The sequence below is a fragment of the Thrips palmi genome, unplaced genomic scaffold (assembly GCF_012932325.1).
Source record: "Thrips palmi isolate BJ-2018 unplaced genomic scaffold, TpBJ-2018v1 HiC_scaffold_3, whole genome shotgun sequence".
Taxonomy (NCBI): Eukaryota; Metazoa; Arthropoda; class Insecta; order Thysanoptera; family Thripidae; genus Thrips; species Thrips palmi.
Window position 1 is genome coordinate 8,462,691 of NW_023144630.1, and position 67,584 is coordinate 8,530,274.

Below are 67,584 nucleotides of genomic sequence, written 5' to 3' on the forward strand. Positions count from 1 at the left end.
ACCCATATTTGCGATTTGGGAGTTACTGAGAGACATGTGAGTGTGTACACTTCAAATGTTTTATGTACTTTGTTGTCCATAGCTATAACCGTTTTTGTGCATACAGAACTTATGTACAAATTTGTTCATAAATTAGGAACAATATTTCCATATTGTGCTTAAGTAGTATGTAAAACATTGTACCTAATTTATGTACAAATTTGTACATAACTTCAGTATGCACAAATACGGCCATAGTTATGGACAAAAAGTCCATAAACATTAAGTGTTTACGATAATTGATCAATAATCATACAGCACGCTAAACACTGAAAATCCGGTGGTAAGTTTACTTGCCACAAATTTGGCAAGCCGTTTTGAATGCCAAAATTTGGCAAGCTTGGCCCGGAAACACCTCCAAGCTTGCCAAAATTTGGCAAGCTTATGAAGATTTCCGATTAAAGCTTGCCAAAGTTTGGCATTCAAAACGGCTTGCCAAATTTGTGGCAAGTAAACTTACCACCGGATTTGCAGTGAATGTGACACGGAATATATGTTTGTTCGTAGATTGAAGGTTTCAAGAAAATGTTAATTGTTCCGGTCATTTGTCAAAATTATGCATAACTGTTACAGTAAATGTCCGGTCCCCGGTCAAAACGCGTTTTAACCAGTTAAAACGCGGATTAACTGGCCGGGCCGGGTAAAACTGATATAGAAGTTATTTTTTTAAGCGGTCTTGCTACCGCTTCTAGCTCTGCATACAATCCCACTCATCCCATCCCATCCATCCACCCATCCATCCATTCAGCGCGCTCGGAGGGGACTGCATGGTCGTGGTTCGTCTGTCGTCGTCACCTGCGCCGCCTCGCCAGTCCCCACTCCTCACAGCCACCCCCTCCCTCCTTGCCCCCTCTCTGCCCGGCCTCCCCGGCCGGTCCACGGCAAGACCGCTTTGCTAAGCTTGCCTTGGCGGAACTTTTTTTTTAAATTATTCGGCTGTTAACTGGGTAAAACGGGAATAAACCGACCATTTCTTTTCCGGGTCGGGCAGTAGAGTGTCACAGTACCATTGTCGCGGGAAGGGTGGTGTAACAGGCCGAAAAGATGCTGCGAACGGGAGAGATACCCCTTAGCATCAGTCGGTGACACTGATCGTGCCTGTGCCGGACGTGGACAGAGGGCGGGGTGACCCTAGAAATATCGTCTGCGTGGTACTGGAGGTCACGGAGGACAGCCTCTATCGTCTTGGAAACAAGCAGGGACAGCTTAACAACTTGCTGTCCCGAAGCATGTTTACCGTGACTAAAGAGAGTTTCTTCTCCGTGGCCGACGTCCAACGACACAAACGCATAGCACTGCGGTCCATGGCCACTGCACAGAGCATGACAGGTTGCCAGGGCTTTGTCCGGTGCAACTGCCAAAAAAGGTGCAAAGCTTCGATCAAATGCAAATGCCGCCTTTTAAAAGTTAGTTTACCTGCCCACACCTTTTACCCAGTTTATTTTAGACCAGTAAATTCCCGTTTTGACCAGTTTATTCCCGTTTTGCCTAGCCATTACCCGTTCTACAAAGGTAAAAACAAAATTTTTCATCAAATATTATTTTTAATATCAGTTTTACCCGGCCAGGCCAGTTAATCCGCGTTTTAACTAGTTAAAACGCGTTTTGACCGGGGACCGGACTGTAACTGTAACATAACGATCGAATTGGTTTGTGAACTGCATGTTTTTTTGCGTCAGCAAAGCAGCGTTGATGATGATGATGATGAAAGCCGCTGCTATATCCGTTACAAGATTTTATAACCGTATAAGCATTATAACCGTACTAAGATTCAAAGGGTAAACTTGACCCAATAATTTTCGATTTATCGGTTAATGACCCCAGCTTCATACTGACCTCCAACACGACCATGTGGCTGCGTCCCGGGTAGGGAAATAGCCCGAGTACTCGGAAACCGTCCACGGCAGGGACGCTTCCTAGTGCAGCGGTTCTCAACCTTTCTCGGCTCGCGACCCCAAATTTGTAGCCAAAAATTTCCGCGACCCCCAGGAAAAGTTTCGCGACCCCACGGGACCCCTCCTTTAGCATGCCACTGCGTCTGATCCGAGGCGGGCATTTTGCTCCCTCAACGGGCAATTGGTCTTTGGACCTTCCTTTAGCATGCCTCTGTTACGGAGTGCGATTATCAGTCTTAGTTTGGGAGCAGTATTGTCTCAAAGTTGGCCAAAACGCTCAGAAATGTCTTTAAAAAATCATGTTTTGGGTCGATTTTAAGCAGCCACTGCGTCTGATCCAAGGCGGGCATTTTGCTCCCTCAACGGGCAATTGTTCCTTGGACCTTCCTTTAGCATGCCTTTGTTACGGAATGCGATTATCAGTCTTAGTTTGGGAGCAGTATTGTCTCAAAGTTGGCCAAAACGCTCAGAAATGTCTTTAAAAAATCATGTTTTGGGTCGATTTCAAGCAGCCACTGCGTCTGATCCAAGGCGGGCATTTTGCTCCCTCAACGGGCAATTGGTCTTTGGACCTTCCTTTAGCATGCCTTTGTTACGGAGTGCGATTATCAGTCTTAGTTTGGGAGCAGTATTGTCTCAAAGTTGGCCAAAACGCTCAGAAATGTCTTTAAAAAATCATGTTTTGGGTCGATTTTAAGCAGCCACTGCGTCTGATCCAAGGCGGGCATTTTGCTCCCTCAACAGGCAATTGGTCTTTGGACCTTCCTTTAGCATGCCTCTGTTACGGAATGCGATTATCAGTCTTAGTTTAGGAGCAGTATTGTCTCAAAGTTGACCAAAACAGGCACAACGATTTTTCAAAGACATTTCTGAGCGTTTCGGCCAACTTTGAGACAATACTGCTCCCAAACTAAGACTGATAATCACACTCCGTAACAAAGGCATGCTAAAAGAAGGTCCAAAGACCAATTGCCTGTTGAGGGAGCAAAATACCCGCCTTGGATCAGACGCAGTGGCTGCTTAAAATCGACCCAAAACATGATTTTTTAAAGACATTTCTGAGCGTTTTGGCCAACTTTGAGACAATACTGCTCCCAAACTAAGACTGATAATCGCACTCCCTAACAGAGGCATGCTAAAGGAAGGTCCAAAGACCTATTGCCCGTTGAGGGAGCAAAATGCCCGCCTCGGATCAGACGCAGTGGCTGCTTAAAATCGGCCCAAAACACGACCCCAGCTACCTCGCCGCGACCCCTTAAAATTTTTTCGCGACCCCACTTGGGGTCGCGACCCTAAGGTTGAGAACCACTGTCCTAGTGCCAGCAGGGGCACCAGTACAGACAGGAGCTTCGGGAACTCCATCACAGATCGGTCTGCTCTAATCTCAGAGTGTCCATTCCCCCAAAGAGCACTCATTTATATCTCATGGGCTATCAGCTCTTCTGTCGAGCCCACTTTGCACCTGCGATATCGTGAGAGTGGCGCGGGTTTCCCTACTTGAACTTTGATACGGCAGCCCGATATCCTATCATGGCTAATTATAGACATCCCACAGACTGTCGAAGCAATGGCACCTAAGTGCAGACACATTCGCGTACCGCTCGGAGTCACGGTTGCACAATCTTATGGTAGGAAGTGGAAACGGGACAGGTGATGCGGGGGTTCTTGACTTCGTTGATACCTGCACGCCTCTTTTCAGCACAGCAACACTCGAGGTCATAAAAAACGAACACCTACAATACGAAGAATTTTGAGGAAACGTATTATAGAGCCATTTTTCTTCCGTAATATGAAGCTTTTTCTTTCCAACCTTACGAAGACTTTGGCAGTACAATCAGTCCCTGACACAAAATTTGGCAGGATTTGTTTTAAGTTTCTTGAGGTTTTCTTTTTCCGGAGTGAACGTTTTCGCATTTTTTCGGCCCAACAAACCACTTAATGTTAGGTGTAGATGAAAATTTTTACTAAAACGTGGGGACGCTCGCTCGCACCACCCGACCGGTGCGGTTTAAAATCCTGAACAGGAAGCGAACAGACGGACGTAGATCTAAACTTGACTTGGGAAAGAGACGATAGTCAAATGTATCGGCCACACTTGAATATAAAGAGTCGTTTCATACTTATTAGCAGTGCATTTGTGTTCCACGAGCAATATTTGTACAGCTCAGTTATAGTAAAAGATCCCAAGAGAGGTCAAGGTTCCGGTCAATGTGACGTCTGCTTACTTCCGGTTCAGGATCTACGAAAGTACCCTGTCGGCGGGGGCGGGTCCTCTCGACAGAGGACGTACGTCTCGGTCTCACACACTGATTTGAAGAGTGAGGCATCTCACCAATTTCCGGCGACACAAAATGTATCACCGCAAAAAAAGGAGGTCGTACACGCATGTATCACCGAAAAAGGGGTCGTACATAAATGTATCAACGAAAAAAAGGTGAGACATCAGCGAGATTGGCCCTTGTTTTCCTGGGGAAGTATCACCCTATTTTCGGTGATACACATGTGTACGACCTTTTTCCGGTGATACATTGGTGTACGACCTTTTTTACGGCGATACATGCGTGTACGACCATTTTTTCGGTGATACATATTAGTATCACCCTGTTTTCGGTGAGATAGTTACGTCTCACACCTCGGAGAATGAGATGTATCACTATTTGATTTTCAGTACATGGAGCACTGAAGTGTGCACCTCACACATTGGTGATGACCATTTGTTGTGGATGAGCTCCAGCTCCAAACCCCATCCACCGCGCAAAGTTTCACCGGTGAAACTGAAGCGTAGTTCTATGCTTGATTCAAGCATACAACTACGCTTGAAGACTTTACGCTTGACGTCAAGCGTAGAGAAGAAATTCTCCCATGCATTTAGATAGGCGGGAGAGGGGCAAAATGGAGAACTATGCTTGAAGCCGAGCGTAGTTCTACTACGCTTGAAGAAAGGCGTAAAACTACGCTTGAGTTCTACCAGTGTAGGTCGGGAGCTTTGTCCACCTCCGCCAGTGTCACTCCCCGCCCCGCCCCGCCGCATGGCCCGCGGCGGCCGCGGCCGTCCCGGGCCGGCCGCAACAATGGGACACCCTCCCCCCTCCCCCTGCCAACAATGCGCAGCTGCGTGGATGCCGCCTTCGCCAGTCCACTGTAGGGCATGTTCGTGGAAAACTTGACTCGGCAGACGAGAAACAACAACGAAAGACAGAAATGGCAGTTTCGCGAGGAATGTTCCCGGCGGATGTGTCTAGTGCAGAACCGCCGCGTGCATTTGGGTAATAGAGGGAGGGAGTGAGAGGTATGCGAAGTAAGCCTTCGCAGCGAGTACATTAGCCAGGGGCAGGGCACTACGGAGGAAACGCAGACCGGAAGTCAGCGACAGAAAGGGAGGTTCCAAGAGTGTGATGGTTTCTGACGTTTTTAAATGCGACATAGAGTTGTCCGTGGTCATCATCGTTGTTTGAGAAGGCACTGTCGCTACTGAGGTCGCTTGGGTTTCTTATGCCCTGGTACCCGACCATCGATTTGGTTGAGGTAGTGAACCCTACCTCATTCAGGAAGTACGAGGACCTGGAGTGCGACATAGGGTTGTCCGTGGGTGAAGCATTCAGTGCGCAAGTCCACTCCGACCACTTCGATTGTCTGTCTCTGACTCATGTGGACGGACATTGCCCAAGCCAATTGTAATGGGTATTGTCTACGGGTGCGGGTATAGAGTACTCCAAAGAAGCTCTGGCCCGGAAGAAGAAGAACAAAAACGGAAGTATTAAATTGCAATTTCTAACTTCCGTTTTTGTTCTTCTTCTTCCGGGCCAGAGCTTCTTTGGAGTACTCTATTGATGAGTGTTGAGATCCTGATGCAATAGGGAGCTTCAAGAGGGTTCTTGGTATTCCGCAAGTTTGTTGAGTTTCTGGTTTGCGGACTCTGATGGGGTAGGGGCTTATTGCCGCAATGATGACTTTGGTACTGTTATCTAGGCATTGGTCGACGTTGAGGTGTCTCATGATGAGGCGCACAGCTCCGACTTTGAAGTCGAGGATATGGGGAGGAACAGCCTTCTAGCTGCTCTTGTGTGTAGTATGTCCTCTTCCACGGACTGTCATCGGTGTCTTTTTCAACTTCGTCGAAGCTGGGGCAGGTGTGCATTAGTTCCGAATAGGGTACATCGGAGAAAACCCAGACCGGAAGTCAGCGACAGAACGGGAGAATCAAAAGAGCGCCGGGACCGGGAGGCCGTGCTGAGCGGTGGTGGGGGTCGAAATCGGCGGGGTGGGGGCAGCATCCGCGCGCCGCTTTCACCCCCACTCCGCCGATTTCGACCCCCACCACCGCTCAGCACGGCCTCCCGACGCTGTTTTGTTTCTCCCGTTCTGTCGCTGACTTCCGGTCTGGGTTTTCTCCGAAGTACCCTATTTTATTTCATAATGTAAGGATTTGGCATGGAGGGAAAGGGGGCACGTCTGCACAAGTCCAGGGTTTATTGCCGAATGAGCTGGGCCACAGGGTGCCTCTTGTTGACGGGTTGCCGGGATGCCGGGTTCGGGTTTTCTAAGGGTAGGGTGGCCACGAGGCCAGATGCGGGGACGAGAGGAACCCTCTGCAAATAGGTTTTGCATTGATGTTTGTTGTGGCCGAGATGGCGCGTTTAGCTCACTCATCTGGCTGCCTCAGAGGGTAGACATGCCCTATGAGATCACCGGAGCAGACAGAGAACGCTCTCAGCACTTTGCGTACTAATTTTCTCACTTATTACGCTTTACAATATTCCTGACTCTCAGAAAGGAATGAGTCGGTACTGGTGGTTTATTGAAGGGTCAAGAGCGTCCGCACAGTGCGAGGAGTCGTGGCCGTGTGGCAAGAATCGCCCCGCGAGGGGAGGCCTCTGTGTTCAATGACACTCCGGGAGGGCCGCGTTGAGGCGGCGCCATCTGCTGTGGCGTGAACGATTTCCAAATCAGTGAGCTGCAAGTTTAAATCTTATTTGTTCCTATTTTTCAAAAAGAATTGTGCCGCCGTTCTTGCAGGCACTTTTACTTGATTGCCATGGCAACGATTATAGCGTCAGATTGTTGCTGGAAGACAGCAGCGGGGGTCACTCGGCGCTTTCACTCAAGGTGTCTTTGTTGTTCTAGTTGATGCACAGTGGGCCTCAAGACCGGTGAAGGTAGTCTCAATCTCGGACGATATTTTCCATGTTTTTCTTCATCACAATATCAAACAGTTTCTTTTGGCTGACACAACTTTCTTCTTCTCTCAACGTTGGTGTTCCATTTTGTGAAGTCCATGGGCGTGTATGGAGCTCGTCTCTCTGTTTGGTAGTCATTCTTGTCCAGTGTGATTCCATCATCATTCATTGTTATCTCCGGAAAGCACTAGTGGAGTAACCCTTGAGTTGAAAAGAAAAAATGTTCCGAATCCGTTCCACTCTACAAAAAATGTCATGTCAACGCCGTTAATTTATTACTAATGTTTGCTGTTATGCAATCCACGGCGTTTGCTGTGAACTAGTTCACGGCGTTCACTGTGATCTCGGTCACAGTGTTCACTGTGGTCTGGCCACAGTAAACGCCGTGAATTGGAGCCTGATTGGCAGTACTTCGGTGCTCTGCGGCGTCAAACTCACAGTGTTTACTGGGGACCAGATCACAGTGAAGACCGTGAACAAGATCACAGTGAATCCCGTGAGCAGATCACAGTAAACGCTGTGAATTGACCTACATTAAAAACTGGTAATAAATTAACGGCATTTACAGGACATTTTTGGTAGAGTGTCAGGCGACACTTACACCTTTTCGACACGCTTCGCGACGTGTCAAAGTCTTAACACTGCAAGAGCCACATGCCCTTCTCGAAGTGTTATCCGCTTTGGGGCTAAGTAAAACAGCTGTAGAAAGCAAGCAGTGAGATGAACAGAAACACCCTCTCTTCTTCAGTGGGTGCTGGCAAGTCCATGTATTTCCTCTCTTGCCCGGAAAATATTACAACATGAAAATTGGCAAAGCCTTGAGCAGACACGCATTCGTTCCATTTAGTTGCGTCTTGTGTGGCTTGAGGGATGAAAGGCGTGCTCGCTTGTACTGCGTTGTTCAACATTCCTGCTATCTTCTGCTTTTTCTCATCGCCACCAATTGATGTATAGGATCATACGAGATTCTTTCCTAATTCTAAATGGAACTCTTCTACCACAGGCGGTCTTGAAAAGAGCTCCAATGTGAGCTATGCAATTGCTCTCCTCAGCAGCTTTCCTCTCTCCAGAGGTTTCAAGTAGGAGCAAAATGACGTGTATCTTACTCATCCTATGGTGGTATTCCACTTTGTGAAGTCCATTGACGTATAGATCTCGTCTCTCTGGTAGTCTTTCTTGTTCAGTGTGATTCCATCATCATTCATTGTGATCTCCGAAAAGCACTAAATATGTGGAGTAACCCTTGAGTTGGAAAGAAAAAAATGTTCCGAATCCGTTCAGGCGACACTTTGACCTGTTCGACACGCTTCAAGACGTGTCCAAGAATGCGTACGACTTTGTAACACTGCAAGAGCCACAGGCCCTTCTCGAAGCGTTATCCTCTTCGGGGCCAAGTGAAACAGCTGTAGAAAGCAAGCAGTGACATGAACAGAAATACCCTCTCGTCTTCTGTGGCAAGTCCATCAATTTCCTCGCTTGCCCGTAAAATATAACAGCATGAAAAATAGCAAATCCTTGAGCAGACACGCATTCATTCCACTTGGTGGCGTCTTGAGTGGCTTGAGTGGCTCTCGGTAGGCAAAAAGTGCTGCTTTGCATCCCCCCCCCATAGGACGCCTCTGGATCCGCCACTGTCCTTGACAAGCTCGTGGACACTTTTTACCTCAGCGGTCACGACCACCTCGTCGCCGACCCGGCATGGCTGGCCATGGCCGAAGTGCAGCTTCCGGTCCTCGACGTAGGAGCCGGGCACCAGCGAGGCCACCACGTTGGCGGCGAGGGCGGAGAGCATGGCGCGGGGGGCGGTGCTGAGCTGTTGGCTGCAGGGCGTTCGTTAGACGCTGTCGCTCGGACCAGCAGGTTCTCCACGATGTCGTTCCTACTAGTTTCAGGTTGTTTTCGGCTAATTTCAGTGCCCAATTTCCTTTTGAAACTGTAGTTTTGAGCTATAAAACGAGACGTCTGAACCTTAAGGCCAGGGGGAACCGGATAGATGTCTATAGATTGAAAAAGTATTTGGGCGCCGAAGGAGAGATTTGCCAGACACAAACTGAAACTTGTAGATAAATGGACGTGTTTCGACGGTTTATTAAATTTTTTAATGTATTTAGCCCCCTTCCCCTATAAAAACCCGTTGAGACAGTTCCGTTAGAGGCACCTTGATTTTGTCACGCTAAAAGCCACAGGCCCTTCTCAAAGTGTTATCCGCTTCGGGGCTAAGTAATACAGCTGTAGAATGCTAGCAGTGAGATGAGCAGAAATACCCTCTCGTCTTCAGTGGGAGCTGGCAAGTCCATTAATGTCCTCTCTTGCCCAGAAAATATTACAGCATGAAAAATGGCAAAGCCTTGAGCTGAAACACATTCATTCCACTTGGTGGCGTCCTGTGTGGCTTGTAGGGTACGCGCTCGTTAAAATTGCGTTGAGCAACATTCCTGCGATCTTTTGTTTCTTCTCGTCCCCACCAATTGGTTTAAAGGATCCTTCGAGATTCTTTCCAAGTTCTAAATGGAACTCTTCTCCCACAAGTGGTCTTAAAAAGAGCTCTAATGTTAGCTATGCAATTGCTCTCCTCACCAGCTTTCCTCTTTCCAGTGGTTTCAAGTAGGAGCAATATGACATAACTATCTTACTCATCCTCTCTCTAGCCTGGTGATTACAATGCAAAATACCCGTTTCATGGAGCCTCTCGATCTTCGTGATTTGAAGCCTTTGTCCATATATGGGGTAACAAGATCTCTTGTTACTCTCCACTAGCCTCGCCATTTCAATGTCATTGATTGACACAATCTATCCCGAGTGAAAGTTGCTGGTAGTCTCAACAGTTAGATATTTTTCATCCTTCTCCCACCACGCATGATCAGCAAATTGCTTATCACCTATTGAAACGAAAGGCATCAATCTTCTGTTGAAATCCAGTGAACTTAGTACCGTTTCAAACACTTGCGGTGCAGGAGAACCGTATGCCACTGGTGGTGTATTAGTATAGAGATACACTCCAGGAACTGCTGTCAGTGCTTTTAGTGATTTTGCCATCGGGTAATTGGAGATAGTGTTGAACTGCCTACTCTAGTCGGCACAGAGATACCAGGCATGGGAGACTCACCTATAGGTGGTAAGTAAAACCATCGTCATTGGGATCTATCATTTTTAACAAACACTCGTTCTTGCTGAAAGTGAACAATATGTTAAATTCTACAATTTGAAATAGCCTAGGCGAGCACTACAGCTTAATTAAATTGGTTCCATACGTTAACAAGTGGCGTCTACCTGCATTCACTGCTGCGTGAAATCGCAGAGAACCAGTGGAAATTTAAATCTACTTTTTCCTGTTCTTGATTGTTCTGGCAAATGTTTTCTCGTCAGATGAGGCATCGCGGAGCCGGAGCGGGCTGGGGCTCTGGCGTAGAGGCGGTGCCACCTGATCAGTGGCGCTAACAATGTCGTATTCGCCAAACTGGAAATTTAAATCCATTTTGTTCCTGTTTGCAAAAAGAATTGTGCCGCCATTCTCGCTGGCACTTTCCCCTGATTGCCATGACGACGGTTTTCTCGTCAGATCATTGTTGGTAGACGGCAGCGGGGGTACGCTCACCGCCCAAGGGGTGTCTTTGTTGGTAAGTTCCTGAACCCGAAGACCGGTGGTGGCAGTCAAAATCTCGGACGCTTTTTAACACTCCAGAGACACCAGAATGTGACTTCAACCGAACATGTGAACATGCCGCCTCTCGGGGGCGGCGACCTCAGGGGCGGCGGTGGCAGGGAACGGCCGCCCATGGGGCCACAGGGCGCCGGTCACGGCGTACCAGGGGGCCGTGCGGCGACTCGCAGCCTGGCCGCGATGTTGCTTGTGGCGGCGGGCGGTGGGCCGGGCCGGTCTGGAGCTCGAGTCTCTGTTTGGTAGTCACTATGGTCTATCACATGTGATTCCATCATCATTCGTTGTGATCTCCGGAAAGCACTGAAGATGTGGAGACAGTAATACCCTCTCTTTTTCAGTGGGAGCAGGCATGTCCTTCAATTTCCTCTCTTGGCCGGAAAACATTATAGCGTGGCAAAGCCTTGAGATGAAACGCATTCATTCCACTTTGTGGCATCTTGAGTGGCTTGTGGGGTGAAAGGCGTGCTCGATCATATTGCGTTGTTCAACATTTCTGCGATCTTTTGTTTCTTCTTATCCCCACCACGTGATAGAAAGGATTCATCATGTAGTCATCATGGTCTAATTCCGTCGTCATTCATAGTTATTTCCGGGAAGTAGTGAAGATATGGAAATAGTGATGCCTGAGTTAAAAAAAAAATACATTCGGAATCCGTTTAGGGATCCGTTCCCTTTAAATCATAGTCCAGGTTTAGACAGGACAGTTAGAACTGAGACACGGCAACTGTACGTGTAGCACGTCTACTTCCAAAATTCATTGTAGAAAACTGTTGACAGGTGCGTCTTAATACAGGGTTCGTTTCTTCTTCTCTCATCTGCGTATTCCATTTGGTGAAATCCATGGAAGTGTGCAGTTTGACTCTTCGTTTGGTAGTGGTCATTATAGCCGAGTGAAGCGTTTCTAGTGGCGGTAGGTCCCTGCTGAAAGGAGGTACTCCGGGTGGCTGTGGAAAAGAGCGTTTATTCACTGCAAATGCAAAGGCGATACTTAAGTACATTTTTTGGTGATACAATTGAGTATCGCCAACAAACGGCATTACGGAAAAGTATTGCCCTCAGAACGGCGATCCCCAAAAAGTATCGCCAAAATTTGGCGATACTTTTGGGTATCGCCAAAACCGCGGCACTAAACTAAGGCCTTATCCCCTTGATTTGTTCAATATTTAATGCCAAATCGTGGCAATGCTCCGAAGTATCGCCAAATTTTGGCGATACTTTTGTGTATCGCCGTTTTGAAGGCAATACTCTTCCGTAAGGCCGTTTATTGGCGATACTCAATTGTATCGCCAAAAAAGGTACCAAAAGTACTGCCTTTGGATTTGCAGTGTTGGGTAGCCGTCAGTTAAGCGTCCGCGCGGCTGTGTGGTTGAGAGCCGTCTGCGGGAGTCCCTGGTTGTTGCCAGGGTTTCCTGGTCCGACAATCCATCCCAGATCACATTAGCCTCCAGTTGGGCTCAGGTTTCAGATGATGGGTTGGGTGTTGGGCACGGCACCGGTGGAGTCCTGTCCCACTCGAGGACCCGAGCCACTGACGGCCAGGGCTGGAGAGAAATTGAAAATCATTTTGATTGTAGTCCTAGATTATGCACATTAAGGCTAAGGGAGCCCCGTTCCCGTACACATTCTGCTCTTCTTCTTATAGAAAAAATATAACATTTTAACGTATTAAGAGACACATAAGAAAAACATCTTTGACATATATTAAGCATTACAATGCAAAAAAAAAATAAGAGACAAAAGTGGGCGGAGAGGGCCGGGGCAAGGGGAACGGCAGCGTAACACGTGACTCGCTGTGATGGTGCTGTAGGAGAAACAGAATCGCATCAATCTTATGTTACAATCCAGTGAACTTAAGACAGTTTCAAAAACCTTGGGTGCTGGTGATCAATACGCAACTGGTGGTGTGTTCGTAAACATACAGTCCAGAAACTGCGGTCATTGTTTTTAGTTATTTTGTCAAATTGCTGAGAACCATGGTTCTCACTGCAGTGGAAATTCAAATCTGTTTTTTCCTGTTCTTGATCACCATTGGAAATGTTTTCTCGTCAGATAAGGCATCGCGGAACCGGAGCGGGCTCGGCGTAGAGGTGGTCCATCCGCCATTCTTGCTGACACTTCCCTGATTGCCATGACGACGGTTTTCTCGTCAGATTGGTAGTCGCAAGTCGCGGGGTAGTCGCAGAGCAGTGTTGTAGGCAGGGGGTAACCCCTAACACTATCCTCAAAACTTCATTATGTAAGGAATGTAATGGCCATGGCGGATCCATCCCCGATTGCCTCCAGTTGGGCTTAGGTTTCAGATGATGGGTTGGGTGTTGGGCACTCGAGAACCCGAGCCACTGACGGCCAGGGGTGGAGAGGGTCGCGGCAAAGGGAACGGCAGCGGAACGCATGACCTGCTGTTGCTGTGGTGGTGCTCTAGGAGAAACCGAAGCGCAGGCAGGGGCGACACGGACAAAAAACGAGAAAAAGGAGAAATATATTATTCACAATTAATTTTCTTATTCTTCTTCTTATCCTAGCATATACTTACACCAGAGAGACTCTCGGGTTGGAGATCTGTCGCAGAAGAGAACGTCAGGGATGACTTGGGACTGGTATCGGTGTTCGGCCGCGTCTGAAGGGCCTTGAATGACTTTCTCGCCACCATGGGACGCTGAATTACGCTCTCAGATGCGTTAGGCTCTGGCTCCTGCAAGTAAAAGATAAAGGTGCGTTGTAATACTTTTAAATAGTTTTTAATCAAGAATTTATCTTCTAATTCTTTTGTTAAAATATCAGACTAACAATTCGGAAACAGGTTAACCCCAAGAGACAAGTCTATTTAAGATGTAGGAAGCTGTTTTGAGGAAAGCCTAACCATTGCCAGTTATTATCCCACTCGTGTTGACTTACAGTTTGGCCTGCACCAGCTGGAGGATTCTCTCCATGTTCTCGAGGCGCTGATTTGTTTGTCGCCTTTCTTCTACCAACTCCTGGCGTGGTTCCTTCAGCTCCTCCAGGGCCAGCCGACTCTTTGAAGCGGCCTTCAGCTTGCACAGCATCTGCCTGCGGAGGAAGGAAATAAAGACATTACACATTTTGGTTCAGGAATACGACAAGACACTGCCCCCAATTTGGAATTCATCGGAGGATACGAAAGGAAGGGTTAATAAATTATTCAAGCAAAGTGAAGCGTTCAGGTCCTGGTGGGTCGTTTCTGAAGGAGGTACTCGAGGTGGTGGGCGGTTAAATGGATTTCGTGGATGTCAAGTTCCGATTAGATTCGGAAGCGTCCGTGCGGCTCTGATGTTCGTGGCCGTCTGCGGGAGTGGGAGTCCCTATGGTTGTTGCCCGGGGTCCCTTGGTCCGACAATGGTACCCGCGGCAGGCAGGGGGTAATAATCGCACTAGTCATAGGCTGCGCGGGCCGAGCAGCTTCGGCTGTCCCCGGTATTACTCTGATATCGCTGTAAAAGCACTCGATAAAAACAACCATGGACGCACTAAAAGAATTGAAACTTTGATTTCGGCAGAGCACGTACTTACCAGAATGATGATTGCTGGATACTCGCCGCCGAGCCGCGCAGCGAGGTTGAGGCAGGTGCGGACAGGGGCCGGCTGATGCTGATGAAGTCACCGTACTTTCAATTACAATGAAAGCCGCTTAGAGCGTTGAAGGAATTTGAGATCTTATCTCCTATAACACCAAAGATTGTCCTTTGCTAGAACCGTAACGTAATGCCAGTATAGATGACTGCACATTACGCTACGGGTCAGACAGAGATTCTTCGACGCAATGACCAGGCACATGATTATACAATTTCCAACAACGCTTTCAACGACTTTCACTGTAATTCTCACTTTCACTCTCATTATTATTGTTAGGGACGCAACGAGAGAAGAAAGGGGGCACGTCTGCACAGTTCAGGGGTTTATTTCCGAATGACTAGCCGGGTACAAGTAGTCAAATCATTTTATTCCAATACAATCTAACACTAACAGTGCGGCGAGGCACATGTTCACAATCACCGATCCTTAAAATCTTATTGTTATATTCCTAGCTCTCAGAAAGAATAAGCCGGTTCTGGTGGTAGCGTGGGTTTATTGGTGGGATTCAAGGGTGGGAGCGTCCTCTCAGTGCGAGGAGTCGCGGCCGTCTGGCAAGAATCGTCCCCGCATGGAGCTCCGGCCAAAGCCGAGTAACCTCGGACAAGTCCCTATTAGTGTATTTTAAGGAATCTCCGAACCGGAAGTCAAAGAACAAAAGTAAGAACCAAAACGGCTTCTGCGCATACGCAGACGCTGGCTCAGAGTGGAGGGGGGGCGCCCGCGCATGCGCAGAAGCCGTTTTGGTTCTTTCTTTTTTCTTTGACTTCTGGTCCAGGGATTCGTTTTAAAAAACCCTTAAGCTTACCAAATTTCAAAAAAATGGGGAAAAACGTCAAAATTTTTTACACAAACTTTAAATTTTGGCTGACGATAGCGAAGCCTGTTACTTCAGGGGGGTTGAAAAGTTTGTCTGTCTGTCTGTCTGTCTGTCTGTCTGTGGGGTGTGTCCGCACTACTCCTCCTGAACGGTCGGCCGTCTCGGCGAGTTTTTGCACACTTCTTGGGTATGTCCTTGGTCGGCACACGCGAAATTTCACCACCTAGCTCAACTGGTTCTTTTTTATACCGAAAAACACCTAAAAAACGGCGAAAAATAGGCTTTCTGCAGATAGATCACTTCTGTCTTCGAGAGGGGGGGGGGGTCGGGGGGGCGGACCCCCCCAGCCTCGCAAGTTAACAAGGTAGGTTTCCCAGACCGTGTTTGTCGTAACAGGCTTCGCGATGTCTCGCTGCCTGTTCCTCCAACCACGCCGGGCGTACCTCCCTTTGGGCCTGCGGCGCTACCCTGCCTGCGGCAGGCATGGCTTGTCTATTGTCGGTTATTTTTAATTTGTTGAATGCGGGGGGGCTCCGCCCCCCAGACCCCCCTACATTCTAAATAGAGTTGTTTTATCTACAGAAAACATGATCTTGACCCTTGTCACTTTTTAACTTGTCGAGGCGGGGGGGCTCCGCCCCCAGACCCCCCTTTCTCCAAGACAGAAGTGATCTATGGCAGAAAGCTCTATTTTTCGCCGTTTTTTAGGTTTTTTCGGCTATAAAAACTGAACCACTTGAGCTAGGATGGTGAATTTCGCGTGTGCCGAGCCAAAGACATACCCAAGAAGTGTGCAAAATCTCCCCGAGATGGGCCCGAGCCTTTCGGGAGAGTAGTGCGGACACACACAAAACAGACGACAGACGAAAACAGACAGACAGACAAAACTTTTCAACCCCACTGAAGTAACAGGCTTCGCTATCGCTCAGCCAAAAAGTGACAAGCGTCAAGATCGTGTTATCTGCAGATAAGACAACTCTATTCAAAATGTAGGGGGGTCTGGGGGGCGGAGCCCCCTAGCATTCAACAAGTTAAAAAATAACCGACAATGGACAAGCCATTGCCTGCCGCAGGCAGGCTAGCGCCGCAGGCCAAGGTAGGTACGCCAGGCGTGGATTGGAGGAACAGGCAGCGAGACATCGCGAAGCCTGTTACGACAAGACGCGGTCTGGCGTAAACCTACCTTGTTAAAAAGGGGAGCGTGCTGAAATCGGATCAAATAACGGTGTGATAAGCCATCTTCGGCAGGCCTTGAAGCCTTCAGCCCAGTACCGCACAATCGTTCGACTTCCGTTTCGTAACGATTAGCATGGGTGCCATTGGTGATTGTGCCGAGATAAACGGGCATGGTGACCCCCACCGAATAGCATGACAAACTCACGTCACATCAGCGCCCATACCTGTGCATGGGATGGTAAAAAATTGAGCCAGAAGTTATGTCGGTCTCCACGAGATCTCATCCATAATGCTTCGTGTTGCAGTGTCGATTCAAATTGTCGTCCTGAACTACTTCGTTGTCGCTGCTTGGAGTAACACCATTCACTCCTTTGCCGTTAAGTTTCATCACGGGATTACGGGAGAGTTCACCTGATTTTGATAAGATTTCACAAGATTTCCCCAGATTCCGAAGGAATTTCACGCGATTGGTCTGTATCGAGCAAGATTTCGGCCACTCAAGTGTAAACATGCACAGGATTTTGCGAGCGGTTGCCCTCTCGCCTAACAACTTCAAGTCTCCCCTTTAAGTTGTCGTTCTCAAGCAACAAGGTTGCAACCCTCGTGATGATAGTTTGCTTTTAGACTGTTATTTTGAACATTTTGTCACTGTTCACAGGGACCGTACATTTGCTACTTCATCCGTACTGAAGACTGTCCAGGCATGTTGCCAGGCAAGCACGACACTCGGCACCTTCGCGTGTCGCACTACAACCCACGCCAGCCTTATCTCAAACAGAATGTGACGGGTAACATGACGCTAATTGAGGGGTTGAGCGATGATAATTCCATTTCGGTAAGATCCGGGAGTTAAAATTTACGGGCTTTGCACCACACTGTGAAAATGATTTCTCGTAAAATAACGAAAGAAGTTGGGGTAGTTTCCTTTACGAACTGTGTGTAATTTTACGACGTCGTTCATATACGACATATTTCGTATGTTTTTGAAATGTTTTTGGCTCATCATTACACTGTAAAAAAATTTGACACGAATTTTCGTGTTGTGGCCAGTGAAACGCGTCTTCTTAGTTAAACTTTAGATGAATTTCGTGTGCCAGGGGCAATGAAATTTCGTTCGCCATGTCACACTAAATTTTGCTGGCCACTGGCGATCAGAAGGCTTCTTTCCTACGCCAAATGACAATTTTTAAGTCGTGGCGCTGGAAAGGATGCTCGGAACCAATATTGTGAACTTTCAAGTTGTGGCGAGGAGAATTCGTGTAGGGCCGCTGAAAAAAGCGGCACGAGCGGTCGGCACAGAACCCGAACCTTCAACTTGGATGTCTTGTGCACTGACCCCTCGGCCACCGCACCACTGCTGGGCGGAGCGCGCGACGGAGCTTCATCATGGACTCGCGAGGACTGGTCTGGCCACCACCAGGTGTGGCGAAGCGAAGCATCCTTCCCGTAGGTACGACTTGAAATTTCATAACTGTCGTCTGGGTAGGATGCCTTTTCAGTGCCACATTAATGATTTTTCTTCGCCGAGGGGCTGTCAAATTTAAAGTCGTGGCTGAGGGAAGCATGGTTTTGTTAGCCAAGTGGTAAATTTCACATTTCGACTTGGAATTTTATAAGCCAATGGCCAATTTATAAGCCAATTCACTCTCGTGGTCTGGAAAGTGACCTTTCCATAGCCAGTGGCGCTTTAAACACACTTTCGTGTCTGGCTAAGAAAATTCCAGAAGCTATTGGCTATATAAATTTAAAGGTATTTTTTAGAGTATGATTTTTAGCTTCAACAAGCGGGCTGTAAAAGACAGTCTCATTTTTTTTCTCGTAACAACAATTGTTTAAGTTCAAAATTGTTTTCAGAAGATAACAATATCCTCGCAAAAGAAAACTACCTGAACTTTTTTCGTTGTTTCTCAATATTTCGTAAAGCCTCACTAAACAAAACATTGGGGTTACCCCAGCAGGTATACAGTCCCACCAGGCATAATCTCACCAGGCATAATATGATTCCCACTACTAGGTACAAGGTAGGTGTACGCCAGACCGTGTCTTGTCGTAACAGGCTTCGCGATGCTGCGCCAGTTACGACAATCCACGCCTGGCGTATACACCTACCTTGGCGTGCGGCGCCACCTGCTTGCCTTCGGCAAACTGTCCGGCAAGCTGTCTCTGAAATATCAGTTGCAGCAATGTGTAGTGGACTTGGTGGCAGAGGGTTTCAAAGAGAATATATCTGGATGGACCTATCGAAAACCGCAATAAAATTTTTCAGTCGGTCGACCCCCTTATTCCAAGATCCTGTTCTGGCCAACTCGTGGAAGCGGCCGATACTGTCGGCCATCGAATCGGTCTGGTCGTCCCGATTCGAAAAACTCCTATATGCTGTGCTAGCACCAGCCGAAATCCTCCTCCCGCCCATGCCCTTTACTGTCGCTTTTTAAGTGTTTTGGGGTGATTTCAACCGCAGGGATTGAGATAGAAAGCTGAAATTTGGTGTGTGCCACACACTGAGTGGCGAGCCAAGGATATACCTAATGACCCTGCAAAATCTCAGCCGAATCAGTTAAGCCGTTCGGGAGGAGTAATGCACACAGACACTCGCGCACACACGCAGACAGAAAAAGTTTTTTAACCCCACTGGAGTAACGGGCTTCGCTATCGCTCAGCCAAAAATGTGTAGCGTCAGTATGGCCCAGCAATTTTGTTATAGATCTTCGACCACTTTCATTTCAGTTTAAGAGAAGAGCCATTGTTCCTTTGTGTTCGGAGGTTTCTTAAACGAAGAGCCTCCGGATACTTCAGCTGAGTTCAAGACCTAGTTATTTTTCCTCAAAATAGTTGTTGCCTGGATGTGGCCCAACTTGCTCTTGTTGGCAAACTCATGGGTCGTATCAAATTCGGGTATGTTTTGCCTTCCCTCTCATTTTTTTCTGAAGCTCTCTATTTTGCGTTAAGAGTACAGCAACAACGGAGTCGCCCTATCCTGTCACTTCGATAATCTTCAGGCACCATACAAACTTTCTTTCCAGTGGGGAAAGGCTCTCCATAACGTCCTCATTGGTGACATGATTTTGGTCCCTGGCTTTGAATTCGAGGCGCACCAACTCCCAGGCCCTTGTTCTGTTAAATGATAGTAAGTGAAACAGAAGTGCTTGTGACCAGCCAGTTTGTCACTTTGCATCAAAATTTCTGCCTCATCCATGGTCTTCTTCAGGTGTTTATCAGGCACTTGGATGTCAGCGGTGTCAGACGTGTTTTTATGGCATATGTAATCTTCCTTGTTCTTCTGGCTTGATACGCTATGTCATCTGTCCATTCGTTTTTCCCTAGATCTTCAAATTCCTCCAACTCCTTCAGCGTCATGTCTTTGTCTACCCTATTCAATCCAGATCGGCCTGATCCAGATTTAATTTTAATGTTATTTACGGGGATTTCCAACAAGTATAAATCCCAGCAGATGTACACCTGTTTTATATCCTTTTTTTAAAATAACTGGAACACTTAGAATCTAGAAACGAGATCAACGAAACTATGAAGCTACTCAGCTTCCTGTGCTCCGCTAGTAGTAACCACTATTCCTGCAGAGACAGGAACTCATCCAAACCTTAATCAGTCAACTAGAATTTATCACAACTTGATAAATACTGAAAATTTGGGCTGCACATTTACTAGGTCCTCAATCACTTTTGCTGCCCAATCCTCACTACAACTGCTCAGAACCCTGTACTCTGGTTGATCGTCATCAACGAGCATCTTAACATCTCTTCCGGCAGAGCAAAGATGTCTTGCCTCCAATTGCGCTGTTGAAACATCCTCAGATCAGATTGAGTGTTGGGTGCAACAAATGTGTTGTCTCTCCGAGCTTCAATGGCTTGATGGAGCAGCTCTCTACCCCTTTGTGCCAGCTGTGACTCTGACCCTCGTATAAAGTTCTGCGCAGTGTCCTCGCGAACCCTTATGAGGACCACACCCTTCTTTTAGGGGGTTGCCGTTGCCCTGTGGTAAGACCTGGCCCCCATGCACGGAAGCATCTCAGGCGTAGCAACAACCTTTGGCATTGACTGTTGAAGGAGGTTTCGCGCTGATTGTGCGGGTTGCAGCCACGAAGGCGCCATGCCAAAACGCGAACTTCAAGAATGATTTGCTCAAAAATTAGCGCATGAACCTATATCTTTTGTAGGCTATCTTCTGCTCAGAAAGCTTCGAAAAGCTCATAAAAATAGTTTCAGCGATTTCCCATGACAATGCTCATAACGCCTATACTACTTTAAGTGCCTGGAGTCGGACAAAAAAAGAGTCCCGGTAGTCATCTTGGCCCTGGTGGTCTGCCAGCTTGGGGCTCTTGATCAGTGTACCGTTCTTCCGGTACACATTGAGCCAGGTACCACACCTCCCCAAGCAGTTTCGGAGCTCTGTGAAAGACCTCGTCTTTCTCTTCACGAGGAACATGCTCTCAACATGGTACTCTAATGGGTTAGCCTCTATGGTGGCCACAGCAGCCGGGTAAGCGTCCAAGTCTCCAACATCTTGGTAGAGGAAAGCAAACTCATGAACCAGGGTTGCTTTGCAGTGGCATGAACCATGTGCACCTCAGCCATCCCCGCCGGATTGCTGCCTATGCGTGAGCGATTCTCACGTTTCGGGGTAGTTTTGGCGTCTCTGATTTGCCGAAAGTGAGAAATATCCATTTAAGTTTTTCTGATTATTGGGGTCCTGGATGATACTAGAGTTATGGCAATGGTATTTATAGTAAAAACCTTGTACTACCTTCCTAAAAACATGAGCCATAAGGTATTCCCATACGTTTTAGTGTATGTTTTGATCACGGAAATTACGTTATCACGGAAGTTACAAAGTGTTAAAATCGGCTTTAACGGCTGACTCGGGCTTGCTGTGGCTTAAAGTCGTTCCAGGGTCAAATGATACTCTAAGCCCGACATTTAAGCGGAAATTTTTTCACCGAGTGCTGCTGCAACATTGGGTAAAGGGTGCCACGGAAGTTACAGGTAATTGTTGATACACGCCATTTTTTAATGCTCTAGCCCGCTTTGAGACCGTGTACAGCATCTTAGATTTCCGCGACCCATGCAATTATATCCCAGGGACTCCACTTTGATGGCTTGTGTCATGGAAAGTTAAAAGTTTGGCTTGGGGACAAGTCCAGAGCTGCCTTTTCGAAATTTGTGTAGTGAAATTGAATATACGGAGGACATTTTTCGTTGCAGCACAAGTACCTTTGAAAGAAGTCTGGCGTATTGGTCTTCGGTTGAAATTAGCTCGAGACATGCCAAGCTTCGAATCCCCATCGACAGTTGGCAGCATTTTCGAACCACACCGCCACACTGGGGGCGGGAAGTTCGAGTATGTTCCCTTTGGACAATCACGGAAGTTACATTTGGGGTATTCCAAACGCTACGTAGACCAATCCAACGAACGTGAACTTTTCGAAATGTGTGCGTTTAGTGGGCAATGGCCCTCCCTAACATCAGAAACAAACCCCATGTCGATATCTGCGCTCGTTTGGGCACAGGAGTCAGAAGAAACGAAACTACCCCGAAACGTGAGAATCGCTCGCGTGGGCATCTTTTGTTGTAGCAACCTCGATACCCTGGTAGTGAGGCTCGGGCGGATTAATGTATGTCCTGTTTGGGTCGGCATGATGGTCTGCATCAGCCACAAAAGGGTAGCGAGATTGAGCCTCGCGTGGACGCTCAATGACCAGCAGTGTGGACCGAGGATACGTTTTTTTCATTGATGTCCTCGTCTAGTGTGGCTTTGTACACCTAACCCACATAACCCGGCAGCTTAGCTTTGTCGCTGCCAGTGTGGTGGTTAGTAGTGTACCAGTTTAACTTTGTCGCCATCACAATGGCAGTGGATCTACTCACCTTAGCCGAGGTTGTGGCAGCGTCTATCACCTCCATATGGGTGATATAGAAGTCTGTCATATCCTGGTTGGGAGTAGTCACCGTCCTTGTGTCGCCACAGATGCTAGACGTCCACCCGCAGATGACAGCAGCTGCTGCTGCGCTAGCCATGAACTCCTCCTGGTCATTTTTGTCTTTCATGTAGGCTCACGTCGCTTCGTACGTCGCGCAGCTTTACCAACGCTGGTGCCAGTGAGTACACTCAGTACAGGCAGGCTTAGCTTTTCATCAAGAGCAGGGTCCACACCTGCTGCTATTCCAAGTTCTGCTTTACCATTGACGGCAGGGAGCGATAGCTCTTTTAGGGACTCCATGTTTGTCAGGGGCAGCTTAGAGCGGTTACTCTCAATCCACTAACCACGACCGTGCTTGATAGGCTATTCGGTTAGTCACTAGAGAAAACGAGGGTTGGCGAGTCAATATTATTTATTTAATAATCCAGGCATGCCCGGAAGGTCATTGACCTTGGTTTAGGACTGTACATTTACGTTTCATAACAGAGCTGTCAACATGGATATACATATATACTTCAAGATCCGTAAACAAAATCATAGGAAAGAAACAGGATAACAAAGCACAATGTAACAGACAATAGAGAATGCAATACATTTAACACGTTAACAATTTTTTTGAACTTTGGTAGCGTCTGCGCCGCCCTCACCGACTCACCAAGATTATTGAAAACTGTACAGGCTTTATGATGCTCTTCGTGGCCTTCTAGTCCAAAGTCCTCTCCCGACTTAATCCATGTTTCAGTTTCTACTATAACATCAGGAGTCTTGGCTCTATCAATTATTATTTTGAATTAATCGAGTTTATTTCTTGTACTCCTGGCATTGGTATACAAAAGTTCAACTCCTCTACTCTAAACTTGGTTTGAACCTACTGATCTAAGTTCAAGAAGGAATATTCCATCACCAACATAAACTAGTATATATAACTGGGGTGCCTAACTTGGCACATTCTTACTTAATTGTCTGCTCGAACCACCATTTGTGAAGGGTGGAATGGATTTCTTGATATCCAGGATTTCCTCATCACTTGTGATCTTGATTACTCTGGATTCCTTGGTGGCTCTAGCATACATGTTGCCTAATCTCTCCCACACGAATTTGACCCCCACTTTCTTCAGATCTCGTGCTTTCTTGAACAGGAGTTTGTTCGTTGGTGTGAGATGTAATGGAGATGAATATTTTTGTTGGTTCATCTCTGAAGAACATCTCTATGGGCTTCCCTCTTCGTCCGTAGATAGTCCCCAGCACTTTGTGTCTCGAGATGATTAAAACAAAGCTGGCAATGATGGGTTTACGCTGCTGTTCAGCTTCATTTGTAGATTTTGGAATTTTTTGAGAGATTTTAAAATACGTTTTGAGGTATCACACTTTAAAAGTTCCACCGTTTTTGAAGTTTCATTTATTTGTTTCGAAGAAAACCCGGAAAAAAAATTGTTTTGTTAAGTTTTTTTCTCCTCTTTCCAATGGTGGTCTCGGACGATTTGATGGGAATTATAACTGGTGGGATAATACCTGCTGACATCACCTCAAAACATTTCGTAACGATATTGTCTGTAAATAAGCCAATTTAATATTTCCCTCTTCACGAAGTGCTCTTGTAGGATTACGATGCATTTTTCAACGATTTTGTGGGATCACGGTGCATTTTGGAGATTGACAGAACAGTAACGTTTTTTATGAAACAAATCGTGTATAAATGTTTCGTAAATTCACAATATTTTTTACAGTAAACATGGTACCGTTAATGCATGCCCCAGTGCGGGCCAGAATACAGGTGGAAGCGGTCAATACCTTTGACGGGTTTTAAGCTGCAGAATCGCTCAGTTGCGCTGGAACCAAACGTGTGACCACACAAATGAAGTCCTCATTTGGAGAACAATTAATTAGTGGGGTGAAACGTTTCGGTTCGAGTCCTGTTTAGCGACTCCAGAGCTCTAAATGCGTCGAAAATTTTGACCGCCTCCTAGGCTACTGCTGCGCTACGACGACGGCCTAATTATTAACGAAACTTTGTTTTGTAGCTGCTCTGGTTCCTGACGTCTGATAATCGCCGTTCTTGTCTTGAAATGCTGTTTCTTTCTCGCTCAATGAACGTGACATCACGTTGAAACAAAGTGTGTAAGCTCAAAGGAGCGTGACAATGTGTCATACTCGGTTCCGTTCCGCAGTTTACACTCTCAGACTGTTATTGACTTTTTGTCCTTTGTTAAAGAGTATTTTACACAGCAATAAAAAGTACTATTTCGTCAATATGTAAGATTTCGTTCGTTTTATTGACTTGTCAATTTGCTATTGACAAAGAGTCATTACGCAATTGACTTAGAAAATAGTCAATAATTGATGACATTACTCTTTATAGTGAACAATATTGTACATGGTTACAAATTATTGCTGCTTAAAAAACTTCGTAAGCAAAGGACAAAAAGCCAATAATGGAGAGAAAAAAAGTCAATATGAGTCTGAGAGTGTAGACATTTTAAGTTTTAACAACTCGTTTTCAGACAATCACATGAAGCAGTTTTCGGCTTAGGTGCCATGCTTCCTTAATGTATGCGGGAGAAGGAAGGTCTTAGTGATGCGAGGCAAGGTGAAGAAAATTCTGATTATGATTTTCTGTTCAGTCCACTTTGTATTTAGACGTACGCTCGAACAACCAGTGGAAAAGCAACTACTTCGTCTTCAATGGAAATAACGGCTATTGCTCAGCCGTTCGACGACACCTGCCGGACTTCTTCAGAGCGCTGTTTAAGCAGGACCCCAACAAAAAGGGTCCGTGTGTTGTAAAACCGGTACGTTATTTTGTTGAAACAAAAGAAAAGTTACTCAGATATATTGTTTTTAGTCAACTTAGATTTGTTGTGTCTGGGTGGTGGGTGAGGACAAGAGATTCCTCAAATCAAGGAAAAGACGACTGGGAACGTAGCACAGTGGTCCAGAAGACCGGTGGAGGCGGCAAAAATTCTACACGCGTTTTAGAGCTTTACACTGTAAATATAATGTTGGGAGACGTAATATTTTCCAAAGGGTTTTGGGAATGTATAAAAGTGCACTGTAAATGTTTCTTTCCTACAGGAACCTTTGGAAATCAACGGAAGTTCGTCGCTAATGTACTACGGTTTCAAGTAAATTTACGGAGAAAAATCGTAAATTTACAATGTTTTGGAAAGGTAGTTTCCACCCGCTGGGGTGGGACTGCCTGCATTTGAGGTTTGCAGTCTGAGTCCTTCGCTTGCAGTAGTTGCTTACTCGAACGCTAGAGGTCTGCTGAGGCCTAACAGCGCTGATGATGATGGTTGAGTTACCTCCATTTGCCGATGAAATTTAGACCGTAAAAGGGGTCAAGTTGAGTAATATCCATTTTTTATGTGGATTTTCTCCTAAATGGTTAGGAATTGGGTCAAACAATTTGGTGTAACGATGCAAACCATCCTGAGGCACAATAATAAGATAAAAGCTCAATTTGGAGATAAGTCGAATTATTCCCTTCTTCCGCTTCCTGGATCAATTCCCCCATGCATTTATATAAGGGGAATCTTGGCGGATGAGCCTGTTACGCTTGATTTCAAGCGTGTAACGCTCTATTTCAAGCGTAACCTGATAACGCTTGAAAACAGGGTAATACTGCGCTTAAGTTTTACCAGTGCAGGCCCGACGCAGACCCGCCATAACGGGTTGACTAACCGGCGTCTCTTTCTTTCTTCAGGGGACATACGTGGTGGATAACGAGCCCGTGAACTGGGTGTTCCCGAAGTATCCTATCTTCCCTTACGGCCACTACCGTATGAGACACCAGACCGCGAGGGGCGGCCGCGTGATCGGCTGCTTCGTTTCAGAACTGCACTTTGTGCCCAAGCCCACAAACCGTTGACGTGCTCATCAGTGAAATCTTCAATTTAATGTTTCACTCGGACCCGAAAATTAATGTAAATAATGCGATACTGCAATTTTGGGTTAAAAAGGAAAAAAACCTCAGGGAAGGTAGGGGGCGGTGGTATCTAAAAACCATCTACCGTAACCCCATCTTTTGCGTACTTCCCTTCAGGAAACACTGCTCGCAATTCTCCAGCAGTATCTTCTGGAAGAGGTTCACGTACTTTCCCTCCTTGGAATCGTACGTCATTTTGTCCCGACTACCTTGCCTTGTGAATTTCACGGCACACTTCGTATACAGCTCCTCGGCGTGAACGAAGAACCGTGGCTGGCTTGCCCCCTTCAGTGGCAGAATCAGTTTCCTCGCACCGTCAATTTCAATTACCGCGTATTTTGCCAGGTGCCAGTTAATCCTAGGCAGTTTTCTTGGCCTTCTTGGCGTGAGCCTTCTTAGCTTCCAATAGTAGTTAGACGTGAGGAATTTTGAACTTTTTCCTTCTGTGGCCTTCCGAAAGACTTCATCTAATGTTACGCCATAAATCTGCCTTCTTTTGCCTTTTTATGGAAAGATATCGCATTTCCAGGGATTTCTAAGGCTGCAGGGGACACAGGATTTCTCGAGTGGTCTCCCCCTCGCCGCAGTCGCAGACCGCCGCTGTTGCAGCCATTTCGTCCCGGTTGAACATCGACCATCCTACCGCCAAGGGGAAATCATTGTGGATTTCGGTGTATACAAATTTAGTGAATTTCAGTCGAACTTCGGTCGAAATTCGTTGCATTTCGGTCGAAATTCGATGGAATTTAGTCAAATTTCGATGAATTTCAGTCGAAATTCGATCAAATTTAGTCAAATTTCTGTGAATTTCAATCAAATTTCGATGAATTTTAATGAATTTAGTGAATTTTACTAGTTGGATGAATTCGTGTACAAATTTGGCCGGAGTCATTTCCCCTTGCCTAGCGCCCGGCAAACTCCAGGAAAGTCTGGAGGAACTTGAACCAGTTGGCCATGGTGGTGCCGCACAGCTTCCTGTCGAGCGGGCCGACGCCCCTGCCGCGCAGCACGCCGCCGAGGCCCGTGGCGGACTGCATCATCCCGCGGCGGACTTGCAGCCCCTCGCCGCGCTCCTCCAGCCACGGCCCGGCGTACGCCTGGCCGACCACGCCCGCGCGCGCCGAGCACATGGCGTCGCCCACCAGGCAGAAGGGCACGAACACCACCAGCACCAGCGGGGCCAGCGCCATGGCGAACAGGTCCGCCTCCGCGCCGTGCAGCACCACCTGGAGCAACGCGGTGCACAGTGGGCCAGAAGCGAGGGGGGGAATAACTTCCCACGTTCATTGTACAAAATTTGAACACATTCCCACATTCTGCAGGCGAGGACGCCTGTAAGTAGGCAACAAGAGTGACAAATATAGCAGAAATCTTGCACATTCCCACATTCGTTGTACACTTAATCTAACAGTGGGTCACTCCTCGGCCAGAAGACCGGTGGAGGCGGCCGCAATTGTGGACGCGTTTTCAGCTCCAGAGCTGCTCAATGGGACTCGAACGGAACGTGTGACCTCACCAATGGATTGCTCTCCGAACGAGGAACCTATTGGTGGGGTCACAAGCTTGGTTCTAGTCCTGTGTAGCGGCTCTGGAGCTCAAAACTCGTTTAGAGTTTTGGCCGCCTCCGCCCGTCTTCTGGCCAACTGTGCGCTCCCACTCACCTCCAAGGCGTACAAAAGGGGCAAAACCACATTGCAGATCAGCAGATGAGGGATGAAGTCCGCTATTGCTGCGTCCAGCTGCAGACACGCCATGGTCAGCGCGCTCTGTTGTCGCGCCCAGAGGGCTGAGCAGCCGTGCGCCTAGACACACCAGACAACAACAAAAAAAACACGAGTTTTTGTGGAAAGTGCTTAGGAGAAATAACTAAGGCAGTACGGGAAAAGTACGAAACGTCCGTCCTGGTTCCAAAAGAACTCACGATAATGGAGAAAAAGTACAGAAGTCCTGCAACTGTATTTTTTGCAATACGAAACCCTTCTCTTCAAGTTTGATATAACTAATTTCTTGATTTCAAATTAGAAACTATGTTGGCAAGTTTTGAAAGAAGCGAAACATTAAATATTTCGCCAAATCGAATAAGTTTTTGTTTGATAATTGGGTTTCAATTAACCTAAACACCTTTTTGGTAGTTCTTTATCATTTGGTTTGTCAGTTGCTTCTTTACGAAATCACGTTTGTGCACAAAATTTTTGTAAAAATTTGGGTTTCGGTTGCAACTAGATGAGTCGCCTTGCTGACTCTATTTGTACTTGTGGCTTTTAGGCCGGAATTTATGCCTACTTTAAAAAATGTTTGAAAGAAAAATCAAAAGTAAAATTTAATTTTCCAAAAATGAATTTAAAACCGCAAAAATTCTTCTATAATGCTTTGGCGTGAACCCAACAAAATTTTCAAGGTTTCCTCTTACGATGAAAGTGCTAGGAAACCATCCAACTGCTCAATGAAAAATACTGAAAAGTCCATCTGTTTCTCAAGACTTCAATATAGGAAGAATTACTTTTTTAATCAATAAAACCTATAATTGCAAAATAATTTGCGATTCAAAAGACTACTTGAAAGTTTCGCAGGGAACATTAAATATTTCTGCTCAAGACTCGCAATGAGTTTTTGTTTGATAACTTTTTGGCGTTTGTTCACATTAACCTAAACTAGCCTTTTTTGGTAAAAGTTCATTGTTATCAGTTTTGTTTTGGCAGTTGAACTTCTTTACAAAATACAACAAATGTGCACAAACGTTTTTGGTAAAAAATGGTTAAGGTGAATTGTCAATTGAAGGGTGTAGGGGTCTTTCCCAGGTCCGGAATGATGCCTAGGGCCTTAACTAACGTTGGTTTGAAATCCAATTTCCGCATGTGTTCGAGCATTTGCGTCTAGTTCCCGGCAACTAGGAGTAGTACCAAGTAACTAGTTGTCAAGTCTGCCAATGTTACCTCCAAAACTAGTCCAATGGAGTAGTAAAGCTCGGACATGCAAAGGTAGATGACGATGATGAGAGAGATCAAGCTGTAGCCCACCACCACGGAACACGTGGTCCCAATCACTTGGAATGGGTACAGGCACCAGCGCATGGTCTCTGCCAAGGTTGCCTGAGTCTGCCCATCTGAAAGCAAAATTTCCAGACACATTTGCACTGGTTCACAAAACGCAAGCACTATGCACACTGTCAAAAGCCTAAATTAATCAATTGGTTTTCGTCATTTTAATTCAAACTAATTCGATTCAAGCACACGAGTCGATGATTTTAGTCTCTAAGCGCGGATGGGGGGGGGGGGGCAAAAAAATCCTCAGACGCGCATAGGAAAAAAGGGACAGAGGGGAGAGAGAGAGAAAGAGGGGAAAGGAGAAGAAAAGGGAAGAACGAAAAAAGATACTTGAGTGGAGTGGAAAAATTGGTAAGTTTGAATTTGAAGTTGCGGAGCTTTCAGCTCGCTTCGCTCGCAACATGGAACAGACTTGGTGAACAAGTCTTAGCCGGTTCGGTCCAAGTCATAGTCTTGTAACGAAAAGAAATAGGGTGGTGGTTTGCTACGGGCCTGGGTAGGTGGTTATGCTATCGGGAAATTGTTTTGGTCATTCTTTAGAAACCTCTTGAAGAACAAATTGGTAGTCTAAATTTGAACGGCCCATGGCCTGTGGCTCGTTTCGCTCGCAAAGTATTTGTGTTTCTGTTTGCTTTTTAGATTGCAAACTTCTGTAACTTGTTAGAATTGAGCCTTAATTTTAAAAATGTATGGAGCTACGCTCGCCGGCAACAACTGGGACCGTCCATTAGTTCGTAACGCACACGTAGGGTTATTAATTAGAAACCTTTCAAAACCAAATAAAACGCCACTCCTAATTTTGAAACATCTGTGGCTTGCGGCTCGCTCAGCAAGCAGATACACGTATTAGTTTAACGTCCAGTCAGTGTTAATTGTTTTCACATAAAAACCTTACAAAAGAAAAAAAATGAGCCCAAATTTAAACAAAGTCGGTAGCTTCTGGCTCGCTTCGCTCGCCCCAAACAACACAAGTTGTATGGTTCAGGACCTGCTATCCACTCACACCTCGATGAACAGAGTCTGAAGAGTATTCAAATGCGTATTTTGCTGCGAGAATGGCCCACTTTACTCTTTTTACGGTCAATGCGGCGAAACGTCGCAATATCGGCGGTCATACCCCTGTAGGTAGGCAACCTGTGATACACATTTGCCAAAAGTGCCCCCCCTAAACGGAAATCCGGGATCCGCGCCTGAGTCTCATTATGCTAAGATTTCAAATATCACCCTGGTCGGCCTGGCCCCCTCTAACCAGTAAAATGCAGGATACACCCCACTGCAAGAAAAAGTGTGAATAGTACAACAAAAGTACAACAAAAACTGTACAATAAACGAACAACAGGGATTGTATAAAGTACACCGAGGATTGCACAAACCACAACGAGGTCTGGACTGCCCTGCCCAGCACCCGTCATGCCGGTTCCATTGTACTTTGTACAACAATTGTACTTGAAACACTTGAAAAGTAGAATAAATTCCTGATAAAAATTTATATCTTATACTGCTATATATATATATATACTGCTATACTTTATACTGCTTATCTCTTGCAGTGCCGTCTCCTTGATAAGTCAACGTTTTTAAATAAGTTGCATGGTTTAGGACAGTCTGCCTTCAGATCCAGCCCCTATACGCAATGCATGTTCAAATTTTTGTCTCGATTCAAACACTCTTCAGACTTAATCATTCTCAGCACCAGCACGCAACGAATGTTCAAATTTTTGTCTCGATTCAAACACTCTTCAAACTAAATCATTCTCAGCACCATCTCATAAAAAGCCCTGGCAGGTCTATCGTTACTTTCCTTTGAAGATACCCAAACAGGGTGGCAAAACGAGTGAAGTTTGACGTTTGGTTGATTGTGTCAATTCTGAAAACTCTGAAGTTTCTCGGTAAAATCGATTTAGTTTTAGTCGGCCTCCACTTCAGTTATTTTCTGTCAGTGCAAAGCTTACGCCTCTGACCTGAATAACCATAGAGCTGTTGCACCACTGCCTGTGCAGCGGTGTGATGCCAAGACTGTTTGGTGGCCGCTATGACAACCATCAGGATGAGTTCGGTGGCCCAGCAGTAGATCTCGTAGAAGCGGACGAGCTTTGCGCAGAACCGCGCCCTGCGTGCCATTCGGACCTGGATTTATAAGGGGGAAAATTTTTCTTCAAACTGTCATTCATTATCCCATTAAACCGAGGCTGCAATTCCCACTATTTGTCGCACCCTGCCATTCTATAATTTATTGCTATATTATGCCACCCCTTAACTTCAACGAAAAGTGACAATTTAGCCGCAAATATTTGATATACCTTTTTGCTGCATTTTGATAGTAGGCATTTTTGCTTAATTGCAGGAATCCTTAACTTATCTCAAAAGGGCATCATAACGTTATCGTACGAGTTAAAGTTTTAACCCTTAACTTCTGACTTCTTTTCAATAGGACAAGTTATTTTTCTTGTGTCTCGAATTTGGGTTTGAGATGCTTTTGGAAGTACTTGCCAAAGTCCGTACCCTTAACCTTTAGCGAACATTGTCTAATGTTACGTTATGCAGCAGTGTCGGCTAAATGTCAAGTTAGGGATCCCTGCAAAATTGTTACACTTTTATTGCAAAAGAAGTTCATTGCAGCTCTCAGTAGGCTACATTGCAAAACATTGTAGTATTTTATGTGGCACCAAAATATGGAGCACCATGTCAGCGAGTATACTGAGTCAGATTCACGTGGTGTCAAATAGGATAGTGTAATGATAAAGAACGATACACAACCGGTGACAGCTGTCGAGAGATTGATTTATTCAAAGAGCCCTGAAACCCTTCAGAGTGACTATACACAGTAAAGCATAAGATTGCTTTACACCAAATTATTTGACCCAATTCCTAGGAGAAAATCCACAGAAAAATGGATATAACTCAACTTTACCCCTTTCACAGTCTAAATCTCATCGGAAATTGGAAGTAACTCAACCGAAGTTCACATAACTCCATTGCACAAAATGGCAATAGGAGATAACTCAACTTGTGTCTTTATGAATGTTTTGTAAAAAGAATGAACTCAACTTAACTCCCCATCACTAGTTGGAAAAAACAGGTACCTCCAAAAATGTACCACAGAAATAAAGACTCTACGCAGACCTCAGCTCCAGTTGAATTGTCTCCTAATTCCACCTCGTTTGGGAGAACTAAGTAAACATGGTTCCGTAGTCCATTCCAACGCAAAGATGTAAATCACAGAAACCGTTCACAGAGGAATGCTACACTTTTGAAAATTTTCACAGTTATTTCTTAGGCTTTTTTGACGAAAATCCAATTGCATCATTTATCTCATTGGATTGAGTTTACCCTGCAAACAGTTTTTTTGTTTCTCCTGAAAAATGATGAAAATTGAGTTATCCCGTTCTTCCGCTTCATGGATCAACTTGTAGTGTACGTGACGCTTGACACACCAAGCTGCGTGAGCTCACCCGGGCTCTAGGCGGTCCGCAGGATTCGACGACCACGCTCACGTCCCGGAGGTAGGTGATGGCGACGAGCAGGTGGTTGAGCCGCAGGCGAAGCATCAAGGCCATCATGATGCAGGAGATCATAGCCAGGGCGATCCGCAGTCCGAACATTTTCCGAGAAATGGCGCTCTCCAACGACCAGTGGAACATGATGAACACAGAGATGATCATGCCGCCCTAGAGAGAAGATGAAACGCTGGTGAAATTACACTGCGCGTTTGGATTTTATTCGCACAATCAGATTGAGTACACTCAAAATCGAAAGGCGGTACACATGGTCTTACGAAGGCGGTATTCGTTTTACCGCCTTCCAAGTGTGGTACAAAAATTACCGCTCATTGAAGGCGGTAAAATTACCACCTTTCACCGCTGTACCGCCTTAAATTTCCCTCCAAACGGAACATTCAAGGTGATAAAACTGTGGAAGGTGGTAATTTACCGCCTTCAATGGGCGGTAAAACGAATACCTCACTTGGAAAGGCGGTAAAACGAATACCGCCCTCGATTGTGGAAATTTTACCATCTTTGGGTTTTGTGTGTACTTCGATTGCGCTTCCTCAATCAACCTGTGTTCTTACTTTGCTTACACAGTCAAACTGTGTACTTATGTTCTGCTTGCACAATGTACCCTCTGTTTTCAAGCGTAATCAGTAATCAAGCTTAACAGGTTCATTCGCCAAGTTTCCCCCCTCCTCAATGCATGGGGGAATGTCCAGTCGACGCTTCATTACAAGCGTAATGGCTTCAAGCGAAATTTTATGCTCGACTGAAGAAAAATTGCGGAAAAAGGACAAATTTTCTCATGGATTAGGAAATTACTGGGGTGGTCCTCTTGGTGTCTTCCTTGAATTTCCTGCGCACCGACGAGCAAACAACTTTCAGAAAATTTGTACGCCGTGTTCGAAATTAAGGTAAATTCACGCAATTTGGACGTTATTTCAAGGGAAACGCAAACTAAAATTCAAGTTGTTCTCCTGCTCGCAGTGGTTTGACCTTGACCTTACTTACCGTCCCTTGCCGCAGCCACGCCAGAACAGCATACTTGAGACCGGGCAGCTGGTTAATTTGAAGGGTCCTGAGCCACCACTGGAAGTGCTGGGTCAGAGGGCCTTCCTCGTCGCTCTCACTCTTCACGTACAAGTCAGCGATAACAGGCCTCAGGAGGCGGCCGCAGGCGGCCCGCATAGCGAGCTAGTAAGCACACTCTTAAATCCCTGTGAACCAACGTGTTTGTAAGCCTGCGAAGAAACTCACTTGTTTGCAATGCGAAGGACGCATCCGTATTGCAAATCAGTGCTTCGCAATTTGCGAACAACCTGTTTTGCGAACCCTTGCAAACACGTTGTTCGCAAAATTGCGAACTACCAGTTCGTAATACAATCAAGCAAAACTCTTCGCAAGTTGCAAACCAAATGGTTTGTAATGCGAATTCATTCTGCGCAAGGTTTTGAGAGTGCAGGTGGAGACAGCCAATGCGAGACGCATTTTGACGAGGGGGAAATCACTCACCAAAATTGTGACCTATTACGTTCTACTCTACAAATTTAAGTATCGACATAGTACACTCCACCTGGAGTCAACCTAGCATGTACACTCCACCCAGAGTCAACCTAGCATGTACATTCTACCTAGAGTCAACCTAGCATGTACACTCCACCTACAGTCAACCTAGCATGTACACTCCACCTAGAGTCAACCTAGCATGTACACTCCTCGCTGGAGCATGCTTATTACACTATTACAGAAGTCTTACGTTTGTAAATATTGTGATTTAACTAAAATCAGACCCTTATAACGGAAAATTCAGAAAATTTTGGCTATTACGCTATTACTATCACGCGTAATACAAGGAATCGGTGACCCGACTATTACGCGAGTGATTTGCCCCTCGCGTTTTCAGCTCCAGAGTTGCTACACTCTACAAATTCAAAAGCGTACATTGTATGCTCTGCCTGGAGAATACCTGCAAGCACGCTCTAGCTAACGCATGCCGGCCAAGCATGCACTTACTAGTGCATACATGGCATGTACACACTTCGTGATGCAGACAGCTCCCTATCCCTTATACACTAGATGTATGCTTCAGTAATAGCTTGTACACACACTAAACTTCTTACGGATACATCCTATCTGTATTACGGACATTTTTGTGCAATTGCAATTACGGATAGATTTTGCTTGTAATACGGATGAAATCATCCGTATTACAAAGAGTTTTACGTCCGTACCATACGGATATTTTCGTCTGTATGTTACGGACACGAAAACCTTTGTATTACGGATAAAATCATCCGTATTACAAGCAAAATCTATCCGTAATTGCAATTGCACAAAAATGTCCGTAATACAGATAGGATGTATCCGTAAGAAGTTTACTGTGCATGGCATGTTTGCACTAGTAAGTGCGTGCTTGGCAGGCATGCGCTAGCTAGAGCGTGTTTGCAGGCATGCTTCAGGCAGAGCATATACAATGTTGGATTAGTTGAGCAGGACTCGAACCGAACCCCACCGATGGATTCTGCGTTCGGAGAGCAATCTATTGGTGGGTTCACACGTTCGGTTCAAGTCCCATTTAGCGACTCTGGAGCTCACAACGCGTCTAGAATTGAACGCCAAAGTCCTTACGGATATACCGTGTTTTTGTCCGTAATACAAAGATTTGGGAATCCGTATGTTACTACGAAATTATCTGTAAATTACGGACATCAAAATCTTTGTATTACGGACAAAAATATCCGTATTACAAACAAAATTCGATCCGTAATATGGCTGCACAAAACTATCCGTAACCTACAAACACGCTATCTGTAAGGACTGTACTTTGTGTGGCCATCTCCACCTGTCTGCTGGCTCTCTGTGTGCTGTGGCAGGGCTGCGACCGACAGTCGTCATAAAGCACTGCCCTCTACGAGCCGTTTGAACCTTGGGCGAAGTGGCTCGCCTGGCGGCCATACGGCCTATTAGGCCATCGCTTATTCAGCGCGTCGTTACCGGGCGACAAGGCAGTCGGCAGTGTACAGTATAATAGCTGCACTGAGAATCCAAACGCTATGTGTATAGCATCATCTGGTGCAATGCATTTGAAGACGTTTTCATTGCACCAACTGGTGCAATGCCTCAGCCATATTGCACCTTACGTGCAATGCGTCCCGAAGATGCCCTATGCTAGGCATTACACTCCATGTGCAATGCTTTGGCATTGCACCAATTGACGCTATACTCCACTCTCAGTGCAGGGTGTTAATGAAGTCGTTCGGACCAGAGTCCAATAATAAGAGGAAAAGTGGCGATAGATATCGCACCGCCTTTTCCCACGCAGTTTGAAGGGTGCGTAGTTGGCGGTTGCCACAATTTACAGCCAGGATGGTGCAGATTTTAGCGCCTTCGAAACACTAGGCACCGTAAATGTCTTACGGTGAAAGCCTGCACTAACATACGATGGTGGAGATTTTCTCCATAATACCAACGAAAATTCGTCAAAGTATCTACAAGGTACAGTGAACTCTCAATGGTATATTATTGAGTCAGCTGCACCACCATGATATGGAACATTTTCACCATAATATGGAGAATCTTCACTGTACAACAATTGGAGTGTACTGTCAATAGATTTTGGAGTGGTTCTAGTAATGCGTCGACGTTCAGTTTAACCTTTTCCATGAACAAACCGCACTCTTCTCCGTTCGCAGAGCGGCAGATTTCGTGGCCAAACTAGAGGAGAGGTCAGCAGAGGGGAGGCTATCGTCAAAAACTTAGCATCGAAAATATTTTAAAATTTACAACAATTTTTGCAGGGAAGTAGACATAATTTCAAAGCGTGTGGAAATTGCCGAAAGTAATTGAAAGTAATTGTACGCAAAACCACGAGAAGAGAACGTTGCAGATATTTTGTCTCGGATTGGAGAGATTTGGAAGCATCGCGTTCTTTTGCATCATGCGTGTTTGAAGTAGAGTAGGGCAATGGATGAATCGAGGTTGGGGAAAGATCTGCTGTGTTCCCACCCCTCTTTTTCAGTTTTCTGTTTTATTGAGGAGAAAATACAATACAGGCACTTTTACAGATTGTTCAGTATTTTAAAGGTCTAGAAGATGTAAACGTCATCACTCTACACTATGGTGCCGTTATTATTACAGTTGGTTTTGTAATTACTATGGCGTGAATATTGTGCAGGTTACGGCGCCGAGGTTCGAATTTCAGACTGATTAAGTCTTGCGATTACTGAATACGCCGCAGCCAGCGGTTGTCCACGTGATTTTGTAAGATGTTCGCTCCTCCTCGTATAACTTAAGTAGTCGGTTAAAGATAAAGTGGAGTGAACTTTTCTATCCACTTTTCCTAAGGAGAACATCGATGAGAAGGAAAAAAAATCGGACACCTTTGAGCGACTACAGCAGAGTTCTGGGTCCCACTTAAGGTTACTGTAAAGTGAAAAAATGTGAAATATCATTTTTCAAAATAATTGTGGCATCATGTTTGTATTTAGGTTTCAGGTTGCTTACTATAAGATGAACTTAAACCCAAAGTTGAGGCACTCAACTCCCATTATTTTTTGAGTTATTGAAGTTTACGAAACAAATTTAGTCGTTTACTAAAAATTCTCCTTGCGATGAACCAAAAGTTGTCGAGACTTGATTTTTGTTTTACAAGTTCTTTATTGATTTGCCTATCTGGTAGCAAAGCCGGATTTCCAAAATTCCAACATAAAACAGGAATTTTTCTCAAAAAACACAAAAAAACACCAAAAAATACCAAAATTTTGCCAAATTTCAGTAAAAAATTCAAAACTCATTTTCCAAACAGAAATTACAGCTTATCTATGCATATATTGTCTAATCCGGCTTTGCTAGTCTGTTTGCATGTCCATTGGGCCTTAAAATAAAAAAAATCACAACTCCGTAAACTTTTTGGTTCATCGCAAGGAGAATTTTTAGTAAACGACTAAAATGACACTAAAACCGTCATAACTTTGGAACTAATGGGAGTTGGGAGTCCAGTCTGTGGCTGTAAGGGTTTTTCATAGTAAGCAACCAAATCACCAAAAACCAAAGCACTGCCACCTATACTTTGGAAGATAGTTTTTTCACCTTACAGTAACCTTAAACAAGATTTAGTTTATGGTTGTTCAGCTCTGCACGAACATGAACATACGCGCGCGAGTACACTTTGGGTCTATGGACTTTGAGCCCATACAGTACTGCCATATTCAGGCATAGGAAAGTTCTGTTCACATTCGCACATAAGTTGCGTACGATTTTATAAATACTTATGCGCTATATCGGAATTTTGCCTCTAGCTGAAGTATGACATTCTACATAGATTCTGTATGTACAAAAGTGGCAATAGCTATCTTGATAGTTGATCCAGGAAGCGGAAGAAGGGAATAACTTGACTTATCCCCAAATTGAGTTTTTATTTTATTATTGTGCCTTAGAATGGTTTACATCATTACACCAAATTATTTGACTGAATTCCAAGCAGTTTAGGAGAAAATCCACATGGAAAAAGGGTATAACTCAACTTAACCCCTTTTACAGTCTAAATTTCATTGGAAAATGGAGATAACTCAACCTTAGTCTACATGAGTCCGTTTGACAAATTGGCAAAAGGATATAACTCAACTTGTGTTTTTATGGATCTAGTGTAAAAAGAATCAACTCAACTTAACCCCCCCTTAATTTTAAATTTCAATTTGGAAAAAAGAGCTAAGTCCAAAAAATACACCAGAGTAACATACACTTAATGCAGACTATTGTTCCACTTGACTTGTCTCCAAATTCCTCTTTGTTTAGGAAATATAAGGTGAGCTGACTCTGTTTTCCATTTCAACGGAAAGTGACAAGTCGCAGAAATCCTCTACGGAGTGACCTTACACTTTTGATTCTTTTTCCAAAATTTTACTAATGCTTTTTGAAATTATTAACATCTGCAACATCCATTTGTTTTGTTTTAGTTTTCCCTGCTAACAGTTTTTCGTTTCTCCTGAAAAATGGCCAAAATTGAGTTATCCCCTTCTTCCGCTTCCTGGATCAAATATTTCTTCTCTTGTCTTCATCCACACCAAGTTTCTCCAACTCTGAATTTAAAAGTAAGTTTAGTCTTCCCTGAACAACATCAGACAAAAATGCAATGTCGTGACAGATTCTTTGAATCAATGAAGCTGGAAGCAGATCCACAGCATAGAGATTTAGGTAAAACTTTGCAATAGTATCATAAACCAGTTCATCATTAAGTAAATCAGAATTCAAGCTTTCCTCAAAGATAGGCAACTGCTCATCAGTAGGCAGGTTCTCTTCCATACTGTCTTCATAAGCATCAGCAAACTGACCATCATTGTCAGCATATTGAACATTAAGGTAAAAAATCAATTGTGGGTCACGAATCAATTGTGGGTCATTTTTTTCGACGGGTCACCGCAGACCCGACGGAGATTGAATCGATTTGAATTTCGCGGTAGACTTTCCTCCAACCTTTCTTTGTCTCCCCAAATAGCGTGTATGTCCGAGCGACGATTGTAACGGCTCCTATCAGGCTTCAAAGGAAGGCCCTTCAAAAAGTCGTGAAAATGGCGCCCATCCAACGAGGCAAAAAATCGTTTGTTTTTCAAATTGCCACCGTGAAGCTATTACGAGATAAAACGGGACGCCCTTGCTGATTTAGGTTCATAATAGGTCAGGGAACATAAATTTACCAGAGTACAGCCGAAATCATTCGATGCCATGGTGCGCGGGTGATGGCAAAGTAGCGTTCGCTACCATGTCCGACCCATTATTTCAGACGAATTTTACGGTAGTTATTCTGCTATTTTTTTGTTTTTTGCGCTTCTTAATGACTGAAAAAAATTCCATTTTTCTGCTCTGACACATTTAGTACTACGATACGAAGTTTATGTTGAGCTTAGGCTACAGCCCCGAACGACAACGCTAGCTCTTACTTCCAGTCTGCCATGCCATACGGCTTTTTTGTTGGGGAGGAGGGAGGGGTTGCGCATTGCGGGGCTTTCATAGCTCCCGGAAGGGGACCGCTCTCCAACTGCAGGCTAGGCACCCGAGGCCAGTCCGTCCCTGTTATAGGGAGTCAAATCAGTCCCTACTGACTTAATATTCTGACTGAAATAGATAATAAATTTTAGCAATACCTCATGATGACGGTGTGGTGTTGATTGTCTACCACACCGGCGGCCCTACAATATGCACTATAAAAGTTTCGTCTCTAATCCAGGACGTTTAACTCCCATCTGTCTCACAGTGAAATTGGCATGTTTATGTATTTTTCCTCTTTGAGTGAAAAACGTGTCTGCTTGGTTTATTGAGAACCAGGGACCTTTCATTAATGAAAATAAGAAAATATCTTGCAAAGGTGGTCAATTTACAAGCAAAAGGACGAAATGGCCCACAATTGATGTGACCCACAATTGATTCATTGTGATACAGATCCAGCAGTTTTCACGATTCCGAAAAATAAATTCAAAAGTGAATTTCTCTCGTATTTCAGCAAATCATATCCAAATTTGAGCTTCGTACTATGCTGACCCACAACTGGTTCCAAAAATCAATTGTGGGCCAAAACAGACTATTTTTAAAACAGCCACAGCTTAGCAAATAAGGATGATAGACGGGGCTACTATGCTGCAAAACTTAGTCCAAGGACTTAAAGGCCGCACATGCACTTTTGTCGCCACGTCAGAATTAAAGGCCCTAATTTGGAATTTTCAAAAATGTGACCCACAATTGATTTTTTACCTTACCTACAACAGAAGCTTTGAAGCGTTCTTTTGGACAACCTTCTGCTTTCCAATTCTTGTGGTATTGACTTAGATGGACCCGGAATGTAGAAGCGGCTTTGAAGACCTTAGGAAATTGGCAACCTGCTATAGGGCATCCAACACAAACATTTTCATTCAAATGTTTGCACAAATGTTGAACAAGCTCCCACATGGATGTGGTAGAGTAACAATTTTCAGCTTCACAGTAAGGGCATACCAGTACTTTTGTTGCGGCTGGATCCCGGTGTCCGAATTCACGATGAAACACTGACACATGAAACTTAAGGCTTCCATACGAGGTGGTATCAAACAAACAGGTCTCTACTGGACAGTTGAATTTGAAATTTCTACTGAGGGAATGAATCCGCTGATGACGTATGCTGCTGGCGATAGTTTCTGGAACTGTAGAGCATAGCTTGCAAGGAAAGGGTCCAGGATTCAACTCGACTCCACCTATGATGAGTAGAATGACGAGCACTGCACTGCATAAACTCATCAGAAGAATTGAGAGGACGTTTGTTCCTTTAACATTTGAAGACTGGGTCAAATTCCTGGCCCCGGCGAACCGACCAATTCTGGCTCTCCACTGTTCCACAGATACACCCATTTCAAAATCTGAAAAAGTAAAATAAAAAAATAATCTTGTGTTATGATGTTATGATACAGAGTGAGAAAACTGAATTTGTGATTATTTTAACAACATTACTAACCTAGATGAAGCACTATCTAGTAAGAGAGACAGCAACACAAAATTACTCAGACCACATTAGGGTCTTAATAAATCTGAAAAATAAGGTCAAAATTAAAATATTGAACACAGAAGCAAGTTGCGGTGGCGATGACCTAACCTCCTACCTGTGGTAATCGACATTTCAGATAAGATCACATGCAAATTAACTCCCACGAGGGACAGCAGCAGAAAATTTCATGATTGGGAAAACTTAGGCGTACCAAAAGCACCCAAATCACATTGAAAATCTGTCTGAAAACTTTTAATTTACGGGCAGGGGGAATGCCACTCCGCGTTAAGAATTTGGAATACTCCTTAAAAGAAGAAAAAGAAGAAGTAGTCAAACAGTTGAGCATCGGAGAGTGCGCATGCGCGCGCGGGCCATCGACGCGTTACCGTTTCAAGCTGCAGCTCAAACCGCCAAAATTCATCAACGACTTTGCGCTCTCAGAGGTGCCTTTGCATCGTAAATTCGGTCAAAATCAGACCAATTTGTGGTAAGTTGATTAGGGATTAGTTGGATTGGTACATAAATCAAGTCCTGTCGTAAAGTTGAGCTTAAATTTTCAGAAATATGGAGTCAAGCAACCAAGATCTGAGGGATACCCTCACACTCAACATCCAAAGTATCTTGGCTCACATTTCGGAAGATAAAGTGCGTGATCTCGTTGAATTTCTTATAAGTAAAGGCGTCAAAAGAGAGATTGATCTTCGGCGTATAACAGTTCCCGTTCTGGAGGGCCATTTAAACGATTTCATTGATGCCAGCGACCTGCATGAGGAGTGGCAGAAGTGCTATGGTAAGTTCATTGTTTCTCACCGTTTGCTCTTCCCAACTGTTTGACTTCTGTTCAAATGATTGTTTACACCTAAAAACTATAATTTTACAGGGTCCTCAAAAGTGCCGGAACAGGCAGGAGACAGAGGTTAGTTTAAATACGTCGCTTCACTTGTTTGGTTATTGTACCTAAACTTCTCACTTATATTATCTAAATTCTTCCACAGCGCCATCCAAAACTCCTCTGGCGACACAACCTAATTCAAATGCCAGTGAGTAAACACAGTTTTCTGTTTTTCTCAATTACTCATTTTAATTCAATATGTGGAGGTATTTAAATTTTATTTTATAGGACCGAGCAGTGCTGGCTCCTCGCAGTTACCATCAGCTCCTGGGCGTCAGGGAAGGATTCCATTAGCCCTGACATTGCCGCAAGACAAAATGCCTGAGTTTGACAAAAACTCTCCTTACATGCCTTCTGCAGTTAAGCGGGCTATTGATCGGGGGTTAAGGCCTTCAGCAGCTGCAAGAGCACAGATGGTGGATCGTATCGTAGACCACTGTAGGGAGACTGTCCCTAATCTGGATCGGACCATGTTTAATCCAGTGGCTCTCAAACTTGTTCAGGCATATCCCTCATCTTTCCAAGATACTGTCTTAATTAGTAGTCATGGCAGTGATAGCCTGGCCAAACAGTTTCGGGATAAATTTGACAACGATAAAAGGCCTGACACTCCTACTCCCAAAGAAAAAGAGGCACCTGCTGCCAAGGAAGCTTATGGGTGCTTGCATTGGAATCCCCCCCTTCCTGAGGGATCATGTGAAGATTCTCAGGAAGATAGCCGAGAAGTCCTGAAAGGGATCCACTCTTTGTCCCGAAAGGAGTGGGAATGGAAACTTATAAAGAAGCACATGGATGAGTCATATTACCTTCAAAGAAAGGAAATAAATGGTGAATTGGCTGTTGCAGCCAAGACGTCTAAGAGTAAGAAGAGGAAAAGAACGGAAAATGAAAACCAAACTGAGGATGACCCGCAAGACCCTAAAGTGACCATCTCAGACTTGAAGAAGGACTGGCCCTTCCTTTTCACTTGCCGTGGTATGAATTATCACTTCATAAATCTAACTGGCATTGATTTTAGAAGCAATGTATTCGACTTCGTGCAGGAGGACTGCACATTAATGATAGAATTTCTAGCTGGCAAGGGCACTGAGCTTGCCAAATTGAAAATGGATCTGGTGAGGGCTGAGCGTAATGGTGCCACCAGTGCTAAACTTCCAACTATTCTCCACATGTTGATCAAATCTCTTAAAGATGATTTTACTTTTTTCATTAAATATGTAGAGGTAGGTTCAAATGTATCTAGACACTTTTCTTTTGTGTAACTTTTAACTTAAATTTCTAAAATATCTTTTCCAGAGTACCACATTATTTGAAGAAGTAAGAACATCTGTCAACCTCCCAAGCACTCCAGTGATTATTGCTGCAGGTAAGAAAAAAATCTGTTTCAACCTAAAACATTTATTGATCCTTTGCCCACCTTTCTAAAGTGTGCTCATGCTCCACAGGGTCCAACCTTTATGACAGCAAGAAATTTTTCTTGTGCATTGATGGAACTCCAGTTACAACAGAAGCAACATTGCTTGAATCCTTTTCCATGTTGTTTAGTGCATACTTTGTGCTGAACATTGAATACCCCAGTGAGTTGGCTGGTCTTCTAAATTTTTCTCAAAGGTACTGATAAAAATTATTTTCTGCAACCTCCATTTGCTGTGCAGCAGCTCTGAGCTCATTGTTAATAATTTTCCTTCCAGAATAATTGCCAAGATAGCACCACAAAAGGGCAGAAAAAGCAAGAGTGCGGCAGCTGATAAGCTGGCCAAGGATCGAGTTGTCAAGCTCTACAACAAGTTTGTCGAGTACAAACAACAAATTGATGATGTGGAGAACTAGCTTATAGATTGACCAAGTTTATTAATCTCTTTTGTTTTTGTTATTGTCATTATTTTTAACAAGGCAACTTTTCATAAGCTGTCATAATCAATTTATCTTTGTTTCTGTTTTGTTTTATATTTTAATAGAGGAGACTGTTAGTAGATTTTGTCCTTTTATCTACTACAAATGAAACATAGGAGACCAGTAAATCTGGACTAAAGTTGTTTTCTTTTCTCTAACTGCTAATCTTGATGTTTTAGTGTCACTAGTGAAATTATCAAAGGCACTGCTTCTCAGCAAAGTACCATTTGATGTAAGGTTAATAGTGATTTTGTAAGAAGATTTTGGTTTTAAAGCAATGTGTCCATCCTCTTTCTTTGTATCCTATACTTATCTAATTTTTTATGCTTTTTGTATTCCTCTTTCTAAAGTACGCCCTGTTCCACATGGTAAGCCCTAATGACGGCAAGAATTTTTTTCTCATGCATTGGTTTGTTAAGAACAACAACAAACAAATTGATGATGTGGAGAGTTAGCTTAATAGATTCTCTAAGTGAATTTATCTCTTTTGTTTTTGTGTGATTGTCATTATTTTTAACTGGGCAACCAGTTCCATCAGCTGTCATAATCAATTTATCTTTGTTTCTGTTTTGTTTATTTTATTAGAGGAGACTGTTCATAGATTTTGTCCTTTCATCCACTATAAATGAAACATTGTACCTGTTTATTTGAGGCCAGTAAATCTGGACTTAAAATGTTTTCTTTTCTCTGACAGCTAATCTAATCTTTCTAGTTCTGTAAGTCTGTCCTTTGGACTACTGCTATCTGATCATTAAAGGTATGCTAGTAATTCTGACTTTTGGTTGGTTTCTTTCCTCTGCCTCTAAACCTTGTAAAAAATTGCTCAATTATTTTTTTGAAGAATAATGCTTTACTTCAGCATGAGTAACCTCCACCTAGCGTTTCTTTTCAAATTTTTCTCTTGCTCCAAATGTATTGATATGCTGCACAAATTTTTAAGAATGATTTTATGCAAAAACTAAATTGATTACTCTTACTGAAAAAACACAGTTAACAACAGGCTTCACTATTTTATTCACAACATATTAGAAGCACAGAAAATCACAATTGAGAAGACATTAATCAAGATAGGTCTCATGCTAAACCAAACACTTGAAGACTGAGGCTGCGAGCAAGGCTTGAGAAATTACTTCCATTGTTAGAGATGGGCAGTGAAGCAGTGGAGGGCTGGTTGGAAAGGCGTCCCTGCAAAGCAAAAGAAAGTGAAGGAAAGCAAACCAAGAGGGACATGATTATGGAAAAAAATGACAATTAATACATTTTAGACAGAAACAGAAGGAGAGTTCAAAGGGTTGGGTGGGTGATCTGAGATATCAGAGAGTTAAAGAATGACGGCAGGTTGTTATTGAAGACTTAGCAAAACAACGATGATCAAAAGAGTCCAGCCATCTCGTGTAAAGAGTTGAGGCATCGAGTTGAGGGTAAACATGTTTCACATGACAAGATATTTGGAAAATAAGGTAGTAGTTGCTGTCCACATTCCTTTTCTGGTCATTTACCTTTTAGATGGAAACAGCAGGTTATCTCGAGTGGAAACTGATGCTATAGCAGCTGATTCCCTGAGGCTCTGCATCCAAGGACAGTCTCAAACATCCTGGCTAAGCATTGGCTACAACAGCGACAGGATTCGCGACCTGGAACACACAAACAGAGCACGTCATTGTCGGATCAAAGCAGAAACTGTCACAAACAGCCTGCAGTTTTGCAAAAGCAAAAAGTATCGAATGGGCTCGCAACAGGCTCAACGACAAAGGAAGGTTATGGCAAAACGCAATGTTGAGTGGTATTAAAAAGCGAACGCAACACGAGCGATATCTAGATTTGGCGTGCAAAAACGAGGTTGAGAAAGCTCATTGGCAGGCGAAGAGGGAAGCAAACTGTCAGAATCGCGAAGGAAACTGGCAAAACTCACCCCGGCAAATGTAAACAAAGGCCCCAGTGCGAGCGGAGGACGAGCAGAAAGGTGATGACGTCACGCCCCCGGCTCCTATTGGTTACTGAACCGAATCATTCATTATTCACACTCAATCAGCTGATTTTCGGCTTTCGACTGTTGTTTGTTTTCGAACTTTGTAGTTGGTTTTGAAGTTTTGGCACACAAGTTTCAGAAGATAGGCCTTCCTTTCTCTTCGCGTTCTAAAGGACTGTTGTTGTGTACTTGGACTTGGACTTAAGTGACTTACGTGATGTCCCACCGCTGTTTATTATGCCATGACACATTTGGGGACGGAAGTTCTGTGGCAGAACTTCCAGTGAAGTGAACAGTGAACAAGGATTTTACCTGACTACAAGATGGACGCCCTGGCGAAAAGCAGCACAACATCAGAATGGATTTGGATGAATCTTTTCCCCCTAGCCGCATTCACCCGTCACATCACACCTCGAGGCTTTCAAACTGTAAGTGATTTCATGTGAGGGCTTCTCCATGACTTCATGAACTGCATGGTTGACTGATTTCTTGACTGAAAGAGTGACTTTCAGTCTGCTATCAAAGCAGTCCCTACCATCAAGACTCCTCAATTTCAATAATTATTCTCGGTTTTAGGAACATTATATCTGAGACGAGTTTTTTAAATTATGTCGTTGAAGAACGACATTAATTTTGTTTTTTGAAGGCATATCGTTTCTAAACGATTTGTTCGTTTTGATATGGTTCCATTGTATTTCTACGAACTGATCGTATTGGAACGATGATTTATCCGTATTGATAGTAGATGACATTTGTTGTTTGTGAACGGTTCTTTATTCGTTCTCCCTAGAACGACTTAGGGTCGTAAGTTTACGGAACTATTGTTTTCAATTTCTTCGTAACTTTACGATTAATTTTAACAGTGGACTAGGGGTAATGGACTCGCAACGGAGCTGGCCGGAATCTCTGCCTTGCTAATTGTAGTTCACTATTTCTCCGACTAAATATGCGATTTTTGAGATGGCTCGGGCATTTTCGGAAAGAAGACATCTTAAAGTATGCCCTAAATTCAAAAAAGTTTCAATTTTCCCACCAGGGCTCGAACAGGAACAGCTTAACCGTTGCGCTTCTCAAATGCGCAGGGCGACGGCCATGGTGCCAGGGGCGACGCAGGGGGTACGCATCTTCAACTTGCGATAGAAGCTTCCGGATGCCGCAAAAGTGATGGGACTGTTCCTGTTCGAGCCCTGGTGGGAAAATTGAAACTTTTTTGAATTTAGGGCATACTTTAAGATGTCTTCTTTCCGAAAATGCCCGAGCCATCTCAAAAATCGCATATTTAGTCGGAGAAATAGTGAACTACAATTAGCAAGGCAGAGATTCCGGCCCGCTCCGTTGCGAGTCCATTACCCCTAGTCTCATGTTGCCAACTACGGAACGTTCCGTACTATTTTTCCGTACCCATTTACATGGGTTCATATGGAGCAAGTAGGGAACGTTCCGTACTTTTCTCCGTACCTCCGTACTAAATTTTTCTGTACCATTTCCGTACAAAAGTACGGAATTTTTTACAGTGTATTGTCCCTAATTTATGAGCAAATTTAGACATAGCTTCCGTACGTACAAAAACGGCCATAGAGTGATTCCATATCTAGGGAGCACAAGATTTTTTGTTTTGTGTCACCGATCTGGACCAAAATTTTACCACATGTACCCCTTAGAGAAAGACGCCCACAAATTTTGAAGGTCCTAGGTCGACCCACTCCCGAGCAGTGGGCCTTAGTGTGTTTTGCGACATTTTGGTAAAAGTCAACTGTGAAGGTACAAATCGATGGGAAGGGCTTGGCCTAGGGACTTGATAATTTTACCAGGTCTTAAGGGGCATGAGGACAACAGTTTTGAATTTTTTAAGAATTTTAAAAAACTTTTACTTTTTGAAAAAAGTTGAACTTTAATTTTTTTTTCTAGATCTCAAAAACATGTATTTGAAAAAAATTGAAAAAATTTGAGAAAGTACCTTTTTTTGGTCCTAGTAACTGTACAAATTTTAGCCTGGGCACAGACTTGGTTTGGGAGCTATGGAAGAAAGCGTAAATTTAACTCCGTAATCTGAAGGACTTTGGCGGAGAAATGACTCGTAGCCTGGGAATGGGATAAGCTATGATCCCAAGATAGACATAGTGGTCTGATGAGTATCTCCTACTTCCTTACTTGTGTTTTGAGTGTTTTCAGCCTGTCAGGATTATGGTTCGAAGAGCCAAATCAGGGGCAAATTAGAGACACGGTTTGATTACAATTCCACCAGTGAAATGAACTTACAATGACTTCGCTCTCCGAAACATAATCCTGACAGGCTGAAAACACTCAAAACACAAGTAAGGAAGTAGAAGATACTCATCAGACCACTATGTCTATCTTGGGATCTTGGGATCATTGCCAAGATAGCACCACAAAAGGGCAGAATTGAGTTATCCCCTTCTTCCGCTTCCTGGATCAGTTAGGGACAGTAAAAGAACAGTTTAGAGCAACAAATGCACGAATTTCCGGCAACATCGCACAAGGTGCTGCTTACCCCATCTGCTCATTTCAAAACGTATGCTCACTTACGTGCAAAGCTACACTCCCAGACTAGTATTGACTTTTTATCTGACTTTTATAAAGGTTTTTGTGCAAACGTAATATGTACTCTTTAGCTGTGCACTATTTTTTTCATTGTATAATGTATTTAGTCCATTAAACCGGACTTTTTGTCATTTGCAATGTACTTTTCAATTTCTAAATGATCTATTGACAATTTTATCTTTATAACGATCAAAATTGTGCATAGTTAAGGAGAAAATAGTACATTTTACGTTTGCTCAAAAACCGCTATAAGCAAGAGAGAAAAAAGTCCACATAGGTCGGAGAGTGTACACACTCAAAAAAAAAATCTACATAGCATTTTCGTGCGGTGCGATGGTGCATTAGCCCAGTCTGCTGAACAGGGAGTTGCGGGCAGGCAGCAAGCCCTGCACTGCCGCCAGAGCGTTGTCCTTGGCGCCCAGCAGTCTGGTGGCGACCCCGCCGGCCCAGTCAATGCCTCTCTGCGCCGCGGAGGAAATCCTGGCGTTGACCCGTCGACCGAAGGCGGCAGTGCCGTTCACCATCGCCTGTGGGTTGGAAAGTCCTGTTATTGAGAAGCTCCAGACAAAAAAAACCACTTGGTCGGCGACATCATAGGACCGGGCACCTTTGGTGTTTTATCGGTTCCTTGTATGCATACGAACTGCCGAAAAGACATTTGGACGAAATCCGACCCCCCCTCTGGATTTGGCAGGGGTCAAAACACCCCAAAAATGGCCATTTTCGACGTTTTGGGACTAGATGGGTTCTGCCAAACCAAAGCCCAAAAAAGTACCCAAATGGGTCCTGGGCATAGAAAAAAGTGCGATCTTTCGATTGCCGGTCCGCAAAATGAGTTTGGACAAGCCGTTTAGGCGCTATAGGGCGCCAAAGTTGACAAATTTCACAAATTTAACTAATTTTTCGAATTTTTTTCTTATTTTTTCTTAAATGCAGTTTTGATGGGGCCGATGTGTCAGAAATGTGTTCTTATCCTCCTTTCGTCATTATTTACTTGAAACAAACCCACTTCAGCTAACTTTAACTCTCATTTCCCGCTGTGCACGCTTTTCAGCAACTCGAACGCCTGGCCGTGAGGCAGCCACCCCAGTCCAGCGCATGCGAGTCGTACGGGCCTGCCTATGCGGCAGGCGCTCGGGGCTCGCGGCAACCGTAGCGGCGGCGCGCGGTGGGCCAGAGGACCGGCACCAGCGGCCAAAATTCTAGACGCGTTTTGAGCTCTGGAGTCGCTAAACGGGACTCGAACCGAACACTGTTAAAAGAGTTTGAAAATTCAGCCCAAATTTCGTCAGACTTAGCCGTCTGAATCTGTAAATCAGACTTTACCAGGACTTTACTCTGAAAAATTAGAGTTTATGTCTTACTTCTTGGACGCTTTGTCTGAAAGCTTGGTTCAGACCTAAAGTGTCTTAATATTTGTTGGCTGAGCGATAGCGAAGCCTGTTACTCCATTGGGGTTGAAAAGTTTTTTCTGTCCGTCTGTCTGTCCGTCTATCTGTCTGTGTGTGTATGTGTCCGCACTACTCCTCCTGAACGGCTCGGCCGATCTCGGTGAGATTTTGCACACTTTTTGGGCATGTCCTTGGCTCGGCACACGCAAAATTTCACTATCCTAGCTCAACTGGTTCAGTTTTCATAGCCGGAAAACACCTAAAAAACGGCGAAAAATCGAGTTTTCTGCAGGCAGATCACTTCTGTCTCGAAGAAGGGGGGTCTGGGGGGCGGAGCCCCCACCCCTGACAAGTTAGAAAGTTACAAGGGATCTAGAATGAAGGGGGGTCTAGTTGAAGAAACCGACGATGGACAAGCCATTGCCTGCCGAAGGCAGGCTAGCGCCGCAGGCCAAGGTAGGTACGCCAGGCGCGGATTGGAGGAACAGGCAGCGAGACATCGCGAAGCCTGTTACGACAAGACGCGGTCTGGCGTAAACCTACCTTGTACTCATTCTCAAAATTCAGATGAACTTGCGTCAGTCTTTCCAGACCTCAAGAGTCTGAATTTCGGATTCAGACTGCTTTCTGAAATATGTTCAAACCTCAGAGAAAATTCGACAACTTTCTTCCAACCTAACATTTGGTTAACACACAATCAGTCTTACATTCAATTTAAGGGGGGATTCAGAAAAAAAAACCCCCGCTGGGGGCGATGCTTAAAACCGTTGTTAAAAACCCCTTTGTTAAAATTTTTTTTTTCCAACCCAAAAGAGCTATTTTCCCAATTTGGGTATGACGAAACACAGCCCCAACCAAATTTTTCTCAAAACGCGCGGGTTTAAAATTGACTTTGGCCTGAATTACCTTCGCGGGTGGCCCGGGCTCTTTCCCCTTTTTGGTCAAGTCCCAAAACTCAAAAATGACTTGGGGAATTTCCCTAACCAATGTTTTTTACCTGGACGGTCCCCCGGAGTACGTCTGTCCTTTGAGGTTCGGATTTTAACATTATTATATCACCGAGTAATGGGTACACTGTCTTGCCGCCACTTTCAGACAAAACAATCTAATAATTGAGAAAATTTTGTCTGAATTTTTCAGACTACGACCTGCCTGAAAGGTTAAGACTTATGTAAGTCTGAAAATCTCAGACCAGGATTTAGTCTGAATTTTCAGTAGGATGTTCTGCATATTTACTTCAGTCAAAATAGTCTGAATTTTCAGCAAAAAATTTTTAACAGTGAACGTGTGACCCCACCAATGGATTCCTCGTTCGGAGAGCAATCCATTGGTGGAGCCACACGTTCGGTTCGAGTCCTGTTTAGCGACTCAGGAGCTCAAAATGGGACTAGAACGTCTGACGGTCCTCTGGCCCACTGTTCGCAGTGGAGCAAGTCTCCGGCAGTGACAGCGACAACGTACGGCAACACACCGAGCCCTCTCCATTATTTTTTGTTTTGTCCGAATGGGCTTTTGTTGTTTTTAACGTGGAGCGTGCTTTCGGATTATCCAAGTGATCCCAGTTTGAAGAAACCGCTCTTCAGACCGACAATTGCGTTTTGTCTTTTGTTTCCACTTTCGGCAAGCTAGGCCAGCCAACTTAGCCAACCTCCCATGCGTGACCTAACCTAACGTATGGCATCGATGTAAACAGCGGTACACAACCTCTGAGCTACAATTTGTTCCAAATGGATGAAAGCAACGGTATGTTGTGCTTAAAGATATTGCGTTAGGTTATGTTCTGCAATTTAAATCGCATCAATGTCTGGTGATGTGTAAATTGAATGAGAAATTGTATTTCATATTTTCTCATACTGTTGACCAGAAGACCGCGCAGGCGGGCAACACTCTAGACGCGTTTTGAGCTCTTGAGTCGCTAAACAGAACTCGAACCGAGCGTGTCACCCTCGGTGTGACCCCACCAATGAATCCCTCGTTCGGAGGGCAATCCGTTGGTGAGGTCACACGTTCTAGTGCCATTTAGCGACTCCAGAGCTCAAAACGCGTCTAGAATTTTGGCCGCTGGTGCCGGTCCTCTGGCCCACCGCGCGCCGCCGCTACGCTTGCCGCGAGCCTCGAGCGCCTGCCGCGTAGGCAGGCCCGTACGACACGCCTGCGCTGGACTGGGGTGGCTGCCTAATAGGGGTGGTCGAATGTACACTTTTTTCGAAATCTCAAAAGTTAGATGGCGCATTTTGTAGTATTTTTAGGGGTTCCCAAGAACCCCTATTGTCCGAGGTCCGCGGATTCTTCCCCCCCCCCCCTCTCCGATTTTCAAAAAAACAACGCTAAACTATTTCAACCATGAAAAAAACGAAAATTCCAATTTTTTTCGAAAATTCATCGTGGGAATTTTCCGTAAACTAGAAAAACATAAATTTGCAACAATCGAAAACGAGAACCGTTAATGATATGAAAAAATGGTTCAAATAAAAAATGTGCCACTCCTCAAAACTAAACCTCCTGGCTCATCAAAGTAACAAGAAATCGCCTGTGTTCTGAGCAAATGGTTAAAACATGAAAAAAAAAATCTCCATGGCAACGCCATGGTCCCATCGTGCCACCCGTCAAAAATTTTAAAATTTTGCCGATAAAAAAAAATCAAAACGCCGTGAAATTCGAAAATGCTAATGCCAACGCATTGCACGGTGTCCCGACGTTGGAACATCTTTAAAGTCTGTCACTAGTAAAAAGTTCGTAGCAGAAATGACGCATCAAATTAATTTTCGTGGGTTGGCACCGATTTTCTTGCCGTCTGCGCCCTTTCGAAAATCGCGAGGCTGAAAAAACGAGTTGGCGCGCATTGAAACTGCCCCTCCATTGTTGCTGAGGTTGGATTGTTTGGCATGCTTTTAAAGGTTGCGGTTGTCCTGTCATGTTTTCCTCAATTCTGTAGAACAGTTCTTACTCACTACGTAAAAGCAGCAAGATGGTTGCTTTTACAAACTCGGGAGGGGTGATTTCGGAACGCGGGTGACTTTCGTTTGGCGAACATGAGCACTGTAAGACGCGAGATGGAGTGAGGTGGTCATGGTGTTAACTGAATCAGGTTTGACCAGAACCCCTTTTTCTTTTGGGTTTAGTTTAAATTTAAGCGCATGCGCACTTTAAAATTTTTTGGATTTTCTCATAATCATTGAACAGTTGGCACTGCCACGGTCCAATACATGGCTATTTCAAAATAACCAAATGTGAAAATGGGAACACCGTGCAATGCGATTAGCATTGGAATTTTTTCTGCTGATTCCGAATATGTACTTGGTTTTGAGAAAGGAGTAAAACTGAGGGCGCTACCAGCCATTTATGTTTTGAAAAATTGCTTAAAATGCGAATTTTTAAAATTTTACATTTTGTCCGTTTGAATATCACAGTACATTTCGGAATCGGCAGAGAGAATGCAACAAAATGCGCCATCTAATTTTTGCATAATTTTTGCAAAATGGACATTTTGAGAAAAGTACGCTCTTAAGGGGTGGTCAAAAACACTATTTTCGTCAAAATATCCATTTTGCAAAAATTATGCAAAAGTTAGATGGCGCATTTTGTTGCATTCTCTCCGCCGTTTCCCAAAAATGTACTGTGATTTTCAAACGGACAAAAAGTAAAATTTTAAAATTCGCATTTTAAGAAATTTTTTCAAAATTTAAAAGGCTGGTAGCGCCCTCAGTTTTACTCCTTTCTCAAACCAAGTACATTTCGGAATCAGCAGAAAAAATACTACAAAATGCGCCATCTAACTTTTGAGATTTCGAAAAAAGTGTACATTCGACCACCCCTACTGCCTAACGGCCAGGCGTTCGAGTTGCTGAAAAGCGTGCACAGCGTGAAAATGAGAGTTAAAGTTAGCTGAAGTGGGTTTGTTTCAAGTAAATAATGACGAAAGGAGGATAAGAACACATTTCTGACACATCGGCCCCATCAAAACTGCATTTAAGAAAAAATAAGAAAAAATTCGAAAAATTAGTTAAATTTGTGAAATTTGTCAACTTTGGCGCCCTATAGCGCCTAAACGGCTTGTCCAAACTCATTTTGCGGACCGGCAATCGAAAGATCGCATTTTTTTTCTATGCCCAGGCCCCATTTGGGTACTTTTTTGGGCTTGGTTTGGCAAACCCCTAGTCCCAAAACGTCGAAAATGGCCATTTTGGGGTTTTTGACCCCTCCCAAAATCCAGAGGGGGGGTCGGATTTCGTCCAAATGTCTTTTCGGCAGTTCGTATGCATACAAGGAACCGATAAAACACCAAAGGTGCCCGGTCCTATGATGTCGCCGACCAAGTGGTTTTTTTTGTCTGGAGCTTCTCATTGCTACACTGTAAACCAGGCGCGGATCCAAGGGGGGGGCGATGGGGGCGTCGCCCCCCCCTGAAGGCAGCGAAGCCGCCTGAAAGGTAGGCAAAAAGTCGCACATAACCCCTTAAGGTAGGCAACTTTCACGACGTCGCCCCCCCCCTGAACCCGTCCCTGGATCCGCCCTTGCTGTAAACGCGAGGGGGTAAACACTGCGAGAAATCGTGTACAGAGCACTCGGCATTACGCTGTATTACGGGGATATCACACGTGTATTACGGCATTAAAATGCCAAAATTTGGCCCATTTTGCCCAAAAAATGGTATTACGCGTAATGCACGGCTTTTGTGCACAGGGTATTACACAAGTGTTTGCCCCCTCGTGTAAACGTCTTACGGTGAAAGGCTGCACCAACACAATATGGTGGAGATTTTCTCCATAATACCAACGAAATTCGTCAAAATATCTAAAAGGTACAGTGAATTCTCAATGGTATGTGACGAAGTCAGCTGCACCACCATTATGAAACATTTTCACCATAATTTGGAGAATCTTCACTGTACAACATTTAGAGTGCAGGCTCACCCCGCGCTTAAAACCTCATGAAGTAGTTTGAGCATACATAATACAAACTAATTAACTTCGTCACACGAAGAAATGGTTCGTAAATTACGCCACCAATGGATTGCTCTCCGAATCCAGTGATGGGGCCACACTCTAAATGTTCTACAGTGAAGATTCTCCATATTATGGTGGTGCAGCTGACTTCAAAACATACCAATGAGAATTCACTGTACCTTATAGACATTTTGACGAATTTCGTTGGTACTATGGAGAAAATCTCCACCATCATAGGTATGTTGGTGCAGCCTTTCACCCTAAGACATATACAGTGCACACGTTCTGTTCGAGTCCTGTTCAGCGACTTTGGAGCTCAAAACGCGTCCAGAGTTTTGGCCGCCTCCCCCAGTCTTCTGGCCCACTGTGCGTCCGTGCCGTTACCTGCGTGGTGTTGGCGATGCGCGTGGCCGCGTTGACGCCCCTGTCGAGTCCCCGCTGCGCCAAGTCGACGCCGAGGCTGGCCCCGCGCGGCAACACGTTGCCCGGCAACTGGCTGGCCACGCTGCGCGTCTGGTAGAGCACCTCGGTGCCGAAGGTGCGGCCGGTGTTCAAGGCCGCACGCACGGCATTCGATTCGACCGCCTCCAGCGCCTGATGAAGCGCCAATGCTTTTATCGCGTACACACTAAGTGTTTTTGTACAAATTTCGAAATTTCGTACGGGGCATATGTGCACATGAACTTTTTGTACAAATAGTGCACATGAACTTTTTGTACAAATTTTTACAAAATTTTGTACAAATTTGTACAAAATTTTGTACAATTTTGTACAAAAATGGCGGAAAATGTGCAGTTTTCCGTACGAAAATTGTACGAAAATTCCGTGTGCACCAAAAACTGTGATGTCTCGTACAAAATTGTACATAACACTTAGTGTGTACAGTGAGATGCGTTTTGACGTGCACGACCCCCAAACGCGAGAGGTGCACTCACTGTAAATATTGTGTTGTGAATTGACGACGGAAAGTTTTCCGAAGGTTTTTGGGAATGTCCATACGTGCGTGCACTGTGTTTCGTTCTTACGATGACTTTTTGTAGATCAACGGAAGTTCTTTGTGAATCAACGATAGTTCAAAACAGAAGTGAGAACGTCTGCGCATGCGCAGACGTCCCCCTGCTTTTAGAGTAAGCGTCTGCGCAGAAGCATGCAGTTGCGGTTTGTGCCTGTTCTGTGACAGGGTTCACACCAGATGCCCTTGTTCGTTTTCCCTGACTTTTCCCTGATATCCAGTGTAAAAAATTACCTATTTTCCCTGACTTTATTTTTAAAATTTATGTGCAGCTCCAGAGTCAAGTGCATGCAGCTTCCACACGTACGGCGTTTAAAATGCATACTTTGACGAACACTCTAAATGTTCCATATTATGGTGGTGCAGCTGACTTCGTAACATACCATTGAGAATCCACTGTACCTTATAGATATTTTGATGAATTTCGATGGTATTATGGAGAAAATCTCCACCATAATATGTTGGTCCAGCCTTTCACCGTAAGACATTTACTGTGAACTTTTCAAATTTTCCCTGATCAAATCGAATCCAGTGACCTCCAGTGACCATTTTATTTTCCCTGACTCTTCCATGACTTCCCTGACCGGTGTGAACCCTGTGTGACTTCCGGTCCAGGGATTCCTGGAAGCCCGTCATTGCTGCTAAAATCTGAAAATAAAGGGGAGGCGGTCACCTCAGCGGCGTCCAGGACCACGTTGACTCCACTGCTGCCCGCCCTGACCGCGGCGTTGCCGATGCCCTGAGCGGCGCCGACGCCCGTTTGGGCCGCCTGGACGAGACCCCGGGCAGCACTCACGATGAACGGGGTCGGAGAGGCGCTGCCAGCCTGAGACAACGTTTCGGGACACTTCAGGGGGAGGTTCCACAGAGAAACCAGGGATCCTTAACTTAACATTTAACTAACACTGCTTTCATAACGTAACATAGGACAATGTTCGCTAAAGGTTAAGGGTACGGACTTATGAAAGTACTTGCAAAAGTATATCCAAACAAATTCGAGACATAAAAAAATAACCTACCCTTTTGAAAAGATGTTAGAAGTTTTAACTCTTATGATAACGTTATGATGCCCTTATGAGGTAAGTTAAGGATCCCTGAGAGAAACTTTACTTTCTTTAAACTAGCTCCTCTACAAACTCAAGTGTCGACATAGTACACTCCACCTGGAGTCAACTTGGCATGTACACTCCACGCTGGAGCATGCTTGCCAAGTACACCAGGTGGCGTTTACCTGCAAGTACACTGTTGGTCTGCTTTACGTGCAAAGGGTAGGGGACTTCAGCAACAGTGTACATGCCAGGTTGACGCCAGGTGGAGTGTACATGCCAGGTTGACTCAAAACTCCACTGTCACTTAACAGGACTCATACCAAGTGTGTGGCCCCACCAGTGGATTCCTCGTTCGGCGAGCAATCCATTGGTGGGGTTACACGTTCGGTTCGAGTCCCATTCAGCGACTCTGGAGCTCAAAACGCGTCTGAAGTTTTGGCCGCCTCTGCCGGTCTTCAAGCTCATCGTGCGCACTCGGACCTCGGTCTCACCTGGATCACACAGAGAGCGAAGGCGGAGTACACCCACAGAGCCATGGTGTCAAGACAGCTGGCACGATGGCTGTGTGGCTGACTGGGGTGACACTTCATGTGAGTCTCGCATACTGCAAGACGCGTCGCGTCCCCCAAACTAGCCCAGTCGACTGATTCCGAGGGCCGCCTTCGTCGCTCTGTCTCTCTCGCACCTGTACGGGACGCCCCACGAGTGCGAGAGAGACAGATCGGCGAAGGCGGCCCTCGGAATCAGTCGGCAGAGCAAACAGTGTCCGTGCTGTTGACGCAAGTGGTGAACACGTCGCAATGTGGCCATCGCACCCCAGAACACTGCCAATCAAAACGAAGAGAACCTCGCACGCACGAGCTGACACTGATTTCGGCTCCGTCACGAATCCCGAGTGGTGGTGGTGATATAATGGAGACTTTGTGTTCCCACGGCAGTAAAACCTTCAACTTCTAGTGCCTCAACGGCAAACTTACAACACTCGTGTAAATCTTGTCAGAATGTCAGAATCGTGTCTGAAAACATGTTCTGACCTTTGATCCTGCCTCCATTTTGGAACATGCCTTCATTAATTACTTGTTGCAATTTTATTTGTCGCAATTGAACATGTTTCTTTGTAAATAAAAGCTAAATCGTTTTTTAACAGTAATGTTCCTGACTCATTTATTTGACAAATATGCAACCGTAAGGACGGATCCATCCACGTTCTTACCCCATTTTATTGGGTATCTCCCTCCCCCCGCACAATCGGCCAGAAAACCGGTGCAAGCTTTCAAAATCCCGGACGCGTTTTGAGCTCTTAAGTCGCTAAATGGGACTGGAACAGAACGGGTGACCCCACCGATGGATTGCTCTCCGAACGAGGATTCCATTGGTGGGCTCACACGCTCGGTTCGAGTCCTGTTCAGCGATTCTGCAGCTCATGACGCGTCCAGAGTTTTGGCCGCCGCGCCGGTGTTCTGGCCCACTAGTACCTTTTTCCCTACAAGAGTCGTTTTCGAAGTACTTTAACGTTTCTATTTGACAGGACCAATTAAAGCGACAAGAAGAGCAGCAAGAGAGTCAAGAGCAGCTTCGGCGAGAGCAGCTTCAGCAAGAGCAGCTTCGGCAAAAGCAGCTTCAGAAAGAGCAGCTTCAGCGAGAGCAGCTTCAGAAAGAGCAGCTTCGGCGAGAGCAGCTTCGGCGAGAGCAGCTTCAGCAAGAGCAGCTTCAGCAACAGCAGCTTCAGCAAGAGCAGCTTCAGCAAGAGCAGCTTCAGCGAGAGCAGCTTCAGCAAGAGCAGCTTGAGCAAGAGCAGCTTCAGCAAGAGCAGCTACGGCGAGAGCAGCTTGAGCAAGAGCAGCTTCAGCGAGAGCAGCTTCGGCGAGAGCAGCTTCAGCAACAGCAGCTTCAGCAACAGCAGCTTCAGCAAGAGCAGCTTGAGCAATTCATGCGGTGGGCGCCACGAGAATGTCCCGTGATCGAATCCCAGGCGGTTCATCTTTTCCATCATTCAGTTTTCAGATCCGTTACCATCACTCTAAGATTGGGTGGATCCACCAACAGTGTCTCGGTGGCTCAGACGGTAGAGGCGGTGGCCACCACCACTCGGTCCTGGGTTCGAATCCCAGCCGCAACAACGTTTTGCACACGCACTGAACGGCGCCGTGAGGGTAGGCCACCCGTCTGCCACGTCACCCCGCCCTGATGAAAAATAAAGAGGCATGCTGGCTATAAGAAAAGCAAACTCGCGTTTTTCCCCTCCTGAAGGGCAAAAGAGTTCCCCTCATGGGGCCCCACCCCCCCTCCCCCCCCCCTCCCCGAAGGGAGGGTGGAGTAGAGGATCATAAAGGGTTTGTGGAAATTCAGTCCCGGGAATACTCCCAGACGAACCGACCTGGTGGCGAACCAGGGCCTCAGAGAACTATCGTGCCGCCGCCCTGCCCACTATGCTACGGCGACACTTACCGTACGGACACGCCCAATCTTAGAGTGATGGTACCGGATCTGAGAGGTAAATGCAGGAAAATATTCAGTCTTCCCGAAATTAGAACCCTAGGATTTCTCGTGGAAGCCACAGTCTCTGCCATCCGAGCCACTGAGACACCGGTTATGTATCCGCCCAATCTTAGAGCGATGGTAACGGATCTGAGAACTGAATTCGGGAAAAGATGAACCCACCTGCGATTCGAACCCACAACCTCTTCGTGGTGGCCAACACCTCTATCGTCTGAGCCACCAAGACACTGCTGGCAGGTCCGCCCAATCTTAGAGTGATGGTAACGGATCTGAGAACTGAATTCGGGAAAAAATGAACCCGCCTGGGATTAGAACCCACGACCTCTTCGTGATGGCCAACACCTCTACCGTCTGAGCCACCATTACACTGCGGGTAACGGATCTGAGAACTGAATTCGGGAAAAGATGAACCCGCCCAGGATTCGAACCCACGACCTCCGCGTGGTGGCCTACACCTCTACCGTCTGAGCCGCCAAGACAATGCTGGCGAGTTCGCTCAATCTTAAAGTGATGGTAACGGATCTGAGAACTGAATTCGGGAAAAGATGAACACGCCTAGGATTCGAACCCACGACCTCTTCGTGATGGCCAACGCCTCTACCGTCTGAGCCACCATTACACTGCGAGCGGGGCCGCCCAATCTTAAAATGATGGTAACGGATCTGAGAACTGAATTCGGGAAAAGATGACCCGCCCGGGATTCGATGACGGGACATTGACGCAAATGACAGCCATCGCCTCTACCGCCCGAGCCACCGAGACACTGACAACCGGCCCGCTTTATCTTAGAATGTTGGTACCGTATCTGAGAAGTAAATTGGGGAAAAGACTGACTCGCCTAGGATTCGAACCCAGGATAAATTTGTTGTAGCATGGACCTCAACCATCTTTTTTTTAGGCACGAAGTAGCCTTATAGTATCCCCCAGGATTCAGCCTCGCTGGGATTTGATCGCGTGGCCCCTTATGCAAGTCGAAACCTCTCTGTACGATTTTGATGAGATTTTGCAGACTGGTAGAATTCTGAGACGTGATTTCAATTCTGGAATATGGTTGAAATCTTAGCGATAAATTTTGAGAAAATTGCCGTCAAAATCACTGTTTCCATAGCAAAGCTCGACTCGTCAACGAAAAGGGAAAGAGAGGGGGGAGCCGAGCCAAACCCAACCAAAAGCATGGCTCCTTTTCGCTTGTGTACAGGTTACCCCCAAAAAAGATCGCTGCTTTGGAAAAGGACGTTCGAATAAAAAACTTTTCCCCGACCGTGATAGAACAGATGTAACAATAGCACAAGGGGTTTTTTTTGGGCGCAGTCTTTTCATTTGGGACTGCCTGTGAAAAATTTTTTAAAGGGAATGTCTTTGCTCATGCGCGGAACATTTGTTTGATGTTTCTTTTCATTCAGTTAGCACGACGACCACATCGCTCCACCTCGCGACTTTCAGTGCTCATGTTCCTCGAACAAGACTCACCTGCGATTCGAAACCATCCCTACTGAGTTTATAAAGTTTGTCAAACCACCGTCGTGGTGTTATTACGTTGTGAATGAGAACTATTACACATAATTGAAGAAAACATGACTAGAGAACCGCCTTTTGAAACAAGCCAAACAATTCAACGTCAGCAACAATGGCGGGGCAGTTTTAATGCGCGACTACTCGTGTTTTCGGCTTCGCTATTTTCGCAAGGGCGCAGTTGCCGAGAAGATTGTTGCCAACCCGCGAAAGTTAATTTACTGCCTCCTTTCCCCCACGAACATTTTAATAATGATTGACTTCAAAGATGTTCCAGTGTGGAATACATTAGCATTGGAATTTTTCGAATTTTACGGCATTTTGATTTGATTTCTTTTTGTTGCCAAGTTTAAATTTTGACGGGTGGCACATCGACCACATTGGTACCCTTGCCATTCGTACCTAAACCACCCCCTATCCCTTTTACACAACTTTTTTCCTTTCTCCACACTCCTACACAATAACTATATTGACTTCGTGACTCCTAGGATTTCTTGAAATCGTATTTTTTTTTTTTTTTTTGAAAACATCAACATGTTTATTTCGTTGTAACAATAATATAAAAATAAATAAAATAAATATGGAAAGCTCAGGTACTTCATTTCACAGTGATATTATCTTGATGTTTGAACATTATTGAGAACGGTTAAAAACTTGAAGTGCTCGGTAAAATGGCCGCCACATGATGCTCCAGGACAGCGGCGGCGGCGAGGGGCTTATTACCACCGAAGTGGTTTCGGCCCCCCGTGCCCTGCGCCGACCTGAAACAGAGAAAAACATCATCTGAGCCACCGAGACACACATCTGCGACGCGTCCGATCTTAGAGTCATGGTACCGGTTCTGAAAAGTAAGCTGGGGAAAAGATTGATGAACCTGGAACTACTCCGTAGCAGCTTGCGTCTCAAGCGCCCTGCCACCGAAAAACTTGTCACTGGGGCGCTGTATCTTACAGTGATGGTGCCGGATTCGAGAACTTAATTGGGGAAAGGGTTTACCCATCTGGGGTTCGAACCCAGGATATTCTTTTGACAATCTCTCATCTCATCCATCCCAGAATCCCAGCTACTTCTCGGATCGGGTACCATCACTCTGAGATTGGACATCTCCATCATGTGTGTCGCCGTTGCATGGTGGGCCAGGATGTGTTTATTTATGGGGCATTCCAGAGCCGATTGACAGTGGTCGAAGTTGACCTTTGACGATTTTGCTCATTTTTGGCTCAAATGTTACCTACCCATAGGTGAACATCCCCACAAAATTTCAGCCCTCTAGGTCAGTTAGTATGGGAACTGTGAGCAATCAAAGTTTTTGGCTATTTTGCTTTAGTCGTTTTTGACCAAATTGCACTTTTTTACTGACATTCTCCGGAATTCTTTTCTTTTCGGTCCTGAGGTCTGAAAATTAGTACTCAAATGTAAAATTGACTGGGGAATCCGAATCTGCACGCAGAATCGACCTTAAAGCAGTCCTTAGTTGATAAAAACGCACTCAAAGCCAAAAAGTGACCTTTTTTAGTGTTTTACAACCTTCAATTTTCTCCCCATCCCGGAATCCAAACTGGACCCGTTCTAGGCGGGAAATTATTCCTTAGACAACTACCTAAAATAACGGCTCGAGTTACCGAGGGATGGGTATGGTTTGGGCGCTGCAGTGCTGAGCAGTTTTTCGCGAGATGTGATAATTTCGTGTCCTCCCCTCTGGTTCTTCCAAACCCAAAGTCGATTTTAACCGGGTCTTTTCCTACCTTTTTTGTTTTTTGACCTTGCGGACAAGGTACAACTCTCATCAAGATGAAATTTTGCCTCCTTCCACCGTTAATTGCAAGTTTTTCCCCAGAATGTAATTTCCGTGGGCACTTTTTTATGTCCTACGCCCCCCAGATTTTGGGGGGTTTTCCCCCTCTACTACAGCCCAAGGGAGTATGAGAAATCACTTTCGCTAAGTGCATTTTGTTCTACGCAAGTGAGGCTACGTTTTTACGTGTAGAACGTATCTCTCGGGAAAATTTGCAGACACAAGATGATTCCGAAAATTGTCTTCCACAACTAAATTCAAAAAGTCTAAAATCGGTTTTTTTGGGGCGGTTTTTCTACCTTATTTCGACCGTTCTGAAAATTTTCTCATATTGTTGGGGCATTCGTTCCACACAATTTGCAAAGTGGCGGAGTAATGTGGCACCATTAGAACGGAAAATATAAAGTTAAATAAGTTCCAAAGCGGCAAAAAAATTGGCCTAGCAAGCAATAAGTGAAATTTCCGTTCCACCCATTGCTTGCAGACCATTAAAAAATTTTGATTACGAACCAATCCTTGTGTTTTTGCCTTGTGGACAAGTTGTTCCAGAAAAATTTTTGGTTCCGCTGGCACTTCTGGTTGGCTTGTACACCCCATTTTATGCAATAATGTAATTTCCGTGGACTGTAATTTCCGTGGACAAAATGGGTTTTCGTTGCGTTTCACGTGTTTTTGGCCTCGCAAGGGGCCTCAGCTCTAAAGTATGTCGATATTTTTCTGTTTTAAACCTCTCTTATGGAGGGAATGCCATCCTGGAGGGAAATGGGCGAGGGGGTAACCACTCGCGTAATACCCTGTACACAAAAACCGTGTATTACGCGTAATACACGTGGTCGTAATACCTTTTTCGGGTCAAATGTCCCAAAATTTTTTGCTTTTTAAGGCCGTAATACACGTGTAATACCTCCGCAATACAGCGTAATACCGAGTAGTCTGTACACGATTTCTTGAAGTGTTTACCCGCTCGGAAATGGGCATGGGGAATGGGAAGGCAAGCTGAGGTAAGTCGTGGCGTAGTTTAACACAACATCCATCAGGTTAAACCCGCCGCAAGTCACAAAATGGACCCAAACGAGCAGCGAGCCGACTTTTTGCAAGAGTCTAAGCTTTCGACTCCACTCATCAGATTGGTCAAACACTGTATTTTCTGGACACCAAGCGGTTTTATGCTGCTTTGTTCGGCGCGGCTGGCATACTGCCTTGACAGTTGTGACTGCGAGTCAGTGAAACCGTTCAACGTTGATTATTCAGATGGGAAAAGCTTCACCGAAAGCTTAATGTCTTCGAAAATAGGCTCGCTGTATTTTGGGATCTAGCTGACCATTTAAGACTTGCGGTGGACTTAACCTGACCGATATGTTAAGCAACATGACGTCTTTCCTAAGCTTTCCGTTCGAATGCTAAGACCCAGTTTATCGAATAAATTGCAGCAATCTGTTCCTCAAACTCAAAGAGAAAACTTTCCGAAAATATAGGTTAGTAAACGTGGGGGCCAGATATGCTTCCAGGAGGGCTAAACAGACCGCACCGCGAGCGGGACGCTGTCTCGACCCCGATCAACTTTTCCTCAACTGATCGCACCCATTATTTAATATTTTTCCCAACATAGACACGCAGGAACTGGTCAAGAGGGACTTTCCTCCGTTTCCACTCTAGGGCCCATCATTTGCCAAGTGTGAGAGGTACCGCCTGGGAGGTAAACACTATGCAAACCCTGGTCAGAAAAAATGAATTCACAGTTGTTCCCGAGACAAGGGAACTGAGCCGGGAGAGGTGGACACCGGACCCAGTCCTGCTCAAAGAGGCTGTTCTAGGGTGCCCCCCCTCCCCCCGGGGGGGGGGGGGGGGGGGGGGGGGGGAATGTACACCTCGTCACATACTGGTCACACTACGAGTGGGACCTTGTAGCCGCACGAGGTTCTTCTCCGCCAGTAAAAGTGGCACCCCGTAAGGACGGCCGTGTCCCGTTTGGCAGTGCACGCGGGCGTCGGGCCCGAAACGGCATACGATCAAATGTGGTCTAGCCCAAATTTAATTGTGAGGTACGCAACATGGAAACCCGAATGCACAGATGTGGAGGGGGCTGCCTAAACTGCTAGGCGTTTGCGTTTGTATCGCACCTATTCTAAGGGCCCATTAAAATGTAATTTCCGTGGACGTTTCTGAGGCTGTGTAATTTCCGTGGGCGGCAAAAAATTAAAATTGCGATATTTCCTATATTATTGGGTGATAGCTCGCCCCGATGAATCCATGATCCCTAGTGATTTCTTAACAAAATAAATGCAAAAAACCCCGGTTTTAATTGAACTTTTTTTCAAAAAGTTTCAGGGCCCAAAAATTTAAACCCTTTTGCGAGAACTGCTTGCTCGCAACTTTGACAACTGCTGAATGTTCAAACGAATGAATCTCATTGATCGGTGCGTCTGACAGCAATTTTCATAAAGACTTTTTTCTTCAAATTTGATTTCTGACAAGTTGTTTTTAGAACATTTTGCTCTATCTCTAACGGTTTGTGAAAAATGAGGCTAAGATTTTGGGACCGAAAAATATGTCTCTGGAGTACTATCTAGTTTTGATCAGGACCTCTTGAAACGCCTTTTTAACATAGTCCCTTGAGACATTTTTTCGGGGACCGGTGGTCGTGGACTTAGCACTTTTCGACTTTCAGTGAGACAATCCCTCACAAGAATGCACATGGAGTGGTGGGATACTCGGCCCGACGTGGGCGTGAAAAAAAGTCGAATTCGAGACATCGAACTGTGGTTTGAGAAGTCAGCAAACCATGTAAATCGGTGAAATCAAAAGTCGGATAGGTTTGGGAAGCAATGGGCATCGATATTGTAACCCGTGGAATGACTTTGCCTTTTTTTTGTTTCAGTTTGTGAAGAAATACCTCTTCTATTCGCCTCTGTTTATGGAAGATTCTCAACATCAGCCCACTGATTCTGCGGAGGGCGAGAACACTTTGGCACGTCTGCGACGCATCGAGCGCACCCCTCAATGGAGAGGGCCATTTTCTTTTATTCCTTCCTGTTCAAAACAAGACCGGAAAAGATATTCATCTCTGGGCCGAATGAATTTAAAAGCATGCAGTGGATTTTAAAGAGCGGCATTTAAAAACGAATCTAGCGGATAAGAACGGAACAGCGGTATTTGAAAATTTTGAACTATTTGAACTCGCCCAACGGACAAGCAGCTTGTAAGCTAATAAAAACATCATGAACTGAAAAAAAAAAAAATAAACCACAGAGGTTACAGGAAACATACAACTTTTATTAGGTGTTGAAAAGCGCCATTCAAAAGCACTCGGGTGTTAACGAACAACTTTTTACCAACCCAATCAAAGACGCATTATCATTATTGCACAAAAACCAAAACAAAGCGTCCGCAAATCAGAAACACAGTCAGAAAATTCAACGGAAAAGCAACTTTCATAAGACCAATGAATGACTCAATTACAACATAAGATAAACATCCCTTAACAATCAAATGCAATACAAAAGAAAAAAAAACAACAAAAAACAAAGTAAGCGAGTCCGTAGAAACCTAACACTGTTTAAAGTGTTTTGTCCAACCAAAGGTGGAGAGCGTTTGATGCATTAACAAATACGAGAAGAAAAATTGTGACAAGTGAACGGTTATGAATACGTCAGTCACGCGCCATCACGTGAATTCAAAAATACGATGGTACACAGAATTTACACCGACAGTAATATTGCTGAAAAGATTTTCCTTAGCGGAAACCCTTTTGCAACTAAAGAGGCGGGCCGCTGGCGAAAAAGTCTCCACATACATAAAAGCTTGGTACGTATTAAACAGGCTTCTTCTTAGCGTGGGTCCTGTTGTGCCTCGCAAGATGGGACTGATCAGAGAACTTTGTTCCGCACACTTTGCACTGAAAAGGCTTCTCTCCAGTGTGGATCCTTTCGTGCCTTATCAAATCGCCCGAGAGGGCAAACTTTATTTCACACACTTCGCACTGGAAAGGCTTCTCCCCAGTGTGGATCCTTTCATGCGCCTTTAGACTGCCTGATCGGTTAAACTTCTTTCCACACTCTTTGCACAGGAAAGGCTTCTCCCCAGAGTGGATTCTTTCATGCACCTTCAAGTAGCCTGATTGGGTGAACTTCTTTCTGCACACTTTGCACTGGAAGGGTTTCTCCCCAGTGTGGATCCTTTCATGCACCTTCAAATCGCCTGAGTGCGTAAACTTCTTCCCACACACTTTGCACTGGAAAGGCTTCTCTCCAGTGTGGGTCCTTAAGTGCCTTGCAAGTTCGGCCGCCCAGCGGAAGTCCTTGCCGCAGTGTTGGCAGGCGTGCCGCTTGCCGCGCGCTGCGAGGTGCTTCTCCAGGCCCGCCTCGGCTTCCAAGGCCGCTCCACGCTCCGCACACTGCGAGGCGACAGCGCGGTCCGCCCCTCCGTCCCCAGCCGTGCCGCTGGCCGCGGAGTCCTGCTTGGCGTGGCCGACTCCAGAGGCGAGCGAGAAGGTGGCGTCGATGTGCAGCCACGGCTCCTCAGCCTCCAACCCTGCAACCAAACGCCCACACCGTCAACAACGCCTCGCGGTGCCCAACTCGCCGCCGTTGGCGTGCAGTGCGAGCTGCAGGTGGCGGGGCAGTGGTCTCGCAGTGCAGCGGCCTCTCTGCCAGTACGCACCGTCCTTGCCGCCTTGCCCCGAGGTCGCGGCGCTGCGTCCACGCCGCGGTGCTCCTGCAGCAGGGCTGCCGCACTGCTCTGCCTCAGTCTCGACGCGCCGGGTACCTGCAAGCAGCACGCCGTCAGCGCAGTCCACTGCAAGAAACGCTGT

General features: G+C 45.2%; 2 protein-coding genes across 2 annotated transcripts; both read right to left on the minus strand.

The window, feature by feature from the left end:
* Positions 1–27,118: 27,118 nt before the first annotated feature.
* LOC117648514 lies at positions 27,119–57,568 on the minus strand. The gene is made up of 8 exons (XM_034391021.1): positions 57,460–57,568; positions 56,593–56,745; positions 33,760–33,965; positions 32,713–32,928; positions 31,222–31,387; positions 29,150–29,319; positions 27,878–28,018; positions 27,119–27,442 (listed from the first exon to the last, which is right to left on the minus strand). The coding sequence occupies exons 3-8, from the start codon at positions 33,934–33,936 to the stop codon at positions 27,119–27,121; spliced, it is 1,194 nt and encodes a 397-aa protein (XP_034246912.1). The 5' UTR covers positions 33,937–33,965; positions 56,593–56,745; positions 57,460–57,568.
* An 8,519-nt stretch (positions 57,569–66,087) lies between these two features.
* Positions 66,088–67,530, minus strand: LOC117648515 (gastrula zinc finger protein XlCGF8.2DB-like; the record flags this gene model as incomplete). Its single annotated transcript, XM_034391022.1, has 2 exons — positions 66,088–67,304; positions 67,434–67,530. Coding segments are annotated over 2 exons (816 nt in total), but the record flags the coding sequence as incomplete, so codon positions are not given.
* Positions 67,531–67,584: the final 54 nt, after the last annotated feature.

Coding starts and splice junctions, on each gene's coding strand:
- LOC117648514 (XM_034391021.1), bottom strand. CDS start 33,936: ATGCGGGCCGCCTGCGGCCGCCTCCTGAGGCCTGTTATCGCTGACTTG. Junction 32,929..33,759: donor CGTGGCTGCGGCAAGGGACG/GTAAGTAAGGTC, acceptor TCTTCTCTCTAG/GGCGGCATGATCATCTCTGT. Junction 28,019..29,149: donor CCATTGGACTAGTTTTGGAG/GTAACATTGGCA, acceptor TGGTGTGTCTAG/GCGCACGGCTGCTCAGCCCT.